This window comes from Phoenix dactylifera, chromosome 8 (genome assembly GCF_009389715.1).
Source record: "Phoenix dactylifera cultivar Barhee BC4 chromosome 8, palm_55x_up_171113_PBpolish2nd_filt_p, whole genome shotgun sequence".
In the NCBI taxonomy this organism is placed as follows: domain Eukaryota; kingdom Viridiplantae; phylum Streptophyta; class Magnoliopsida; order Arecales; family Arecaceae; genus Phoenix; species Phoenix dactylifera.
This window is the reverse complement of record NC_052399.1, coordinates 10,534,245-10,595,192: the sequence shown is the minus strand read 5'-3', so window position 1 is coordinate 10,595,192 and position 60,948 is coordinate 10,534,245. Positions and strand designations below refer to the sequence as shown.

The 60,948-nt window shown below is 39.6% G+C and overlaps 3 protein-coding genes and 2 long non-coding RNA genes across 13 annotated transcripts; 2 read left to right on the top strand and 3 right to left on the bottom strand.

Annotated features, from left to right (window-relative positions):
• Positions 1-931: 931 nt before the first annotated feature.
• Positions 932-5,780, bottom strand: LOC103722731 (1,2-dihydroxy-3-keto-5-methylthiopentene dioxygenase 1-like). Its single transcript, XM_026810625.2, has 5 exons — positions 5,670-5,780; positions 5,489-5,576; positions 3,291-3,382; positions 2,901-3,140; positions 932-1,352 (listed from the first exon to the last, which is right to left on the bottom strand). Exons 1-4 carry the CDS (start codon positions 5,679-5,681, stop codon positions 3,075-3,077), a joined length of 258 nt encoding a protein of 85 aa, XP_026666426.2. The 5' UTR covers positions 5,682-5,780; the 3' UTR covers positions 932-1,352; positions 2,901-3,074.
• On the bottom strand, positions 3,109-17,878 carry LOC103722732 (ETO1-like protein 1). 2 transcript variants are annotated; one of them, XR_005512780.1, is made up of 8 exons: positions 17,034-17,161; positions 15,198-16,919; positions 14,802-15,093; positions 8,904-9,213; positions 5,670-6,593; positions 5,489-5,576; positions 3,291-3,458; positions 3,109-3,140 (listed from the first exon to the last, which is right to left on the bottom strand). XR_005512780.1 is itself a non-coding variant. In XM_008813396.4 (5 exons), exons 1-5 carry the CDS (start codon positions 17,159-17,161, stop codon positions 6,373-6,375), a joined length of 2,673 nt encoding a protein of 890 aa, XP_008811618.2. In that variant the 5' UTR covers positions 17,162-17,878; the 3' UTR covers positions 6,183-6,372. The 2 variants fall into 2 exon arrangements, 1 of the variants encoding a protein (XP_008811618.2); XM_008813396.4 differs by lacking the exons at positions 3,109-3,140; positions 3,291-3,458; positions 5,489-5,576 and having other exon boundaries at positions 6,183-6,593; positions 17,034-17,878.
• Positions 17,879-24,547: 6,669 nt separating this feature from the next.
• LOC120111568 lies at positions 24,548-25,423 on the top strand. Its single transcript, XR_005512779.1, has 2 exons — positions 24,548-24,861; positions 25,144-25,423. It is a non-coding gene; the product is annotated as an uncharacterized LOC120111568 (long non-coding RNA).
• Positions 25,424-29,300: 3,877 nt separating this feature from the next.
• On the top strand, positions 29,301-30,646 carry LOC120111777. The gene is made up of 2 exons (XR_005513182.1): positions 29,301-29,737; positions 30,495-30,646. It is a non-coding gene; the product is annotated as an uncharacterized LOC120111777 (long non-coding RNA).
• A 4,986-nt stretch (positions 30,647-35,632) lies between these two features.
• On the bottom strand, positions 35,633-41,914 carry LOC103722729 (protein TIFY 4B-like). Of its 8 annotated transcripts, none has more exons than XM_008813393.4 (9): positions 41,543-41,849; positions 41,284-41,438; positions 40,967-41,154; positions 40,322-40,406; positions 40,055-40,235; positions 39,872-39,949; positions 37,914-37,971; positions 37,605-37,819; positions 35,633-36,596 (listed from the first exon to the last, which is right to left on the bottom strand). In XM_008813393.4, exons 1-9 carry the CDS (start codon positions 41,697-41,699, stop codon positions 36,583-36,585), a joined length of 1,131 nt encoding a protein of 376 aa, XP_008811615.2. In that variant the 5' UTR covers positions 41,700-41,849; the 3' UTR covers positions 35,633-36,582. The 8 variants fall into 8 exon arrangements, 6 of the variants coding, with proteins under 6 accessions (XP_008811615.2, XP_008811616.2, XP_008811613.2 ...); XM_008813394.4 differs by having other exon boundaries at positions 39,872-39,943; XR_003388643.2 differs by having other exon boundaries at positions 39,872-39,984; positions 40,055-40,406; positions 41,543-41,899.
• Between the last annotated feature and the right edge of the window lie 19,034 nt (positions 41,915-60,948).

The window sequence follows — 60,948 nt, the reverse complement described above, 5'->3', positions numbered from 1 at the left end:
TAGAATTCCTTTTTAATGGTTATTCATCTCCAAGTTAAAAAAAACAAAACAAAAAAAAAAACTTCAAGTTTTTTTATAAAAACATCATCTTTGCGTTGCATCGAGATGGGTTGGATTAGATCAAATTAGGCCATGAAGAGTAGGTTATGGATGATTGAATTGGATTGAGTCATAAGATTCAACTCATGGATAAGGTGGAAATCCTAAATCAAAGTCGAATTGGCTCAGGTATAGATTTTAACCATATGCGTGCCTCCCAACCCTCCCATCCTAGTTCCCATAAATATAAGTTAAATTAATGAATATTAAAGTCAGTTAACGACGAATGGAACAAATGAATTAAAGGATTAAATGTACATGTAACAAATTTACTAATGGTGTTTGATCCTCATGGTCAATTTATGTGTAAGTTTATGTACACACCACCATAGAAAGCACTTATACCAAAATGTCCATTTATTTTTATGGTGACTACTAAGTTATCCCTTAATGGGGTCCTCGCATGTATAAACTTTGGTTACACTCATAAGTTCAATTTTTCAACTGCTTAGTGACTCACTTGAGTTAGCAATATGCTTCATTTATATGTGTGAACTCTGCTAATGGAAATTGCCACTGAAAATTGACTACTTACTAGTGGAAATTGATATACTTGTATTCCCATCAAGCTGCCATCCTCTACTTCATATAAGGATCTCGCAGCGGGGCATTCATAAAGACCTTCAATTGAACATCTACACTAACCATATATACTTTCACTTGATTGAATGGTCGAACCAGGGTGTTTTGTTTGGTAGGCATGCTAGATTGTGGAAGATGTGAATGAAAACTTTCAATGTAGTTCAGATGGGCAATCATCTTACAACCATATTACTAATGTGCAAGCCAAGGTAGAAGCACAGTCACAGTGGAACATGCCAAGATATGAAAATGAACAAGAATTAAATGATCATCTAGAATATAAATAATTGCATCAAATATACTCTACATATATTATATCTTTAATAGACTTTCAATAAGACAAGAAAAAAAAAAAGATGACATGGTGGATTCCTAAACCACTAGCTTTGGCTGGATATCATATCAAGAAGTTATTTGTTTGATAGCAAGAATTCTAGATTTGTCCTCAGGAAGTATCATTATTAGCATATGTATTCCATGATCCAGGCCAAGACTCTCATCTCTGAGAAGATCATAGCTAATCATAGAAGGTAATATGCAAACAAATGTGCCTCAAGAGCAACACCAGGATTGTCGAACAAATTCTTGATATATCCTTGCCTTGCTGGATGGTCTTCCTGGGGGCTGTTGTAAGCAGTTCGAATAGGTTCTCCAGCAAACAACCTCATTACCTGCATATATACCACAAGACATGAGTCCATGTACAAGGATTCGAGCAGAAACAAAGGGTTCCACCATTCTACCAACAAATCCTGTTCAATTTTAAATTATTATGGTAACAAAGGTTCAACCAATTCTACCAACAAATTCCGTTCGAGCGAGTCTTCAAACAAAGGTAGCTCTTCCAATACTTAAAATGCATAGCAGTAACATTCAAATTTTCCTGTCCTTCACTGTACAACAGTATTATGAGCTTGATAAGCAGAGAATTATTAGATGGCCTCACTTTTGAGAACTATCTGTACTAGCATCTAAATAGGACACTTCGCTGCTCATAGCTAGTCTAGTATGAATCTCTGATTATAAGAGTTTACAGTTATTCTAGAATTTTCATTAAAAGTTTTCTCCACTAGGAGCTCTTTTTTTTTCTATTCTGAATCAAAGTATTAGAAATTTTCTGCGAATTTCATGTATTACTCTGCAAGTTCTCTCCAGCGAGATGTCACCAGTATAAAAATAAAAATAAAAAAAAGAAGCCAATGCCTTTACTTTTAGCCAATCTACAAAACTCTTAACAACAGAAAACTATCCCTTTCTAATATAGAAAAATATCCTGAACACCATTTCTAGTAATAGTGACTGAATAAAACAAAGATGACATAGAGGTTCCCCATTGTACTTATATAACGTTGAATAAGCAATTAATGAATTCGATAATAATTTATCGTTATCAATAGTGAGATGTTTCCAGTATAAAAATGAAAGAAAATGAAGATAATATCTTTACTTTTATCAAATCTGCAAATCTTTTAGAAAGCTATCCTTTTTGAGATGGAAAACTATCCTGAACACCACTGCTAGTAAACAGTGACAGAATAAAACAAGGATGACAAAAAAGGTACCTGTTGTAGTAAAACAAGTTGAGTGAGCAATTGATGAATGTGATAAACAAATTATAGTTATCGGACATTGCTCTTCATGTAGAGCAAGAAAGCACAGATACTTCAAATCACATCCTATGTTCATATTCGATACATATCAGATACCGATGCAAATCATATACTTCTCAAATGCATGTCTGATACTTCCCTGATATCTCCAAATATGAGGAGAGGGTGTGTGATTTCTTTTTTAATGCAACATCTTAATGACAAATGGCTAAGTTTGTAGATTCTGATGTTAATATTAAAATATGAATTATGGAGTGCGAGTCTATGGATTGGATTGATGATTAGCGATGAATTTGTGAAAGCTGATGCTAACATCTAAAAATGGACTATGCTATTTTAATGACTATATGCAAAGTACGCACTCACACATATGTATGTACGTACATATGCGAACGTGTGTGTGTGTGTCCATATATTCGTCAAAGCATCCTAGCCGTATTGCGTAGTACTTTTTCAACATCCCTATTGATTCAACATTTGGCGCTGTATCTGTGCTTCATAGTTGTAGAGTAAGAATGAATTAAAGTGTAAAGTCTGCCACTTTTTCTTTAGGTTCCTAGCAGTTCACATGATTCTTGATTCACATTAGAGGGTATAGTTGGCCATTACCTCTACATAGTTTGAAGTATCCAATGTAAAGGGAGGGTAGATTCCAGCAGGCAACACAATCATGTCCCCTTCCTTGATCCAAATTCATATCCAGCGATCCTCTCTGTCCTGCACATCAAAGTACCCACTTCCTTCCAAACAATAACGGATCTCTTCATCAGCATGGATGTGTTCTCAGTAGAAGTTCTTCAATTTCTCCTCATAGTTCTCAACTTTTCCAGGGCATAACTCCAGAAGGTCCTCGGATGAACAATATGATGAAAATGTTGGAATGGTGCAGTACTTGATTGTGCGTCCAAGTTTGTGCGTCTTTTTGCTTCCAACTTAATGGTTGCAACTAACATGAGCTGCTTATCATGCAATAGAGAGAGAGGGAGAGAAAATTCATACCATATAGTTGTATCCTCTGCTTTCTCGAATTTTCTTCAGTTCATCATTCTCAAAGTCTCGGGGATCCAAATGCCAATATAAAACTCCAAGCTCTGCAGGAAATAGATACCATAATCTCAGTAGCGGAGAGCTTTGTGCCATCAAAACTCCAGAAGTAACAAAATGAGCCTGCCATGTGTGAAATATTGCACGGAAGAAATATGTATTTCAGTCTTCAAAAATTGATTCATTAATTAATGAAAGTCTAAGTCAACTCCCAGCATGTTCATCCAAATATGTTCTAATGCAGGGTTTCATACAAACTCCAATATTTACTTCTTAGATTAAGATAAAAGTTGGAGATTTCAGTTATGAATCTTCTGATATGAGGCCTAGTATTTTCAACAAAAATGATAATTCCTAACATTCGGCTTCAGCTACCTTAAGAATTCAGAAAAGATAAGACAATAAAATATAATAAAGGAATACGATATTTCTGTTCTGTGTTCAGCTTTTAATAACCAGGATCATTGATTTATAAGCTGCTGGTGGTCAAAAACTATGTTTATACCATCAATCCCTTTAGCATGCATCTATCCTATTATTCTTGTTTTAAATAATGCATCTACCCTATTACTTTGGAATTTTTGGTTCCACTTAAAACAAAGTCCTTTCAAGGGAGACTTGTATAATTAATATAATCCACAAATTTTTCAATATAAAGTTTCTTCAAATTTTTTGTCCTTGCATTAATCCACTTAATATGTGGCATATACGTGTTATATCTCAGTTACAATCTACACCATTTTGCTTCTGTATAATGTCCTCAAGAGGCTTGTCATCTTTTCTATTGTGAAGTTGTCCTGAACAGATGGGATAAGCTCGTAAAATGCTATTAGCTTTTATATGAATGGGATTTCTTCTATAACAAAAATGAGTTAATATGCATATGCATCTATATATATGTGTGTGTGTGTGTGTGTGTGTGTGTGTGTGTGTGTGGATGCATGTATGTAAATGCATGAATACATACATGCATCCGTACATGCATACACGCATTACATGCATACACACACAAACCCTTGTAGGTACATACATCACCTTTAATTATAAAATTGTTGAAACATTACCTGCACTCAAGTAGTTTTCATGTACGTATTAGAATGGGCAAACCAATGATGAACTATAGTTTGGCCTTACAATAGCCCAATCCCATAGGTTATATCTACGAAAAAGTAGAACAGAAAATCTTTGTTAGGTATAGCTGTTTCAACTAGAAGGAGACCATTACAGATTGTTTTTTTGTGAAAATTGGTTGCTACTGCAACCCCAGAACCTTCCTTTTCTGCACAGAGGGAAAAAATTCATAGTATCCTCTTAGAAGAGATTACACCATCAGATATCCCAATATGCCTTCTAACTTTAGCACCAAATCCTTTATTCTCTCAAAGATCAGAAAGTAAGAATTTCTGAGCTTTCAAGAGATTGCTTCAGCTCAGAGAGTTCTGTTAGGTCTGTGAGAAGATACCAAAGTGTCTGAAACCAGCAACACATAAAGCATAGGAGAAAGGGTCCAAGACCTTCCATAGAAAACATAAAGGTACTCTCTTGAAGAGAAAATAATATGCATATAAAAACATTACTAGTAACGAATTAGTCATTGCAACAAACAAGCAAGGGGCATATAGACCAACTTGTAACAGAGGGATAAAAGGGTGCATCGGATGCCGACAAAGTGCAGGTTGAGGCGAAAAAAAAAAAGAAGCACAAATATATTAGAAGAATCTGTAGGACGAGATTTGTGGACCACAACCACATGTTTGCATTTTCGTAGTTCCATAGTATTCAGAAATTCTACTCAAGTAATCTCAAAATCAAGTGCTGCGGGATATTTATGTTTAAAATTAGAACCATATAGATCAAAGAATACTGCAAAAAATGACATTCAAATCATAGATAAATCTCCATATGCACCAAAGTTTTACTGCTCATATTCTACCTTCTTAGGAGACACAGTTTGCAACAAAAACCACAGTATAATTGAAACATAGGCCTTAAAGCCAAACACCAATTAGATCCTGATATACCACAACCACACGTTCTCTCCATACCAACAACTTTAGCATCCAATCAATGTTATTTCTGATGGAATTCCATATGTAGCATGCAAATGCATAAGATAAAAAACATGTAGAGAGAGAGAGAGATCAGACAAGTACCTTCAAGCTTGCTCAGGGTTACAAACTCTTTAGGGTTCCGATGGTGTGGAAGCCTCTGGTCCTCGTCGCTCTCATCTATTAACCAGGCCTAATCATGAGAGTAAGTAATACAAATCCAGTATTAGATCATATGGTGCTTGTAAAAGACAAGCTTTTGGATCCAAAGGGGACAAATTTTCACCTCCAAAGCCATGGGATGGTGTTTCTTTGCCAATCAAGCTATTCTCAATTTCTGAATCTCTTGTTAGATGTGATCCTGTATATAAGGAGGGGTGGGGGGCAGGAAATTCCTTGTAGATGCTTCTCATGCCACGTGTGATCCAGTGGTTTTTGGCATTCCTTGCCTATAAACAAACACCATATCAATGAAATATCATTCCTGTCCTTATCTTTAAATACAAAGTATTGCTTCTCTTTATTCCTCTGATGACTCCAACAAACAGATTGGATACTGATCCCTGAACTGCCAGGGCTTCTCTAGAAGCCTGATAGAGGTCTTCTTTTCTTCTCCCCTGGAGCATTGCTTTGGTACAAGAGTTGGGCCTCAAAGCATTTCGATAGATGCAGAGAATCCTCAAGTATTACTGATATATGGCTTAAATGCTTATCATCAAATTCCAAATCCTTGCCTAGAGCTAGTGTACATACAATGGATAGAATAGTTCATTCCCACTTCCCACAATGCCCCTCAACATTGCCCCTATAAACTTGCATTTCATTCACACATCAAAACTTCTGGAGACAACCACATATATATGAGATAATTTATTCGTACAAACAGATTGCACAGGAAAAAAGGGTGACAAAAATAGAAGGAAAAATACAGAACCTAAGATTGACTATGAGGGGTAATTGATCTGGTGTAGTTTACAGTTTACACAGTATCATGGCTCTTGGCTGTTAACCCGGTTGTGAAGCTCCAGCATCTCTTGGTGGTTAGGGTCTACAGAAAGGGCAGCCCTGCAATCACGAAGAGCACTGGGAACATCCCCAATGTGCTCATAAAAGGCAGCTCGCAGATGGAGCAGGTGGACATCCGCTTTGAAGGCTATTGCTCTTGTCAGCTCTTCTATCGCCTCTTTCTCCTTATGGCCATCCATCAAGACTGTTGGTAACAAAACATATCCACTTCCATGTCAATACACAAAACATAACATGCAAAAGAGGAAATTAGTAATGTAGAGAGAAAAAACAGTTATTATTCCTTTCAGGTACACAGGTGGGATTCAGACCATGGTGCTTATGTTAAAACAACCAAATCCATCAAATTTGCTCTTCAGCAGGTACACTGAGGAAAAATAGTTTTCATTGAACACCAAAACAATTGCTATGAGGTTTTCTGAGATTTATGTCAGCTATTTGATCTTAATGGACTGCTTCAGGTATATTTTCATTTGTATCAAGTTTCTGACATGGATCTAGTGACAATGCTCGCTGCATTGGCCTTTACTGGAGATTTGATCAGTAAGATAATTCAGTTCATGCAGAAGGCAAAACAGCCAGGGTGCAAACCAAGCACAAGCATGTACCCCAAAAAATAGGGTTTTCAGTTCAATCTATTTTGAGAAGATCTGGCCCGATTTCGAACCAATGTATATCAGCTCTTGATTGCTTCGTAAGGTTGTTTGGCATCACGCTGAACTCCAAATGTGATGCCCTTTAATTATGGATCGAACCAATGTTAAGTCCCGGTGGGATAGGGGCATCCCGGTTGGATAAGGGCATCCAGGTGGGATAGGGGCATCCCAGCTGTCTTATTCCATTTCTATGAGAAAATGGGACTCGGAAGCAGGACTCCAAATCCCAACCATGCAGGGAAAGAAGAAAGAGGACAAAAAAGGAGGAAAAAAGGAAAAAAAGGAGGAAAAAAGAAAAGAAGGAAAGAAGAACAATAAAGGATGGAATTAAAGAGAAAAAAGAAAGGAAGGAAGGAAGATGAAAAGAAAGAAAGAAAAAAGAAACAAAGGAAGGAAAAAGAAAGGAAAGAAAGAAGGAAGAAAAGAAAGAAAGGAAAAAGAAACAAATGAAGAAAGAAAGAAGAAAGGAAAGAAGAGGGTAGAGAGATGGAGCATACCTATGGGGACGCCCCATTAGGAAGGCCACCGAGGCTGGGTAGGGCAACATGGCATTCCGTTCCATAGAGAAATCAGAATATGGAGAAACCGGGACACCCCATCCCACAAGATTTAAAACCATAGTTGGAATAATATGAAGAGACTCTGGAAAAACTAAACAAAGCGGTAATTTAAAATTTTTTCAATATTTTATTTTGTCCAATTGCCCAGATTTTTTTAATGAACTAGGAAATGCACCAAAATTTATTCAGAAAACTTCTTATATAGATGAGATGGTGAACCTGCAATCTTGTCTAATATGCTTCACTAAACTGTCATTTTCCTAGTTAGGGTACCACCACATTTATGTTAATCACATGTCAGACAAATGAGTTCATTTTGAGAGCTAATAGTTCGATTGTGTGCAATTGTTTTGTTTCTTTTCCTCCTATTAAGAACTTAACTACATAGTGTGTTTATCATAGATGGGAGTAGTTATAGAAGTGGAAAAAGGCAAAAGCAATGCGAAGCTCAATCTTGTCTCCCATTTTCAATAACATTTTCTCAGTTTTGACAATGTTACATGCCATCAAAGTCAGACTCAATTTTTTTGCATTATATATAGTAGATAAATTTATATTTAGCGTAGCCATATAAATAAGAGTTTTGATACGCGAACCAATGCAAGTTCCCAAATCCAACATGGCACGATGAGATTGATGCATCCTACTGGGGATTGTGCAATTGACAAATGGTTGGACCATTCATGGGGCACCATATTGGAGCCATTTTGGATTTAGAAACCAGGTTGCAAGCTGCATTTTAGTTTTTTCCAGTGTTTTAGGATGTGATTCATGCAATGGCATATGCAAATACAGCATGGTGGTCACACAGCATTGGGGCTAGGCCACATAGTGAGCGGTTAGGCACCTACATAGGGCCAAGCAACTATTTTATGCAGCTTGAGCATATAAATTGTCACAAAAATGGACGATAAATTACTTTGTGAAGGAAAGAAGACGATTGTTTTTTGAGTGTCTTTTTTGAAAATTAGTACCTTAAATAACACATATCTTGTTCATTAGGTTAGAAGTAATTTATCCCTGTTGGTTGATTTTTGGCTATTCATCATTTGATAAACTTGTTCATTGCTTTAGTACAACTGAAATGAGCATAGTTCATACAAAGATATTATTTTTTTTTAGGTTAACATGTCATGCTATACTAGAATAAGCTCTCAAATAAGTATAAATATATATAAATATAAATGCATGAATAGCTTCCCAACTTTTGGAGTCAGATGAGATTACTGGGAAACACTAGCACAAGTTAGAGTGGTAAGATAATGGAAAGGATCTAACCTGCAGCACGGTATCTGTAAGGGTAGACTCGTAGAGGATCCAATTTGGTCACCATCTGTAAATCAGCCATTGTAAGTTCACGATCACAGTACTCTGACCTCTTCTCATAAGCTGATGCATTATTTCTGGCCTTCTCTATTAATTTGGTCATTTCCTCGTATGCAGCATTCCTGTCAGTCTTTAGGAAATGGACTCGAGCAAGTCCCTGATGAGCTCGAGTGTGCCGGATGTTTAGGGCACTCATGTAACACTCTGCTGCCAGGTCTAGTTTCCCACAGTCAACATAAACACTTCCAAGATTGTTCAAGGCCTGTACAGTGGAGTTTAGAAATGTTGTCACCAATCAAACATTAATTAACAAGATAGCCACAACATTCCAAAAAAAGAGAATTGTAAATGCCAACTTCAGCGATGCTCATTTGCTTATTCATGAATACAAGAGTAATTTTAGAGAAGTCAGGTCAAGTCCAATGAATCGTATATTCCAAAATATAAGAAAAAACAGTTTGTCATCTCACAGTCTTATACATTGATTTCACAACTTAGCACTCATTAATAAAACCTAGCAAAACTGGTTTTACTTCGGAACAGTGCAACCACTTGTAAGACATATCTCTCTAGATTTTATTAGAAAATGAGATGATGATGATGATAATGATGATGCTATCAATTAAGAAATATGACATTATATGTTAGGTTACTTAGATTCTTCTTTAAAGATCATAAGCCTGCATGTTCGTATCGATGATCTTTAAGTTTCATTCATGAAAAGAATTAATTGGTTATCTCATGCCTAAAGAATTCCAGTCTAGTGATCAGTTGTCATTCAATCTAACATTTCTATCCGTTAGTGAGTAAATATGTCCAGAAGGCCTATAAGTGATTGCCACGCCTGTTCCAGGGCTATACTCATAATACATTCTAAAATGGAAGAACAATTTGTAATTATAGCATTGTTTTCAGAAAATCAATCTTAGTTCAATCATAATCTTTACAGTTTTATCACTTTTTGGATACTTGCGCGGTCCTTAACAGAAATCACATATAGAACCTAATATTATCTATTATAGGCTTCCTCAATTATCCTACATCCTTAGAATTCTCTGCACTCAACTTCCTGACTCCCAAAACCACATTTGGTCTAAAACTTGTTCTTGAATCAAGCTTCTAAGTGTTGTCTACAGATCTGTCGAGTTCTCCTGAAATGTGTAAAACTTCAACCTATCCAAAAGCACCCATCATTACAATACAATATATAGGAACAAAAAAATAGAAATATAGAAAAGTTCTTCGAGTAATACTAAATTGATTAATCAATGGTTATTCTGATTATGATAGCTCACTCATGAAATATAACACTTAATATAAAAAGAGAAAAAGGCATAACATTCATTGTTCAGCCCCTTAAAATCTTTGGCACTTAAATTGTTTGTTTGTTTCTTTCTTTTCATAAAAACAATTGGTTACTTTCAAGCAAGGTTGGCAAAACTGTCCCAAACCGCCTGGCTCGAGACGTCCCGAGCTCTACCGGCTGTGAACCGGAACGGTTCCGGCGACGGAAATGAGACCGGCGCCAGAGGGAGAGAAGACGAAGGAAAAAAGAAAGAGAGTGAGAGCAGGGGAGGAAGTAAAAGAGAGGAAGGTCGAGGCCGGCCGGGGAGACGCCGCACAGAGGAGGGAGCCACAGAAAAGGGGTTCACTCTGATCTCCTGTTTTGTTCGAAACAGGGGCTGGAGGGGGCCCTTTTATTTTTGGAGAATTTTAAGAGAGTCGGCAAACTCATTGCCAACTTTACTTAATTTTTTTTAATAAAAAAAATTAAGTAAAGTTGGCAATTGGTTTGCCGACTTTCACTTAAAAAACTCAAAAATAGAAGGCCCCCCTCCGACCGTTGTTTCGAACGAAACAAGGATTGGAGGGAGCCCTTCTTTTGTGGCTTCCCGGCAGCTCTCCGGCCTCCGCCTCCTCTGCAGGGCGCCTCTTCGGCCTCTGCCTCCTCTGCAGAGCGGCTCTTCGGCCTCCACCTCCTCCGCACGGTAGCTCTCCAGCCCTCCATGGCCTTCCCCTTCTCTCTCTCGTTTTCTCTCCCCCGCCTCTTCTACTGTGTCGGTATAGATACAGCATGGCACAGTGCAGGCCCATACCAATTCGTCCCGCCGGGCAACCAGTACGGTGCCCGGTACCGGTTCTGTCGACCCTGCTTTCAAGTGCCATCATTTGCATTGAAGCTTCTCTTGATATGACATTCTAAAAAAGGCATATCAAGTACTCACGCATCTAGTTGATGTAAGCAGGACTCCTACTTGGGGTTCCAAAAAAAAGCATCTTGTTTCATGTCATTTTCATGAGTATAAGTGTCAATAACTCCATAAATCTTAAAGCTTAAAGTGTCCATGTAACCCTAGCTTGATTCTAAGGTCATGGAAAGTGGACAGGACAAAATTCCTTAAATTATTCCATTATATGTGTGACAAGAAATAATTTCGCAAAATATGTAAGTATAGGTCATAAAGCCAATGGCATTTTCTACACTGTCTCCAACAATTTTAATGATGTCGCTGGCCAATACTTAGCATTTGGTGTTTCTCTCCCTAACGATTTACCAAATCCCCATATCTATCTCCTCATTTAATAGTAATGTGCAACAGCACAAGATATGCTTGTTACAGCAAAGAATGTACTACTTCAATTCCATTTTTGTTTTATATATTCTACATTCATTGTAAATTATGCAGAATTCTAGATTTCTGAGGCTTTAAAATACACTCGGACGTGACATAGCTGTTGAGAGTCTTGCACGTCCCAACACAGCTAGGAGTTATGCTTACTTGTCATAGACATAAAGACTAAATCCTCATATAGGACAAGTTAAATTATTACTAAATTGTAATCTTACTAGTCAGTTGGATGTTACCAAGTTCGCAATCTCAGTATTAGACCCTAACTGGTACCTTGTTGGTAAAGTATCAGTATGCTTCGTATAGAGGTTTCGACGTACTGACAATTGGTAAGTTTCCATACCAAGTATCAATTCAGTACCATATGGTACAATATGCCTGGTACAAGGTGCTATATACCAGCATTATGAACCTTGGATGTAAGTACTTGGTAACTAGAGTATAGCTGATGAAAGTACCTTGGTAACTAGAGTTTAAGCAGATGTCCATCAAGTTTGCAAGAGTTCAAGCAGGCTGCAAAGAGTAGTCAGTTGGACCTAGCATCCCCCTACTACTTAAATTTTGGCGGAAAGGTCAAAGAGTAGTATTGTTACCCAATTTCAAATTGGAGTTCTGAACTTAGTGGGCTTTAGTTAATTTTAGCTGCTCCAGTCTTGACCGAGTTGGGAATTCACCAGCAGTTGGTGGTGATCCCTTATCAAGTTGATCATAGATAGTGTGAACTAGTAGGTGACAACATCTTTGAGTTCGAAGAGAGCGTGTGAGCCGAGAGTTGAGTTTGATTCTGTAAATTCTTTTAATTAACAAAAGTCTTATTATTTGTCTCCAGATTTTCTTCTTATATATTCTATCTGTGTTATATTGGTGCCTGTTCAAGACAATCTTATGCATCAAAAGATCCTCCTATGTAGTGATTCTACGAAAGCAAGCCATGAATGTCTTAGCACTCTAAAAACAGTGTTCTTACATCAGCAAGAAGTTTCAACACTAGCATAGCTACTTAGAGTGTCCTGTCATAGGATACTTTAGTCAAATGTTATCACTTAAATTCTCAAATATTTCAACTGTTAAACGATATTAGCTTAAATAGGAGTAGGGCCAAGGCATGGCTATTGGCTAGGGGGGCCATGACACCCCTTCTCATGCAATCTCTATTCATGCATCTCCTATGTCCTATCAAGGATTCCCTACATGAATTATTTATAAATTTAAACAGCAATATTTTGCTAACCAAAAAAAGGCCCAAAAAATATTGAAATATAGGGATCTCCAGCTTTTTTTCCCTTTAATGGATGACGACCTGGTTCACCTTAGCTATGAGTGGGGTTTTTTTGGGACCGTTTTCAGGTGGTTCAAGGCATTCCTAAATTAGATAGGGTAACTCCAATCAGCAAACGTTATGTGATGAGTTGTTTGGTCAAGAGGTGGTCCAAATAAAATGAAAATCCTTAAATGACGTGATTATGGACAGTTAGGCTGCATATGGTTACATATTGCTTATACCAATATTCTCATATTATGTCCATCCTGAATCTTCTGTATAGGCCTTCTGTCTCCAGCTAAACCTTCTTCTGCCACTTTAAAACATGTGAGTTTTCATGGCCAATCTTACTGTACTAGGCCTTCAGTCATCCCCCTCTCTTAACAGAAAATAAGTGATGCAGAATGTTGCATTTACAACTGCACTACAATTTCAGTCATCTCTCTCTCTTAACAGAAAGTAAGTGACGCAGAATGTTGCATTTACAACTGCACTACAATTTCAGTTGTAGTACAAATGAAATCACAAGAAACGAAAATCCCCATAAATGAAAATTTAAATGGAACAAAGAACTAAACGGTAAATATTTCTTAAGTAGTTCTGCTATAACAACTATTCTTTATGATATTGGTTTTAGTAATGGACACTTTGCCATGCTTGGACAACTAAAATTCTTGCTAGGTGTCAAGACAACAATATGAAAAAGTACACGGTATTGTACAGTAATAGCTGCTAATGTGGGCACTTAGTTAATGGGATTTAAGAGTTGCAACCAAATCGAAACAATTAAAGCAATTCAGAATCAGAAAAGAGTCAGATACAAAGAAAATGAACAAAATTATGTTTTTAAAATTTCAGAATTTCAGAATATGAGATTTTAAGAGGACAGGCCTTAGCGCAATGGTGAGGTTGCTCCATCATGATCAGGATATCACAGGTTCAAAACATAAATACAACCTTTCAGTATGCCAGGGTAAGGTTGCATACATCTATTTCCCTTCAGAACACGTTAACAGGACTCATGCCAACTCAGCGAGCTTATATTATGAACCCAAGTTTGGGATAGGCAAACAAAAAAATAAAATAAAATAAACAGATGACATATCTAACATATCTAAAACCTGTCAAAGCCTGTAGTTGGATATCTTCAGTGACTATAATTGCTAGAGTTGAGAGCAGGTGTGGGAGTCAATCGAATTGTAGATGCATGAAAGTGGATACTTTAGAAACACTTCAGCAAGGAAGTGCTTAGAATGTAGAAGCAAGTTTGAGATTCTAAGAAGATTCTAAAGCAGATGTTACCCTAGGTAAAAATTCCAGCTCCTAAGTCAATGACCGTCCAAGAAAATACAATAGGCCTCTCATGCATCCTATTACTCTGATAAGACTATAGCATTAATGAAAGTGGTAGATTCCTTAACCATCAAAAAATAAAATAAACTAACATTTCTAACCTTAAACTGTAAAACTTGCTAAAAAATGTTGCCTTTTATAGCCAGCTTTTAACCTGACTTTAACCAATGTGGTTTGAGCTGAATTCCTAGGCAAGGCGACATTTAGGCTTGCCTTCAATCCTAGAAGACCACTTCATTAAATTAAACTTTCCTAATTGGTTATATAATATAGGTCTATGCAATTAAAGCACCACCATCCAATATCTCTCCATAATTAGGTAGAGTCTACATGAAATGGGAACAAGGTGCAGCTTGATATATGGAACTAGAGAAATCTGGAGCAAAAACAATTAAGTCAAGAAACAAAAACAATAACAACAACTTGAAATTCAATCAAGAAAACATTGAAGAAGAAAGAAACAAGTTGTTTAAGATTTTCAGGGATGGAGGATCAAGTGCCCATTTTACAAGGGCTTATGAAGATCCAGTGGCAGTATTTCATAGGAAAGAGCAAATGAAATATGTTAAAAAGGAGCAGGTACAAGGCGAATCCAGTAATACATACTTGACCTTTCCGAAGTCTATCGGAAGGACACTTCAAAGCATCTTCAAGAAGTGAGATCACAGTCGCAAAGGATGAAGGATCAAGGTTTGAATCTGCCAATGCATAGGCTTTCAAAAAGAAAGCCTCAAATGACCTCTGAATGGAAATTGACTCTTCTGCTTTATGTAGCCCTTCTTCAGAGTGACCAGTATCATATAAAATCCATCCTTCATATACCAGACGTTCATGTTCACTTGCTGCATGCTGGCGTGCTAGCTGCAGGCTGCGCATTGCTGCTTCGGGACAGTTCAGCCTACTCAACAAGAACCACAAATCCGAAGCAAACTTAAGTGCACAAATAACAACCTATAATACACTTGTTCTTCTTATTATCAGACTACAATATATGAAAGTTACCTAAGAAGAAGCAAAGATTGCCTGAAGTACAGTACACCTTTGGAAGAATCAGACTCAAGCATCTGATAGATAACTGAGAGAGAACCTATATCATCTACTGACGACCACCGATCATAAAGCTGCAGCCAACAATCTGCAGTTGTCCAGTGTTCCACATGCTCCCAGACAAGTGTACGCAACTGGGAAGCAGCTACACGACCTTCAAACATTCGGTACTCAGGCGACAATGTAAGAATTGTCTGGACATCACAAAGTGCTTCCCTGTAATCCTCAAGTGCCAGATAGAAACAAAACCGTAGTTCTAAGCATTCCAAGGCCAGATTGAAGCCAAGAATACGGTTAATTTCCATAAGCGCAGCTTCCATGCTTTGTTTTCTCATCAAATATGCTGCTCGAAACATGTAAGGGTAAAGAAGAGTTGGGTCCAACTCAGTCGCCTTGGTAAGATCTTCCCACTTGATATCACCATCAGAATAAAGAGATCTCTCTTGATACATCCAGCCAAGGGGGTTATAGAAAGATATCACAGAGCTTAGCATCTCATAAGACAAAAGCTTGTTACCCCTGATAGCAGCCAACCTAGCCAATCCAGCAATAGAATAGACATGCCCAGCAGCATAAGCAGCATTAAACAGGCACTCAGATTCATGATACTCTTTCCTCAAAAGCCTCACACATCCCAGTTGGTGAAAAGCCAACTGCTTCTGCCTATTATCCATTGCTGACTCTACCAACTTCTCCAGAAAGCATGCCGTAACCTCTGACCTCGGATCAGCTTTCATGGCAACTTCACTTAGCAAGCAATACAGTGAAAATGAGGCATGGCCAGCCATGATCGATCTCTGGTGTTCATTAGCATTCGAGAAGATTTTAACCACTTCCTCATCATTTAAACAATCAGGAAGTTCATGCAGGAAGACCTGCAAACATGAAGCAGCAAGAACAGCAGAGCTTTCTTCAAGTGCCAGCTCCATAAGGTCTATAGCATCTTGCCTTGAAGAAACTAGAGATGCAAGTTTCCTGCCACAAGCATCTTTAAGCCTCTCGCAACAAAATTTATTTGCGAATACTAATATTTCCAATAAAACATCTGGTGATAAATTGCTCAGATTATACGAGCAACTGAACTCACTGATTAATCTCATACCAAGCGGCGAGATGCCATTTTCAGACATATCTATGACTTCAAGATATGACTCCGCAAAGCATCCATTAAGCATGGTTTGGAATGGAGTGGACAGAGCTGCAATCTTCTGTCGATCACAGGTAATTTTTTCACCTTTTATTTGGAAACATACAGAATCGGAAACATGCGATGATGCATGGGAATTACATGTGTCAACCGTGTCAACCGTCTCAACAATCTCAACAGGAATCTCAGAAGCAATGTCCAACAATCCAAATTCTTGAAAGCACTTCCTGCAGGAGGCAAGAAGATCTGAGATTGGTTCTTCTCCCCGTTTCTCATACTTCAGCCAGGCTCCAAATATGAGTTTCTCATGAACTGTGCTTGCCTTCTCAAAAGCACAACCCAGGCTTCTCTGAAGCAATTTGACTTCTCCAAGACCCTTGAAAACCTGAAATTGGAGTAAGTACAGATTTGACCTCTCATGCGCCAGGCATGACTCGAGCTCTTCATGTATCTGAGCTAAGACTTCTACATAGTCCACAGGCTTAAAGAGAGGGAGAACCAGTGGCTCAGTTACCTTTACGAGCGATTCGCTGCGGAGCATGAAGGAAACAGATTAGTACATATTAAAATTCATGAAACGAGGAGATGAAGGGAAGAGTAAAATTAGAGTAAAAGAAAAAGGGAAAGAGATAGCATAAGCTTACATGGAAGAAGGAGAATGAAAGGAGGACTTAGAAAACTTCCCTCTTTCAACTTGAAGCCATGATTGAGGATTAAAAGTATGAAGCTTGGTTTCTTTGCAGGAGGAGTCAGAGAAGAAGAGGTTCCTCATGGAGGTTAAGAGGGAGCGAAATCCCCAAATCTCCACAGTTCCAAATGGGTCTTCTCACAAGTTTTCAAATACCATATACTAGAGAAGATAGCGAGGGAAATTGGGAGCAACAACAAACATAAGCGAAGAAAGGAGTCTCCTTTTTATCGCCAATCAAAACCTCCACCAAATTGGTACCATTTCCCACAGCAAAAACAGCTTACAGAAGACTTCATAACGGATTTCGGATTTCCTTCCTCACTTCTGAGCCATAGAACCGTATCCAGAAAAAGGAAAAGCTAGAAAAACTCAAAGAGATGGAGACTGAAACTTAAAAAAGGAGGCGTCTTTCTTCTACATACCACTCAAACCGCTTGCTGGCTTAAATCCCCACCAAGAAAGGCGCCTCCTTTCCTCTATCTTAACTCCATAGCAACAGATATAACAAGACTCTCGGGACAAAGAAGCGAAAACAATCTAAAAATTGGCTATAACACCTAAACTTTCACCCAAAAAAACCTTCAGAAATTCATCAAAAACAATTCCGAAGGAACTTGTGGGGCTCTGAGAAGGAAGAATTAGGAAGGCAAACCCGGTGAGCTCTCAGCCCCAAAGTTCGGCGCGACGATCGAAGTCTGGGGTCAAAGAGGAGGAATCCAAAGCCCTCGATCTCTCGTCTCTTTAGAAGAAAAGGGAAGGGTGTGCTTCCTCTTTCCTCCCTAAAAGCTCCTCTTTTGGGGACAGTGGGGTGGGTTGGAGCATGATTTAACTCCCATTATCATTAGCCGTTAATCCACTACCATGACTGTTATTGGATATTTTCACTTCCAACACAGTAAACTTTATTATGCTAATATTAGTTAATATACAAAAGTATTAGTTGAGGGTAAAACTTTTTTTTATTATTTTTTTTATACATGTTGGAAGAGATACATGATATGTGTGCATATATTGTCATAAAAAATTGCAAGCAATAGTTTTTGGCAAGTAACACTATGATCGTTTTATTTCAACCACAGTCATTTTGTTTTCAAAAATCCAATCACCTAGCAAATAGCAGTTGAGATACTTATGATTGACTGTGTTATTGACCTTACTTGAGCTGCCAGAAAACCAAATTGAGTAGCATAATCCAGCCAATCTATATCCTTTGAGTTGATCACATCAGTAGCAAATAGATGGAATTCCATTGGTGCTCCTGAGTACCATGTGATAGCTATCGACTTTGGATAATATCTGAAGCAAGAGAGATACATGCGTGATGGTGATTTGTCCCTGTTGATTTGGTAGACTTGCGTGGCTTCATTTTATTTTTGAGTGCTAGATTCAAATCAAAGAGTAGGACAAAGGTCATGGTTCTCTTTAGAGGCCTAAAAAAGGCTAATGAGTATATCCGCCATCGCATATGGGAAAAGAAAGGATGGTACTTGACGAGTGCCAAGCAAAAGCAAAAGCAAGGATCCCCGGCAGTATGTGCTATACTACGTACAATGGCCGCTATTAGATGTATTGCTATTAATGGTTGTCAACAACATTATGTAATTGGAGCCTTCTGGCATCTGTGTTTGATTGTGGGTACAAGGTATCCCTGTTCTTTGGTATTCTTTCGAGGTTTCTTTATTTGTAACATTTTTAAACTTATTATGAGCTTTTTTGCATGTATACTTTTACAAAAATTTAAAATGCTCACATACCTTTGCAAATATATTATTTGCATGTCTATCTTTATAAATTATTCTTTTTACATGTATACTATTTTAAATCTCTGAAATTATATATATATCCTTATAAATTATATATATATATATAAATTATTTGCCCTCGTTAATTTTTTTTTATAATTAGTTTTTTATACTCTTATAAATTTCTAAAATTATGTGTATATCCTTATAAATTTACTATTTGTATTTATGCCATTATAAATTATTTATTTTTGTGCGCACACCTCTGTAAATTACTTCTTTTTGCACAAATACCTTTAATTCAATCTAGGTGTGCATGCAAAACAAAAAAAATTATGAGGATATAGATACAAATAATAAGTTTGAGAGCGCGTGTATATATATGTATATGTATATATACATCCCAATACTAAATTTGAGAGAATATTTATGTAATTTTAGATATTTATAAAGGTGCGCATATAAAAAAAACGAATTATTTTTTAGTTATGGATGGTGGTATTCGCTGGATGATGATGATTACTGGAATAGTGTAAACTGTTGCTTGGTGCAGAGCTTGAACGGAGGAATAAGGGAAGAAGATAAGGAGAAAGTAGAAGAGGACTGAGGATATAAGAATGGCAAAAGAGGGGGAGTAATGTTTGTCCAAATCCAAGAATAATTAAGGTGACAATTCTGATATCAGCATATTATATTCCCCAAAAATAAGGCTTTTAGCAAAATAAATCCTTCCACCGTCACTAACTCACTTGCCCCACAATCAACCAGGGTTCAATGTTAGGAGCTTGAAAGGTAGAATATTGTTATGGTTCTTACTAAGTTCGCCATTGTTGTGAGATGATCCCTTCAAGAGGATAGCTAATGCTAGGAAAATATTGGGGTAATGGTCATAGCTATGTCTAGGTCCATGTACAAGGGTGACAACATGATCAATAGACTAGCAAGTGTGGGTCAACTGAAATGCACAAGTTGGCTAGCACAAATGTGAGCAAATAGTTAAGTTTGTAGAAAATCATATTGTTGACTTTGATGCATGCACTAATGCACGTACAAGCTATACAACATGAAAACTATATAAAAGCTCAACAAAAAACGTAGAATATTTTGCTAAAATTAATATAACCGCTAGCACGAAATAGTGAATGATAAATAATTCAACATCGAGCACAATAATCAAAACTTTTCAAGAGGCTTAGCCATGTAAAATGTGGGATACTATGGCTCACATGAAATTTTAAGTTTGGGAGCACAAGAAATTGACCAAGATCATAAAAAAGAATAATAGAAATTTTTTTATATATATTTTCGCTCCAATTCGACGAATAACATCAAGAGCACTGTGATCTATTTTGAACCCTAAATCCTCTTCAATGCCAATTAATCCACCCAAGCCCTATTAACCCACTAAAACATACTTTCATATGGGTTTCATAATGGCCAACAAATCTAGGATGGATATCCAGGAGCAACATAGAAAATTCAAAAAATTAAACAAGGGATAAGCATTAGGAAATATTGTAATGACAAAAGTTTGATAAGAAAACCTGGATATCTAGCAATAATAGTATGAAAACTAGTACAGAGATAAACACTTAAAGAGAAATACTTTTTCAACCACATAGAACAACTTAGCAATTTAACGATTGATGCTATCTTGAGATCCAAATGGAGTAAGATGTCTCTCCACCAAAAGATGCTCATGAAATTGTATCAAAATATATCTTCTGCACTATGAAGATTTCCTTATATCAAGATAAAAAATTAGATTAATTTTAGTTTTTTTAATTTACACAAAAAGGTGGAGAATATCTGTATAATTGAGAAAATGCTCTACATAATGTCGACAAGTATGTGAAAAAAAGTAAGTAGTTAACGACCAGCTCTTATACTAGCTTTCATTTTTTTTTTATATATTTGTTTATATTTTTTTTAAATCTATTTCATTCTATGTCATACAAATTTTTTTTTTTGCTATTGTTATAAGGTGAATTGCGGCTTGCTGCAGCAGTAACATCTCTTTTATAGCATTTGAACTGGATAATTATAATACGGATGGGTCTCCCTCTTTCTATGTAGTTACTCATCTACTATTTACCTTCTATCTTAATTTCAACAATCATCCTTCATAGTGGCAACTTTGTTGTTTTTATTCATTCATTCATTCATTATTTGTTCACTGCTTGCTCTCTTATTTATTCGTTGATTTATTTATTTATTAATTCTGTGCAGTTTTTTGTGACGCCTAAATCCATATCCTCTTCTTTTTTATTACTTTTTTCAGAGTTGATGCTTGCACCTCATAACGGCTATGACCGAGACGGCCGACAAACTTATATTGGCTTTGGTAGTTAGGTGAGAGTTTGGCCAACTTGAGCTCAACGGTTCTCTGGATTCCTTCAAACTAATCCCCTCACCTTCCCTTCTGTCCATTTGTTGTTTCAGACTACCAAGCCAACCTAAAAGCAATTAGGAAATGGCAAGGTAAATTATAGTTTTTGCAAGCATCCACCTTTGGCTAGCTATCCTCTAAAAGTATATTAGTGCAACCCTCAAAGATTATTGAGAGATCTTCAACTTAAAGGGGCATATCTGGAGGATACTTTGGACCTTTGAATAGTTTAAAAATTTGTAGCCATTGATAACGCCCTTGTTCGATTTTGTTAGTCAGAGCTTGGGTTGGAATCTTTTGTTCAGAATAGGACATGTTAAAGTGGTTGTTGGAGAAAGTTAGGTTCTTTGATTTGGTTGAAGGGTTTTCTTCATAGATTAGACGAGGTTAGTTGTTATTGGTCAAATTTCACCTAAGATGATTAAGTACCTATTTATTTCAATAATTGCATTAAGATACATAAGAAAAATTTAGATTTGTTTGGAGATTATGTTATTATTTTTTTAATGTTTATGATATATTTGTAAAGAATACATCAATGTAGAGTGGACTCGATAGATGAGACTAGCATGAGGTTTATTAGGATTGCTAAAATCCAACCCAAAAAAGCATAAGTGAAAGTGCCGGAGGATCGGTGGGAAAGAGGGATCATGAATTCTGATGCCATGCGAAAATCCAACCAAAAAGTTAAGTTTTAGTAATAGATGACCCCATAAATATATAAGCACGACTTAGATTTTTTTCCTATCTCATGTGTATTTTTACAAAGAAATTACCGTTGTGCTGAAACACCATTTGTCACGTCCCCGCCTCTGCGAGGCACGTGAGGCACCTAGTGCCCACGTGGGGACCACATGAGGGGGGAACACGGGGCTCCCCTGCCAGATATTGTCCGGTTCTGGGGCTTCACGCAAGCGTCCTTCACCCCTCCCCGATTTTGTTTTCCATCCAAAACGCGTCTGCAGGATTAGGAGACACCCGCCTCATATGCCCAGGCTCTGGAACGAGTCTTTCCGATGTGGGACTATTGGGCCTCACACCCTACCCACCATTGGACAAGAGTCGTCCTCGGCTCTGATACCAAATGTCACGCCCCCGCCTCTGCGAGGCACGTGAGGCACCTAGTGCCCACGTGGGGGCCACATGAGGGGGGAACACGAGGCTCCCCTGCCAGATATTGTCCGGTTCTGAAGCTTCACACAAGCGTCCTTCACCCCTCCCCGGTTTTGTTTTCCACCCAAAACGCGTCTGCAGAGCCGAGGACGGCTCTTGTCTGATGGTGGGAAGGGTGTGAGGCCCAATAGTCCCACATCGGAAAGACTCGTTCCAGAGCCTGGGCATATGAGGCGGGTGTCTCCAAATCCTGCAGACGCGTTTTGGGAGGAAAACAAAACCGAGGAGGGGTGAAGGACGCTTGCGTGAAGCCCCAGAACCGGACAATATCTGGCAGGGGAGCCCCGCGGTCCCCCCTCATGTGGCCCCCACGTGGGCACTAGGTGTCTTACGTGCCTCGCGCAGGCGGGGGCGTGACATTTGTCACGCCCCAAATCCGGATCATGACACGACCGTGCTATTGCAATCTTATGCACACAATAACACGAAACCACTTAAAATTTCGTAATGAAAATAAATAGTTTTATTTACTAATATCATAACATTGTTCATGAAGTTGGAACAGTACAGAGCTTCTAAAATCTGATTATTACATAACATTTTCAATTACCCTAACCCTGAATAACATCAAGCTCCCTGCTCCTAGTGGTCTTAATCATCTGTAGGAAAAAAGTAGATAAAAAGGTATGAGCTACACAGCTCAGTAAGTAACCAGGTACTATCTTATTGGATCAAGTACAATTATGCCAATGCAGTGATTAAAAAGCCAACAGTTGTAGTAAAATAAAACATTTATATATGATATACACAAATCAGGTCATAAAGCAATGCATGTTCTATCCATAAAAGTTCATAATCATGACAATGCGAGTCATATAAAAATATTGCCATTTATCCATACTTTATAAAACATACTCTCAGACGGATGTGCTGCTATGGTCACTATAATCCCGTGACAGGGCCTGTTAATCTTAGTCGACTAATTCTGTTATTCGTTACCAACTTTAACCCGTTGGCAGAGGGCCTGTTATTCTTTGGATGCTAGCTCCAGGGTGTCGACTGGCCTCTATTTCTAGAGGTGGTCATAGCTATCTGAGAGTTCATAAATCATATTCTTTTTTTTTCATAAATCATAATCATCATAAATAGATTGGAAAATGATAAATGGCATTATATAATTTAAAATGCATAAACATGCCTCAAATATCATTTTTCATACAGTCTAACATAATCATAATTTCGTAACTCATACATCATCAAATATTCATGAAGGATGCTCTTTAATCAAATTCATGTATCTCATGCAATCATATACTTGATCCTAATTTTGAGGAAAATATATCGTAAGCAATACATTTTCATAATGATGAATAAATAGTAGTTTAAAAACTTTAAGATCAGTGCCAAGGTTACTTACAGCAATATGCTTTCCAATTTCTTACGTCCGGGTGACAAATCCTTGATCACCTAAATAAATCACATAGGGGTCACATTATTCTCTATTTATTTCATAATTTTCTAATTTATCATAACATGAATTTACTTGCTTGGATCTCAAGTCCAATTTATTTAATTTAGAGCCCTTGGCCTCGATTTAGAACCAGATTGGGTTCACGTAGGTCAATTGGGTCTTTAATTAAAGAATTGGGCTCGGTTCCTGATTGGGTCTAGCCCTATCGGGTCAATTTGGTCTTCTGATTATGTTATTGGGCTCAATTTCAAGTCCAATTAAGTTTAATTTTGGTCCAGGATCAATGTGGCTCATCTAGGCTTGAGTCAGGGTCAGCCCAAAGTCAATTCGGTCTCAATTTAGTTAAACTGGTTTTGAATTGGGCTTGATTCATATTCAATTTGGGTATGTTGAGACTAACTCAGCTTAATTAGGTTCAGATCCAACTCAATTGGGCTTAATTTGGTTCGGATTTAACCCAATTTATAGTTTGGGTTCGTCCGGACTTAGCCTAATCTGACTGGGCTCGGTTTTAATCAAATTTGGCTAAACCCATTTTTTTTTTTAATTTTATTTGGGCCTAACAGGTTCGGATCCGTACCCGGATCAGACCCGTTAGGTCGGACCCGTTAAGGGTCTCTCACTTCTTTTTTTTTCTTTTTTTTTTCTTTTCCTTTCCTTTTCTTTTCTTTTTCTTTTCTTTTTTCTTCTTTTCTTTTTTTTCTTTTCTTCCTTCTTCCTTCTTCCTTCCCGAACCTTCTTCTCCCTTTTTTTTTTTCTTTCTTTTTCTTCTCCTCCTCTTCTCTTCTCCCGATTTCTCCTTCCCCCTTTCTTCCCATTTCTTCTCCCGTGGAGGGAGGAGGGCGAGCTCGGGAGGCTTGGGAGGAACGGGCTGCGGCCGATGGCGCCCGGCGGCCGGCCTGCGACGCCCACGGCCACACCCGCGGCCGTGCCCGTGGTCGCGCTCGGGGGCGCATCGGCGGCCTGCGGCCGCGTCTGCATCCTGCTGCCGGCGACCCGCGTCCCACGGCCGACGACCCGCAGCCCACGGCCGAGGCCGGCGCCCGCGGTTGCGGATCAACCACCGGTAAGTTTTTTTTTTTCCTTCTTCTCCCGCGGACGGGAGATCTGGCTCGGGGAGGGCCCGAGCCGCAGCCGGCGGCGTTCCCCGACACCAGCCGCCCTTGCGGCCGCCGCGGCTTACGGCCTCTCTTGCCGTCGCGGCTTGCGGCCGACGCAGCTTGCGGCCATCGCAGCCGGCGCCCGCCGCCATCTTCCTTCCCCCTTCTTTTTTTTTTTATTTGATTTAATTTCTAAACTAGATATACAAAGAATAACTATGAGTAAGGGCGTTACCTGCTTGAAGAAGAACGTCCGCCTCCTACTCCGGCAACGCGGCCCTTTACTCCGGCGGCGTGGGTCTAACACCGGGTCCTGCCAATCGGAGAGGATTGTGAGAGAGGGAGACAAACAGTGGAGGAGGAGGATGAACGGGTGGTGAAATGGTAGCCAATCGGGGCTTCTTGTAGCCTCGATCACTGGGAAGGCGGACGGTTGTAACCGCCCACCATCAGGCGTTACGAACGCCTGCACGATGGTGTAATGCCCTCCCCCCCTCCGTTTCTCTTGGAAGTGGGGCGGTTATCACATTCTCTCCTCCTTATTAGAATTTCGTCCTCGAAATTTACATACCTGTATTCTCAAAGAGTTGCGGATGTCTTGCTCGCATATCCTCCTCAAGTTCCCATGTGGCCTCTCTCTCCGAATGGTTGCTCCACTGAACTTTCACATAGGGGATGATACGTCGCCTCAGGACCTGCTCCTTATGATCAATGATGCGTAAAGGATACTCTTCATAAATCAGGTCTCTATCAATCTGCAGGGGCTCGTGCTGTACTATATGGCTGGGATCAGGAATGTATCTCCGTAGAAGAGAAACGTGAAAGACATTATGCACACTGGATAACTCTGGTGGCAAAGCTAGTTTGTAAGCAACCTCCCCTACTCTAGAAAGAATCTCAAAGGGTCCAATGTAGCGAGGATTCAATTTACTATGTCTTCCAAATTTTGTAACACCTTTCGAGGGTGAAACTTTTAAGAATACAAAGTCCCCCTTCTGAAATTTCACTTCTCTTCTTTTCTTATCTGCCCAGCTTTTCTGTCTATCTTGAGCTGCCTTGAGCCTTTTTCTGATTAGTAGAATCTTCTCCCTAGCACTCTGAACTAATTCAGGGCCTAACAACTTCTTCTCTCCAACATCATCCCAATGTAAAGGAGACCGACATTTTCTTCCATACAAGGCTTCATAAGGTGCCATCTGGATGCTAGAATGATAACTATTATTGTAGGCAAACTCAACTAGTGATATATGATCATTCCAACAACCTCCCAGATCAACAGTACTAGTCCGCAGCATATCCTCCAGGGTCTGGATCGTCCTCTCTGACTGACCATCAGTCTGAGGATGATAAGCAGTGCTGAGTCTCAGATCAGTGCCCATAGCAGTTTGGAAGCTTCTCCAAAATCCAGATACAAAGCGGGGGTCCCGATCAGATACAATGCTTACTGGTACCCCATGTAAGCGCACAATATCATCAATATACCTCTGAGCCAGCCTGTCAAGTGAAGTGCCAACCCTAAAGGGTAAAAAGTGAGCTGACTTCGTGAGGCGATCAACAATTACCCATACTGCATCATTCCTCCTTACTGTCCTCGGAAGCCCAGTAACAAAATCCATAGTAATGTGCTCCCATTTCCACTCTGGAATCTCTAGTGGTTCTAGCAAACCAGCCGGTCTCTGATGCTTAGCCTTTACCTGCTGACATACCAAGCACCGAGCTACAAATCCTGCTATCTCTCTCTTCATGCCGTTCCACCAGAAATGTTTCCGTAAATCTCTATACATTTTAGTACTGCCGGGATGAATAGAGAAACGAGACTGATGAGCTTCCTCCAGAATCTCTCTTTTTAGATCAGCATCCCTGGGCACACATAATCTACTGCCAAAACGCAGAGTACCATCCGGGTGGATTCGGAGTTCGGGTCGTAACCCTCTCTCCACATCATTTCTAAGCTGACATAAACGTGCATCTGTCTGTTGAGCAGCTTTTATTCTTTCTATCAAGGTAAGTTGCACCAACAAACTAGCCAACATACTTCCAGCACCCTTGGTAATCACCTCAATCTGCATCATATCAAAATCTTTCAAAATCTACTTCTGAGTGGTAAGCAAAGATATGGAGCCCACTGCTGACTTCCTACTGAGAGCATCTGCCACAACATTAGCCTTTCCCGGATGAATTTGATGCTTAGATCATAATCTTTTAGTAGCTCAAGCCATCTTCTTTGCCTCATGCTTAATTCCTTCTGAGTAAATATATACTTTAGGCTTTTATGATCAGTAAAAACCTCACAAGGCTCACCATATAGATAATGTCGCCAAATCTTCAGAGCAAAAATCACTGCTGCCAACTCCAAATCATGTGTCGGATAGTTCTGCTCAAATGGCTTCAGCTGTCTAGAGGCATAGGCTACTACTTTATCATTCTGCATTAGTACACAGCCCAATCCTTTCTTGGAGGCATCACTATAGATGATGAAACCCCCAGTACTGGTTGGCAAAGTAAGAATAGGAGCAGATACCAGCCTTTGCTTTAGCTCTTGAAAACTTTGCTCACAATCTTCACTCCATACAAACTTTGCTCGTTTCTGGGTCAGACGAGTCAAAGGAGTAGCGATCCGAGAGAATCCTTCCACAAATCTTCTATAATAACCAGCCAAACCCAAGAAGCTTCTGATTTCAGTGACATTTGTAGGACGAGGCCAATCCACCACTGCTTCAATTTTCTTTGGGTCCACTGATACCCCTTCTTTAGAGATTACATGACCAAGAAATGCAATACTATCCAGCCAGAAATCACATTTGCTCAGTTTGGCATATAATCTATTCTCCTGAAGAATCTGTAATACCACTCTCAAGTGATCTTCATGTTCTTCTTTGCTCTTAGAATAGATCAGTATATCATCAATGAAAACAATAACAAACTGATCCAAATACTGCTTAAAGATCCTGTTCATCAGATCCATAAAAGCAGCTGGCGCATTGGTTAGTCCAAATAGCATAACTAAAAATTCCTAGTGCCCATACCTGGTTCGAAATGCAGACTTCGGCACATCATCTGCTAGGATTTTCAGTTGATGATACCCAGATCGCAGATCTATCTTGGAGAAAACTTGGGCACCTTGTAGCTGATCAAATAAATCATCAATCTGGGGTAGAGGGTATTTGTTCTTCACTGTCACCTTGTTCAACTCCCGGTAATCAATACACAGCCGCATACTTCCATCCTTCTTCTTGACAAATAGTACAGGAGCTCCCCATGGTGAAACACTCGGGCGGATGAATTTCTTCTCTAGAAATTCCTGTAGCTGAACCTTCAACTCTCTTAGCTCTGCCGGGGCCATCCGATAAGGAGCCTTCGAGATAGGCCCAACACCCGATAAGAGATCGATCCGAAAATCAATCTTCCGATCAGGAGGTAATCCAGGTAGATCATCAGGGAATACTTCTGGATACTCTCTCACAACAGGGATATCCTCTAGCCTTGTTTCTTTTGTAGTGTCTACCACACAAGCTAGGTAGGCCTGACACCCCTTTCTGAGGGCCTTCCTTGCACTCATTGCAGATATAATGTGCAAAGAGGGATTCATAGTGGGTGCATCACCCTGATAGAAGATTTCCTGTTCACCAGGTATCTGAAACACTACCCTCTTGCCAAAGCAATCAATGTGAGCATGATATTCAGACAGCCAATTCATACCAAGGATGACATCAAAATCATACATGTCTAGCAGTACTAAGTCAGCCAAAAATTTTCTGTCCTCTATCTGAATTGTGCAGTTTTTATGAACAGAATCCACCACTACTGTCTTCTTGAGAGGGGTAGCAACAAGTAAAGGCTCATCTAACTTATCAGGCTTAAGATGCAAGGATGCAGAGAACTTGGAGGATATAAAGGAATGTGTAGCCCCCGAGCCCGTTCCTCCCAAGCCTCCCGAGCTCGCCCTCCTCCCTCCACGGGAGAAGAAATGGGAAGAAAGGGGGAAGGAGAAATCGGGAGAAGAGAAGAGGAGGAGAAGAAAAAGAAAGAAAAAAAAAATGGGAGAAGAAGGTTCGGGAAGGAAGAAGGAAGAAGGAAGAAAAGAAAAAGAAGAAAAGAAGAAAAAAGAAAAGAAAAAGAAAAGAAAAGGAAAGGAAAAGAAAAAAAAAAAAGAAAAAAAAAAAGAAGTGAGAGACCCTTAACGGGTCCGACCTAACGGGTCTGATCCGGGTACGGATTCGAACCTGTTAGGCCCAAATAAAATAAAAAAAAAAATGGGTTTAGCCAAATTTGATTAAAACCGAGCCCAGTCAGATTAGGCTAAGTCCGGACGAACCCAAATTATAAATTGGGTTAAATTCGAACCAAATTAAGCCCAATTGAGTTGGATTTGAACCTAATTAAGCTGAGTTAGTCTCAACAGACCCAAATTGAATATGAATCAAGCCCAATTCAAAACCAGTTTAACTAAATTGAGACCGAATTGACTTTGGGCTGACCCTGACTCAAGCCTAGATGAGCCACATTGATCCTGGACCAAAATTAAACTTAATTGGACTTGAAATTGAGCCCAATAACATAATCAGAAGACCAAATTGACCCGATAGGGCTAGACCCAATCAGGAACCGAGCCCAATTCTTTAATTAAAGACCCAATTGACCTACGTGAACCCAATCTGGTTCTAAATCGAGGCCAAGGGCTCTAAATTAAATAAATTGGACTTGAGATCCAAGCAAGTAAATTCATGTTATGATAAATTAGAAAATTATGAAATAAATAGAGAATAATGTGACCCCTATGTGATTTATTTAGGTGATCAAGGATTTGTCACCCGGACGTAAGAAATTGGAAAGCATATTGCTGTAAGTAACCTTGGCACTGATCTTAAAGTTTTTAAATTACTATTTATTCATCATTATGAAAATGTATTGCTTACGATATATTTTCCTCAAAATTAGGATCAAGTATATGATTGCATGAGATACATGAATTTGATTAAAGAGCATCCTTCATGAATATTTGATGATGTATGAGTTACGAAATTATGATTATGTTAGACTGTATGAAAAATGATATTTGAGGCATGTTTATGCATTTTAAATTATATAATGCCATTTATCATTTTCCATCTATTTATGATGATTATGATTTATGAAAGAAAAAGAATATGATTTATGAACTCTCAGATAGCTATGACCATCTCTAGAAATAGAGGCCAGTCGACACCCTGGAGCTAGCATCCAAAGAATAACAGGCCCTCTGCCAACGGGTTAAAGTTGGTAACGAATAACAGAATTAGTCGACTAAGATTAACAGGCCCTGTCACGGGATTATAGTGATCATAGCAGCACATCCGCCTGAGAGTATGTTTTATAAAGTATGGATAAATGGCAATATTTTTATATGACTCGCATTATCATGATTATGAATTTTTATGGATAGAACATGCATTGCTTTATGACCTGATTTGTGTATATCATATATAAATGTTTTATTTTACTACAACTGTTGGCTTTTTAATTACTGCATTGGCATAATTGTACTTGATCCAATAAGATAGTACCTGGTTACTTACTGAGTTGTGTAGCTCATACCTTTTTATCTACTTTTTTCCTACAGATGATTAAGACCACTAGGAGCAGGGAGCTTGATGTTATTCAGGGTTGGGGTAATTGAAAATGTTATGTAATAATCAGATTTTAGAAGCTCTGTACTGTTCCAACTTCATGAACAATGTTATGATATTAGTAAATGAAACTATTTATTTTCATTACGAAATTTTAAGTGGCTTCGTGTTATTGTGTGCATAAGATTGCAATAGCACGGCCGTGTCATGATCCGGATTTGGGGCGTGATATTTGGTATCAGAGCCGAGGACGGCTCTTGTCTGATGATGGGAAGGGTGTGAGGCCCAATAGTCCCACATCGGAAAGACTCGTTCTAGAGCCTGGGCATATGAGGCGGGTGTCTCCTAATCCTGCAGACGCGTTTTGGGTGGAAAACAAAACCGAGGAGGGGTGAAGGACGCTTGCGTGAAGCTTCAGAACCGGACAATATCTGGCAGGGGAGCCTCGTGTTCCCCCCTCATGTGGCCCCCACGTGGGCACTAGGTGCCTCACGTGCCTCGCAGAGGCGGGGGCGTGACATTTGGTATCAGAGCCGAGGACGACTCTTGTCCGATGGTGGGAAGGGTGTGAGGCCCAATAGTCCCACATCGGAAAGACTCGTTCCAGAGCCTGGGCATATGAGGCGGGTGTCTCCTAATCCTGCAGACGCGTTTTGGATGGAAAACAAAATCGGGGAGGGATGAAGGACGCTTGCGTGAAGCCCCAGAACCGGACAATATCTGGCAGGGGAGCCCCGTGTTCCCCCCTCATGTGGCCCCCACGTGGGCACTAGGTGCCTCACGTGCCTCGCAGAGGCGGGGACGTGACATTTGGTATCAGAGCCGAGGACGGCTCTTGTCCGATGGTGGGAAGGGTGTGAAACCCAATAGTCCCACATCGGAAAGACTCGTTCTAGAGCCTGGGCATATGAGGCGGGTGTCTCCTAATCCTGCAGACCCGTTTTGGGTGGAAAACAAAACCGGGGAGGGGTGAAGGACGCTTGCGTGAAGTTTCAGAACCGGACAATATCTGGCAGGGGAGCCTCGTGTTCCCCCCTCATGTGGCCCCCACGTGGGCACTAGGTGCCTCACGTGCCTCGCAGAGGCGGGGGCATGACACCATTCTCCTACTGGTACAAAATGGGGAAGCTCAGATCATCTTACGGTATCTTGGTCAAAACATATATTGAAGTGCTTGTGCCCTATCTAATAGGACTTACAGACATAAGATAAATATTGTAGAGACTTGCGTAAGTGATCGACTATGGTAATAATGAATACATTTTCTCAAGAAAATAACAATAATATATGTAATGAAATGCACAGGATATACATTGACATAATGTAGTAATAGAATAAATAGTTCTTATTGGTCCTAAGTGTCAACCTATGATAAGGAGAGCCTCCTGTTGAAGTATGTGTTGGAAGGAAATCAGAGGTACAAAGAGACTTACTTTCCTCCTAAATAAGCAAATAAATCTTATATTTTGTTCTTTTATGATTGCAAAAAAGCTCTTTTTCTTTGGCTTATGTGACATTATTGGTGATCATCCCATTGTTGTTCTTGAAAGTATTGTTTGCACACTTTTGGCTTTATAATACGCTTCCTTCCTGTGTGACCATTACAAATTCACAATGTTTTAGCATCCATGGTGGATAGAAGTCATCATATATGCACTGTAGGTGCGATCTTTGTGATGCATGATTAGTTGACTTTGCAGGACATCAAAGGTTCAAGACCACTAAGATACTGAAGGACTGTTACATTACATGCATTAGTCATAGTGGAACTTTTTGGACAATACAAGTGTTTCAAAACTTTACCAAATATTACCTTTCTAATATCCATTTCAAAATGAAGTAATTATTAAAATATAAAATTTGCATTATATAACATCAGTTCATTATTTTAAGCTATCTTTGTAATAGGCAATATTGCTTATCATAGAAATCAGTTGCAACATAATTATGTTAACAGATTATTAAGGTTCAGAACGATTGGAGACATGGCCATGGCCATTATCTGTGAGTGTTTGATCAATATGCAAAGCATATAACTCTGTCATTGTATTAGTTTTGCATACTTACTACTATAGAGAGCAAGTTAGTTGATTATCTTGTGCTAACACCCAACTTAAACAATGTCAGATTATGCACCTCTACTATTCTTGTACTCTACAACTTGCATTGGATATTTTTGCAACAATATTGTCATGCATCAATCTTCCATGCGACCATGCACCCAAAATCGAACCGACCGACTCCCTTTGTATGTGTCATCCTACTAGCATTTGTGAACTCGATGAGTTCAATTAAAGGACCAGGATCTAACTTATCGGTGCGAGCAGACATGGAGCTGTTCCAACTCCTTAGGTAAGCTGCATAAATAATTATCATAATGGACATGGACCCAACAATTGTCATGTATGAAATAATGCTTAAAATGTTCGCCATAATAAAAGTGGGGAAGAGCTTTAAACACAGGAAAACTTCTGGAAATTCATAGATTTTTTTTTTTTTGAAAACATGAGATAATTGATAAGAAACTATCCAATATCTGCTCTCCGGTATTTACATCAGTCTTCTTTCTCCAATAGCGGAATTAAGTCAGTCTCTGAGAAATGTTTCCATGAAAACTCCAATTTAAGTGGAAAGCTTTCTAGTGACTGTTTCTATAACCACAGAGCAGAAGGTAATTTGTCATTTGCTAGTGGCAACATGTTACAAGTTCAACAAGTTGCATCCATGGCCATACCACCCACTGAAATGTCTTACTGATAAACACAACCAGAGCACTTGTCCTGAGCTCTATCATTCCTCATTTCTCCTAAACTCTTTGGTGCTCCTCTTGGATTATCAGCCCTATCCATGTCCACTTAAACAAGCATCATTACTACCTAACCATGTCAATAACCAACAACTTCATTAACAATGGAATGAACGATGAAGCAAATGCTCCATCAAGGTCGGAAAAAATCCAGTTGAATGAGAACTCATCAATATTGTAGATTCTTCTTTTCTATCATTAGAGATCCCTTCCCAAACTATATAAGATTCTTCCAAAAAAAGCACGCTTTTTTCTCCACCCCAAACTTGGTGATTAAACACTATGATATTGATGACACTGTATAGGAGATCCTATAGAAAAATAGCTTGATCCAAATGCTAAAAGGCTTAAATCTCTTACGAACTTAGAGGGGGTAGGATGGAAACTTGATCAAATCTAGCATGGACCACACATGAATGATAGAGTCGGCGGCTCTTCTAAGGTGCCCTCGTCTAAGACGAGATCCCTAGAGAAAAGGATTAAGTTAGCCCTTGCAAATAGCTTAATGCACAACTTCCTTCAAACATTTGAGGAGATAAGGTATCTGGTATTGTCTTTATATGGTCTCCGTGGATTTGACAAATGTTGTAGTGTTTAAGATAGTCCATACAATTCATTCTCAAAATATCCATCTCCTATCTCCCCTACTAGTGGGGAGCCCGCTCTTGGGCTGGGTTGTCACTCTGCTGCATACGGCCATTTTTATAGGCACATTTGATCATGGTAATTAAGAATCTTCTTGTTTCATCCCACAATGAATTTTCTCCTTTCTTACTCTATAGAACTACATGAGTTACCACCAAAAAAAGATGTGTGGTTCAGTGGTTCGACTAGAAATGCTATGCTTACGCACAAGACTATCCCTCTTCCTGAAAGCTTCACGGGGACTATTACTACTTTACAACAACAGAGGACCGCCCATAGGGGTTTACTGAATAAGGCCCCTACAGAGGAAAAGTTTTATCTTAGTGAATAGAAGATGCTCAGCTCTGCATAACGTAGGGATTGGCACGCTTTTAAAAAGATCATAGAATAGTAGAGGATTCAGCATGCAAGATACAACGATCATTAGAAATTCATGAATTATAAATGTTGTAATATACTCTTTCCCATAGACCAATCCACTGAAATGCAAATAGGGATCTTAAATGTGGTCAACATCACGAAGAATAATGAAAGACTGAATATACTAAAATACAAATGGATGTTTTCATAAGGAAGACATTGAAGGCTTTCCACAAATCGAGATTTAGCTGAAGACAGATCGAATTGTATCTGAGGATCAAAGGGATACCAAAAAGTAATAAGAGAAGCGCACAAACCAATCAATCATATTGATCATATTCTTGAATTTGCAATGAAAAGAGGAGTAATGTTTCTTAACACGGGACACAGAATAGGACCATTTAGATTGAAATAGCATTCACAAAGATGTTCTAACATAGAGTAAAATCAAACATTGAAAAGATTAGTTGATAATAGCAAAAAGATGGAGCACTGACTGACTATACAATAGGGATCTTTCTATGCAAGTCAATTGAACACCGTGATTGATGAGTGGATTGATGAGTGGGTGGGTGGGTTAGATGCACCTCTTGCCCAATGGGAAGTCATGAGGCCGGTCCCCCTGAATGAAGAAGTAGTGGGGCTCCCTTCTAGCCAATGTAGATTCAAAATATTAAACATATCTTTATCCGAAGAATTTTTTTAAAGAATCCATCCAGCAAAATGCAATATGCCAATTTCAATTCAAGGTGCACCTTGCCTTTTTTTTTTTTCTTTTTTTTTTTTCCAAGTAGCTTTGTTACACCTATTCAGCTAGGTGGGACTTGATTATAATCGAAATTTGTTGAAGAAAAAAAGAAAGTAATGAGATGGTGCCATCAAGAAGTTTTCTATGAATGTAGTAGCAATTAACTTCAACAATGGCCTAAAATTATACTATTGTATAAACACTAAATTTGATGCAATCTGAATGGCACTAAAAAAATATGGCATTAAGATCTTCAAATAAAACCTGCAATCAAAAAGCCATTAACGGAGCCATACAATCTCTCTAATAGTGTATGCTATATCACAGTATCTCACTTCGGCACTAGAAAACTCCCTTGCTTTTTGCTCTTAAAGATAGCTGAGTCTCCCCAAAAGAGACAGAAGCCTATAGTTGAGCACCTATATGGTAATGGCATCATATAAGGATTTGGATTCCATATGAGGGACCAATGCATGAACTTGGACAGGCTCATATCCGATAATGGTGGCAAGGTCCAACAATAATAGTATCTAAGCGGTAATATCCATGTCAATATACATGAGTTCGTCCAATGTTTAAAAACTCAAGGTCTCCGAATTCATCCTCATATTGAGAAACTGATACAGTATTGGAAAGAAATGATTAATTTGAGGGACAATTCATCAGACTTACAAACTATCTCAATTGTTCAAAACCCTACTATAGGAAGGAGTCAAACTAATGGGGCTTGGTTCTGCTGGTTGGCGTACCTCTAGTTGGCCATGTACTGTGGAGAAGCTCTGGGTTCAAACCAAGGTGACATTCCCTTCATATTCCTTAAAAGCAAAATAAACAATTCGCCAAAATTAAGGATCTTGCAAAATAAATTCTCCAAAACATAAGCAAATTTGGACCATGCAAATGCTGATTAAAATAAGAATAATAAAAAAATCTCCTACTTAGCCTAGCAAAGGTACCTGTAAGTTAGGAGGCTACAGAGCTAGCATCTTACAAGTACTTTGAGTTCAATTTTTTTCATACATTGCAACTCAGCTAACACATAGGCCTAGTGTTAACCTGGTAAGATATCTTAGTTGTAGAATAACTGGAACTCTTTTTCTCTAGCAAAATCAGGTGATCAAACTCAAACCAGTCACGGGCCTATGGCTGTGATCTTGGATTGATAGGAGCCAAGTTCATAGAACGAAAAATGCTGGAACTCTTGGCCAGTTTCTGGTATGCACAAAGGCTAATGATGATCCTCAACTCTTTTTCTTCTAGTCCTGAACTTACCATGGTATTCTGATCCAAAATCTTTGTTGCCAGCTGATCAAGGTTGCAACAGCCTTAATGAAGCAAAGCCAAGCTTCTTAGATATCGAAATTTAAGCCAAAATAAGGGCATGATTTTAGATTAGGTGGATTTTGCATCTCAAAACAATGTGGAACCAATGGTCTGCTATTCCACTTAAGGTATTGAAACCCATCTCTGTGTCAGTGGATCAGATAGATGATCACAGAATGACCGATGTCAAGTAGGCTATTCATTTGCCACCACCTGTTTAACATTCAGACATAATGGAAAATAAGCCTTTTGTGATGCAATAATTTAAGACAAAACACAATACCTATTGAAAACAGAACAAGGAAGCACCATTTGACTAGCAATACATTGACACAAGATACAGTCAAGGAAACAGTGGAATTTATTTGATTGAGTTGATAACAAAATGTTTATGTGCTTAATTATCGACTAACGAAGTATAATACATAAGAAACAAGATGAATTGAAACACAATTTCATTCAATGCCTTTTAATAAAGCATGAGCCATGCTGGCAACTCAAGCATTCTGTCAGTCCAACTACATAATCAGCAAAATATGGTTGCCGAATCACAGATTTTTTTCTTTCTTTTTTTGTGCAACTAAAGTTCATAGGTAAAATCCAGAAAATCAATCTCAGAACATATTTTAGGAAGCCTAAATATGACAGTGGCTCTCCCTTTTTGAAGTATTCACTGATACAAGATCACATCAGTAACAAAAAAAATGTCTACTCTCTTCATCAAATCATGGATAACAAAAGTAATAAATAAATGGCACAGATTAACTTCTACTGTATTAAACTTCTGCCTATGAAAACTAACCCAAATCAAGCTGAAAAAAATTAATATTTTATAAATCGTAATGCCAACCACAACCAAGAGCATTAAAAACATATATACAAAAGTCTTTATATACTTAAAGCAGAAACAGTCAAATCTGCTAAAGGGCCATCTTTCTTATCACACGTTTGCCGCTCTTGGACATAAAACATGAGAATTCATAGAGACATAATATTGCACACTAAGGGACTAAACTGAAACAAACATATAGTTTAGCATATGGAGTCTTGTCAGGAAATTATTCCATGCAGTTTTGGTAAGGATTATTATCATTTATCTATCCAAGCATATGTCACACTCTTTTAAAATTGATTTCATCTGTCATATTACTATTTAAACAGCATTCATTAACCACAGAGTAAATTATCAGTCAGATATGTTACAAGGTCATTTTCACCTACCGTCATCATTAAGATCAATCGAGATATGATGTTTCTGAGTCTGGAACTCTATTGAACTGCACCTAGTTGGTGTGCAAGGTGGTCTAGGCTGGGTAGGGGAGCTAGTGTCACTCCGACTTAACTGCTCATTTGGTATCTGACCCCTGAACTTTTGGCTCAAGTACATCATCTCCATGTTTGCAGGTGGCCCTCCAAGAGTTTTCTTTCCTTTAAACCTTTCCATGAGCAATAAGTAAATGAAATTCATTCTAAACATCATGATTCAAGCAAAAGTAGAAGAGCTACTCTTTCCATGAAAGTAACTCATACCTGTCCTTCCTTTTCTCGCGATACCTCTGCAACGATGCTTTTCTACTTGTTGGACCCTCTGCAGTAGGTAACCAGCATATGTTGGAGAAGCCCCAAGAACAGTAAGAACAGAAAATTGTAAACCATATACCAAGTTGTCGATTTGAAACTTGTTGTTTAGGTGAACCCGCACGTTCATTTTCCTCCACCTTCAAACCTCTTAATATAATTAATGCATAATCTTTTCTAGCTGAGTGTGCATGCATGTGCAAGAATAAGCCTATTCTTTGGTTAATTTACACAAAAGAGTGGCACAAGTCATCTTGCGGACGCCCAAAATCAAGAAAGACGAATATATCATTCTATAACAGCCACAACAAATTACATTTTCTGGTATGACAGAAAATTCTAGAGTTTGTAAACTTTCATAATTAAAAAAATATTTGCATTTCAAACCTGGTCTCCATTCACAAGTATACTGTCTAACAGTAGATTACTTTAAACTGAGCGGACAAGCAAAGACCAACACTGGCTTTAAAAGGAGTCACTATTTAAAAGCATGGGAATTTGATTTCAACCAAATAACAATATAGGAATATCTCGCGAGAAACACCTTGTTTCATATAAAAATTCAAGTGCATCAACTACTGACACAAAAGTACGAAAAAGGGCAGATCAACTACCTCCACAAGGATGTAGATAGGCATAGGTTCCGACAATAGTAGTACATGAGGTCCATACTGATTGAACCTGCGGTGGAGTGGTCCAGCAATTCTTACACTGAAGCCAGTGACATCCATCTATCTTGATAAGATACACTGGGTTGCGCTGTTAAGTGTTATACTAATCGAAAATGAAGTTCATTTTGGTGGTGATTTAAAAAAAAAATTGTAGTATTTAAACCAAATATCGACTGACATAATTAACATGAAATCAGTAATTTCAAATATCATCAACATGTGGATACCGTTGCTTTACAGCCTGTGCAACTATAGCTCCCAATTTCAGAAGACTAAGTTGAAAACCAATCACATGAAAAGGCATTACCATGAAATTGTGTTTCGATATCAAAGAACTAACAAGTAGAGCCTAAAGTAAGGCTGTTAATTGTGCGAAATGTCTGAAAGCAGCTGCTCATGCTCAACTATATATTAGAATAAATAACGTTTCACTGAAGTACCTGTGAACTTCTTAGTTTATTTATAAACATCCCAACTTAGTTCAAACAATTTATAAATTACACATAATTTATTACCATGTCTAATATATCAAATTTTTATAAGTTTCAATAAATTGGTTGATAGATTGTCTAACAAGTAAGATTAGCTTACAGCATAAACATAAAAAGGTCCTAGAGACACCACAATCTCTTCACAATCTATAAACAAGCCATTTCTAAAGAGCTCGATTTGCACTCAAAATTAATGAGCTGGCTTGAGCTGAAGCTCAGCTTGAGTATAGTTCAAGCCAAGCTTGCGAATAGCCTAGTTCGCTTGTGCTCGGCTCGATTCACACTGGGGCCGATCCAAACTTAGACAAGACATGACATAAGCATACGGTTCCGAGCTTGATTGAATGGATTCCATGAAAACTCATTAGAGAACCATGCAGACAATCAAGCAAGGGGTCCACGGAGCATGATTGATCATGTCAAGCCGTAGGCCCCCCCCCCCCCCCTTCTCAGTCTCAGATGGGCCTGTGGCCCATAATTCGTGTACAACAAAGGAATTAATAATTCCACCCCAGAGACAAGGAACCTGTTCCCCGCCCAGCCTCACTTATCCAACGGCTATCCGCCAGCGGGGTCGCTCTACTCGGTATTTAAATTTGAATAAAAAAGAAAATAAACAGAGAAGGGTCCCGGGAAGCGTGTGCTTTATCAGTAAGCCACGTCATCGGTCAAATTCTGGAGTCCACAAGACAGTTGCACGAACAAAAAAAGTCGCAAATTTACCCGGTAACGTGCTCCGCTCTCTTACCGGGCTCGATATCTCGTGCAGCTCTCCACTCGGTGGCGTCCGCTGCCTCCCGGAAATGGTGGGGTAACCTCCCTGCATCTCAATTCCACAGACGTCCGATCAAGATCAAACGGCTTATAATAATTAGATAGTGGTGATCCGGTAACTATAGTAAAACAGTAGGGGGCGGTTTTAGAGACGTACCAGCTGGCGAGGTGGGGAAAGCCGCGGCCAGCGGCGAAGCGGTGGGGACTGGGCCCGGGCCCGGTCCGAGAAAAGCAGGGGGAAAGCGGGCGAGGACAGGCCGCGTAGAGTGAACCGGACCGGGTTGAGCCGCAGCGTCGTAGCAGTCCCGGCTCGCCGCGAGAAGCATGATCGCCCGCGCCTGCAAGCAAGCAAACCCAGAACAACGAAAATAAACCGAACCGAGTCAGGCCGCCCGAAACAGTTCGGGTTCGGGTCGAGCGCTACCTTATCGGCCGTCACGTCGCTGTAGACGTTCACCTTGCCGTCGTAGAAGATCGTCATCTGGCCCGTCGGTGCTTCCTCCGGCACCCTGAGACCATCATCAGAGTTCACGAAGATCGTGACCGTCGAATCGATGTCGCCCCTCTGATTACAGACAGAGCTCTCTGTCCCGCATAGACACAGACGTGGGATTTCTCTTAAAAAGTTGCCCGTCCGGGCGCGGCCATTCCGCGCTTCACGTCAGGGGTGAAGACGGGGAATCGCCATCGCCGGGCGGACGGGATGGTTTCGCAGGAGAAGCTAACGGCAGATCATGCGTCCGCATAGAAAGTCGTGTACGCGTCTATCAGAGGAAGTTTAAAAAGAAATTTTCTTTTTTACGTCTACGAGAGTAAAGTCCACAATCGAACGGTCCATAAAGATGAAAGCGACGCCTAATTTGGGTAACTTCCAGTCCGATCGGGCACTCTTAGCCGTCGGATCAATGATAATTACTTACGGAAACAATCTACTATTGAAACAAAATATCTTCAAAGCCGAAACCCGGCGATGCGGCGATCAACGCCGTTGGGGCCGCGGCGCGGCACAAGGGAACGACCGACGCACACTAGCAAAAGCTACGAGGGTTTTGGGGGAGGCGAAAAGAACCTGGGCGAAGGGGAGGGAATCTCCGGCGGTTGCTGGTCCCTCACGGCGACCGGGAACCGGCAGGACGGCTCGCCGGCAAAGAAGACCGGCGGGATCGGATCTCTCCTCCGGTACGGCGACGGCGATGGCTCCTCCGCTGGCGCCGGCAAGTCGCTGCCCGCCTCCTCCAGCGGCGAAGGAAGAGAGGCCTGGAAATAGTAATAAACAATAATAAAGAACTAACTCTAAGCAGAAAAATAAAATCAGCATAAGCCGACAGGGTTGGAAAGGGAATGTTTGGTGGTGGGAAAAGGTAAAGCAAGCGGGAGGGGGCTCACGTGCGGTGGGGTTACCGGCGGCGGAGGTGGAGGCTTCTGGCGGAAGCCGGGGCCGGCGGGGTGGTCGCCGGAGTCGAGTCGGCCCTCGAGGAGGGCCTTGAGCGAGATGACCTGCTGGATCGCCTGCGACTTGTTCCAGGACGGCCGCCGCATGCCTGCACGGAACCGGCACGTGCCGGTCAGCCGCCGGAGATTCCCAAGAGCTAAAACTTTGAAAGAGAAAGACCAGAGTGGGGGGAGGGAAGGGGAGGAAGGAGACCTTTTTCTTTAAGGAATCGGCGGCAGTCCTCGCGGGTGAGCTGCGCGATGTCCTCTTCGGTGAGCTGGCTAAGGGGCTTGTCGAGCGGCGATCGAACCGCCTTCTCGGAGGCGTTCGTTGTAGCGCTGCCGGATTCCGGCCGGCGGTCCTCCTGCATCGCCTCGGGTTCCGGCGGCGAGCTCGTGAGGTTTGGCGGGCTTAGCGGAGGAAAGCAGACAAGAGGTGGGGAAGAGATATCATTGTCTCTCTCCCCCCTGCTCTCGATCTGAGCTCTCTTTTTTTTTCCAATTCTTTAGTATCATAATATATGGGAAAGAGAGGGTGGAAGCGGCCAGAGAATTAATAATAATAATAATATTATTATTATTATTTATTAGTATAAAGGGAAAATTTTAGAAGGGGTTGGGGTTTGGCCGCGACGTCTCCGTATCGATGGGGCTTTTTTGTTTAACTAAAGGGGGCCGCAACCCCATGCTGCCACGTTAGTGCACTGCTCCCCATTTAATGCTCCCTCTCGCCCTGGACAAACATGAGACCATACCTTTTGTTAAATTACGAAAACACCATCCCACTGCTGCTGCCATATATATATATATATATATATATATATATATATATATGTATATATATATATATATATATATAATAGGCATACCTAATATTATAATATGGATACATTCAATAAAACCAGCAAACAAAAGACCCCAAAATATACTAGACATCTCAGCCTCCCCAATTTATAGGATGCCTCTTGAATGGCACGCTACATATGACGTCATCCAATCCGCCGCCCCCTTAGCTTTACAATATATATGCATGATCTGAAATGTGATAACCTCTCTCACCATTAACTAAATATTACGAAGCAAGATATGGACTTCTTCAACACTGCTCGGGCTCCTTTAGATCCAACTGATCAGTGTGGCCGAGTCTCCTTTCGTCATCCTATCTCCGAATGGTAACTCCTCAACCCCTGATTTCCTTTTAAAAAAGCATTCTTTGTTGGTCCCATCCATGGGTCTGTTCTTATACGATGTTCTTAATAATCCAGGATTTAGAATTAGTTATATCACTATAAGAATTTATACTTTTAGCCATCAAAAAATTTTTGTTGCTCAAAAATAAATTTTGTCACGTAAGGTATTTGGAACAAAAAAGATTCATAGTCAATTCCCCATTGCTAAAAATCATCTGCAATGGAAATAGTAATGCACTTTCATCACGATACCATCCATCCAAAGAATAGAACCCAATATCTCTTAATTTATTATCTACTACTTAGCCACTATGATAACTTTAGCTTGTAATATAAAATTATGATTTATTATATTTATTCAAAATTTATTTATATTATAAACACTACATGAAAAGGTAGATTCTCCGACGCTTTTTTCTGATGCTAGAAGGAAGCGTCGGGATATTTTAGTCTAGTGCCAAATTTTATCGACGCTTTTAAAAAGCATCAGTACATCTTTAGAATCAACGATGCCTTTTAAATGTTGCTGTAAGTTGGACCTACGATGACGCTTACCAAATCATTTCCAATGCCTCGCTCCACTCTCGATTGATGCCCTAGCTGCCTTAAAAATGTCTCGTCTCCTCGCCTCTCATTCAAAAGCATCCCCGAGCTCCGATCGCACCCCATCTCGCTTTCCGAGCTTCGATCAGAGTCCCCGCGCCGACATCAATCCATGGCCTCCCCATCTCGCTTCCTGAGCTCCGATCAGCGTCCCCGCGCCGACATCAATCCATCATCTCCCCATCTCGCTTTCCGGATTCCGATCGGCATTCTCCGTTCTGCTTCCCCGCCACCATCAACCTTGCCCTCTTCCGGTGCCCTTCCTCTTCTTTCGCTTCTTGCGTTTTTTGCTCTTGGCGAGGCTAGTATTTTCTGTTGATTTTTGGGAGTTTTTGCAGATCCCTTTCCTTTCTTGGTGATTGCAGGTGCTTCCGAGCCTTAAAAATTATGGGCGCTTGCTTTTTCGTTTCTGAAGCGGCTTAGGGATTTAGAGAGGACAGAGAGGAGTTCTTCTTCTATAATTCCTCCTCCTCCATTATGGATCGTTCGCGATATCTATTTCTTTTCCTCGGAATCGAATCCATGGCGCGGAAGCGGAAATCGAACGCGACCGCCTCAACGAGGTGGATCGGACGCTCTACTCCATCTTCTGCAGTGCAGCCAACTCGCTCTTTCAGTTCTACACCCAGGCCATAAACCATCAGCTCTCCTTCCAGGCCAGCGAGTGCCATGCCTTGGTTTCCCTCTCTCTCATCCTCATCAACCGACCGTTCCCAGGTTCATCTTTACTTTATGGTTCTTTTAGATCGTTGGTTCCTACTTGATAGATTCAATTTGTGTTGGCTCTTCTTTCATGGAATCTTTATAAAATTTCTCCTTCCAGGCCATGAACCATCAGGAGCTCTTTCTTTTTTATTTTTCAAAGCCACGCTTATATCTTTTAGCGATGCTTTTAAGCGTTGCTAAAAACCGACCTTTTACGACGCTTCCTGAAAGCGTCGGAAAATTTTTTTTCCACTCAAATATCGCCGACGCTTCGGCGACGCTTTTAGTAGCGACGGGCGTATCTTTACCGACGCTTATAAGCGTCGGTAAAGGATATAAAAAATGGCGGAAAAGACCACTTTTTTTGTAGTGAAAATACAATCAGTTCAAATATATTACGATATTTCATGCTTTAATAATTAATTATTTTAATAAAAATATCATATTTTTTAATTATTTTAATATTTTGAAAACTTTTTAAATATTTCAATAATTTCAACATATTTCTATAATCATATTTATTTTTTAAAAGATTTTTAAAAATAGATAATTCATTATTTTTTTCTGCATACTATAGTTATACAACAATTTATAGATGTCAATATGTATTTCATCATTAGATGGTCAATATTATGTAATAAAATTATATATGTTACTAACAAATATATATTTCATAATAAAACACTTTTGTCACTAAATAAATAAATAATTGGCACGGAAAACTATTTCATATTAAAAGTTATATAATGATGTATAGGTGATGTAATTTAATTCGTTATTAAATAATTAGTATTGTACGATAAAAATATATACAATAGCAATAAAGGTTTGTTTAACTATAAAATATTACCGTTGCTGATAGTTAATTAGATAATTAGCAATATAAATAATTTTTGTTGTGGATTTATGCACTGAAGAATGCATAATGAAATATTATTTCATTGCTTGATAGCTTATATTATTCTAAAAAATAAAGAACTATCTGCGACATAATATAATTTTGTTGCCAAATATAAAAATATTAATGACAGAATTAATTTGTCACAAAAAATTGCTAATATTTATATTTGGGAACGATTCTAATATCATCGTCAAAATTATTATTCAATTCATGATAACAAATATATCGTCACTAAAATTCATGGTATTCACAATAATAATTTTTCGTTGCAAAAATATCATAAATTGTTGCTAATAAATTACCACCAAAAGGCTGGAGTAGAGGCATTTGGTATCACAAATTTGGTGACAAAAATTAGCAACAATATATAATTTTATTGTCAAAAATACTACTTAAGTGATATTTCATGACGAATATTTTATTTCATTGTCTTATGGTATTTATTAGCGAAAAATTATAATTCATAGTAAAATATTTTGTTGCTGCTTGATCATTTTCTTGTAGTGATATATTGCATGTATTCCATCATGCATGTGTACTGTTGTGTATGTTTGATGATCATCTTTTATGTTTAGTTGGGTAATGTAGTTGTTATGTTATAGCAGCAATTGTATGTTACTGATAATTGGCAATTCTAGTTGGCTTTCATGTTTGGTCCTCAATTTACCATGTCCTCAACTAGATTTTAAAAAATACTATTCACCATGATCTTCATCAGTTAAGTATGATGCATGATTACTATCATGTGAATGACCTCTGTTAGCATCAGGTGAATGTCCTCAATCAGCATTGCCTCATTGTTTATCATGTTTTTTATCATTTTATTATATCGCCAGTACATCACCAATTCCAGGGTAGTTTGACTTCCAAAAGGTAGTTTTTTTACATGTAGTCCTTTTTTAATCAAGTTCAATGGCAAACAATGATGTTATGGTCCCTCACTTGTATGCTCTAATAATGTAATCTATGTCACTATTTGTAGGAATGGACTCTAATCATTTTATTGTAGAGCTCCATTATGGTGGGGCCATAAAATTTCTTCTCCACATGCATTACAATGTTGGTTATGTGAGCCATTTTGAGAGTTGCAACCCTGATAGGATTAGTACTACAAAGATAGAGGACATGATGAAGCATTTAGGTTACAACAATTGGTGCCCAGATCTATTACCCAATGCTTGGAGAGAAATCTGAACCTGGCTTAAAGCCCTTATGTGAAAAGGATACTTTAGAAATGTTTGAAGAAATCAAAGGACATGATACCATCGAGGTGTATTTGTGCACAATGAGGATAAAGATGATAAACCAGGAGGATCTACCTCTGCTATCATCCTTTCAGTTCTCTCAGCTAGATATCATTAATCTTGATGAGGTGAATGAGATAGTGGATGCCATCCACTTGGAGAGATAACTCAAGATGAAGTTGATCATCTATGCTCAGTAATAGACATCATTGTTCAGGAGAGGAACCAATACCCTACACCAAAGCAAGCCATAGAAGAAGAGGAGCCTTTTTGTGCCAGAAATGATAGTGGTGAAGAGTAGGCTAATGATCTATTTATGCTAGTGCTGATGGAATCAAGATAGAAAAAGAAGGGTCAGGTATAGTAAATACTGAGGCTACTAATATGGGTGATGTAAAGTTCACTAGGCAAAGAAAGGGAAAGAAACTTATAGAGGTAATTGTAGAAGACGAGGGGAAGACTTCTATTGAACATGAAGACGAGAGGGTGACAACAGTGATATTAATTCAAGAGATAATGGCTCCTTAACTGCTCTTAGTGAACTAAGGGAGTCTGATGATGACCTGTTCATGGAGAATATTGATAGAAATGTGGCTAAGGAGGGCTTGAGGAAGTAAATTAAATAGTCTAGACCTAATGTGGGGATATATGATGTGCTTGGAGATGCTGGCATTGAGAGAAAGGAGGTAGAGTCTACCGAAGATAATGACTATATTCTAAGAATCATGGGCAATGATAGTGACGCTGATGAGGAAACAGATAAGGTTTCCTAAATTTAATGCGTGGTCTGAGTTCAAGAAGCCTAACAAGCTTCATTATGGAATGAATTCAATAATCATAAGGTGTTTAGAGAAGCCCTTAGGTTGTACTTCATTCAAGAGGAATTTGATTTCGAATACAAGAAGAATAATAGATGGAGAGTCACATCGGTTTGCAAGAAGGAATACGGGTGAAGAATATATGCATCTCCAATGCAAAGAGGGGACACCTTCTAAATAAAAATTTTTCATTCTATACACAATTGTAGAAGGCAATTTTACAACCATAATATGAACTCTAAATATTTCACTGAGAGATATTTAGAGGATATTAGGTCTGATATTTGATGGATTTTCAAGGGATTCAAGGAGAAGGTTAGGAGAGATGTGAAGATATATCCAAGTCACAGTTTTATGGGGTTAAGAAAAAAAGCAACTCAGGCGATTTAGTGAAGCCACAAAGAGCAGTATAGTCATCTATGGGAATATAGAGAGATGAATAGAAGAATAAACCCTGGTAGTATAGCGTCGTTGGATGTGCAAAGGACAAGTAAAAAATAGAAGGCCTATATTTGGGAGGTTGTATATCTGCCTTGATGCTTGTAAAAAGGGTTTGATTCAACGATGTAAACCACTCATCTTGATGGTTGCCAACTAAAAGGATCTTTTTTGGGCTAGCTGCTAGTAGCAATTGGAAAAGATGGCAATGACAACCTATACCCTATTGCTTGGTAAGTTGTTGAGGCAAAGACCAAGGAGAGTTAAACCTGGTTTCTATCTCACCTGCTTGCTGACACTAGATTGTTGAAAATCATGGATAGTTATTCATTCTTGACAGACAAAAGTCAGGCATCATTAATTTAACACTATTAGGTATGCATCTAGTAACTATTAGATAAATAGCTGGTCGCCGCCCGGAGACTTTCCAATTGTTGCTTCCTAATACAAATCATAGATTCCGTGAAAGGTGCATACATACAAAATTGAAAACAAGAAGGTGATTGAGCGAATTCTATAGAAATGGCCGGAGGAGACAGATCACTAGCTTCTGGGCGATATTCAGAGGCTGCTGAGGGAGTGTGGTGCCTTCCAGATTGTGCATGTGTACCGAAAGACGAACAGTGCTGCTGATTGGGTCGTCTTCTTTACTGCCCACCATTCCGAAGAGATTCTTTGGACCCATTTTGTATCTGTTCCTCCACCTCTATGTCATATCTTTTTTCTTGACTCAGATGGCAGTGCTTATGCGAGATTAGTGTGAGCAGCCGATGTACCACAAAAAAAAAGAATGGTACAATACAAAGGAAAAAATTTTAAGACTACCTTGCGGAATTGTACTAGAACAATTACTAAGTGAGACATTGAAAAGATTGTGAAGGAGATAAAGAATTTGTATGAGAGGGTTTGTTAGCGGCAGAAAAAACAACATGCGGAATAGTGGTTAAGACATATATTTGGACCCAAACCCAAGTCAATTATGCTCTTGAATAATATTTATGAGTCCTTCAATGAGTATATTATTAATACTATAGATATGCCAACTATCGCTATGTTAGAGAGAATAAGGAGATCATTTATGCAAAGACTTCAAGTAAAAGAGGGCATGAGCCAAATTGAAAGTCCCTTTTGTCCAAATATTCAAAAGAAGCTAGAGAAAAGCCAGGATAGGAGAAATGGATGGTCACTGCATTTGGGAAGGAGGGGAAGATTTGAAATTGACCATAAAGATGTAAGGTCTCTTGGTGGACTTGGCAGAGAGGATTTATGGATGCAGAAAATGGAATATTTTTGGCATCCATGTTTTCATTATATGGCAGCTATTAAGGATGAAAGTAGATCGAATAATATTTGTCCGGATCTATTTTCGTATCTAAATCTATCCGAATATGGATAAAAATTTGAGCATCTGATTAATATCCATATCCATATCCATATCCGTCAAAGAAAAATAGACATGAAAATGGATAGACAACTATTAAATCCGTATCCGAATATCCGATTTTATTTGTAACTCTATTTAATTTTATATAACACTCAAGAACTTTTAAGAAATATAAATGACTACATTAACATGCTATTAACTTGATTTATTATCCACTTAGTAATATCTTTAATTTTGTAGTTATACAGTTTAATTATCTGATTTATATCCGTATTTATATCCATTCTTTTGGTATCTAATTTATATCTATATTTGTTTAAAACAAATATGAATATGAATTTTTACATCCGACTAGCATCCATATCTATATATGTATTTGTCAAACAAAATAAATATGGATATGAATATGGATCCAATTTTAGCCCTAGTAGCTATAACGTTCATGAGGTAGGATGCTCAGGTCTGTATAACTGAATGGTATTCAAGAAAAACATACATCAAGGCATATAAACCAATCATCTACCAGTCCCTGGTATGCCATCATGGCTCTAAACTTAGTACGAACCTATTGCTCCCCTTTTCCAAATGGCATCTCCTAGCAGTCCCAATAAAGCAAGAAGGAAGGAGGATGAAGAGGTGAGAGACAATACTAGGATCAGATGGAAAGGCACTTCGCTCAGATGTGGTAATTCCAAGAGTGCAAAAGGGTTTAGAGAGCAAAAGGTGAAAACGAAACAAGTTAATAAAGGTTAGGAAGCAGCAGCTAAGGGCAAGGCAATATCCAACACCGTGAAGGACAGAGCACGAGACTTAAAAGCCCATAGGCCATCAAAACCTCAATTATTTTGTCATATCTGTTTTTTCTCTTCCAACATTTACAGCTCAATTTTACTTGTATTGTAGTTTCAAGTGACACAGTCAAAAGGATTTTCAATTGGACTATCAAATGTAGTGCCAGCTTCAAGTCATCGTACAAGCAGTCATGCATCTCTAATGATCTTTTGTACACCTATCTAAACATGGATTCTATCTTGCATGCAATCTTATTAATTCAATTGTAATTACTTTGTGTACTTGATTGTAGGTTACTCTAGGATATTTACAAACATATAGAAACCAAAGTCATGAAGTAGCACCTCTGACCATTCCTAGGGGTGCAAATGGGTCAGGTCATTAGCGACCCCAACTCAATCCGGTCTCTTATTCGAGTTCTAATTTTGGACCCAGATCCGACCCGATAGAATTGGTCGGGTCGGATTCGCCGCTACAATTTTTAGCCCAATGGTCATTCGGGTCCGGTTTGGTCCATGTATAACCCTGACCCAATCTAAAAATTTTGGATTCGGTTCAAGTCCAGTTTGGGTCTAGTTCGGGTCAACTCATCCATAGCTTCAGAACTTGTGTTTGTACCCTTACGGGCTACAGCCCGCAAACCCAAGTAATTTTACAGATTCGGGTTGGGTAGGCTTGAAAATCCTAAATTATCCAAATTTTAAATGAGTCGGGTCAGGTCATAGAATTGGAAATCCAAAATTACTCAAATTTCAAATGGGTCAGATCAGATCAGTTCGGGTCTAAATTCAGTAAACCCAAACCCGATCCGAAAAATAGAACGAGTCTAATTTTAGGACTCGACTCGACGCTACGGATCCTTCCAAATGGATCGGGCCGGGTCACGAGTCAATCCAACCCATTTACAGCCTTAACCATTCCCCCAGTCCATGGTGTGCGACATGTTGGGTTTATATGGAGAGGGCAACATATGGGTTCAATAGCTGAGTTGTTAAGGATTGCTACCACTCTATGCTCAGATGCAACTACTTTGAACAAAAGAGACATATCCTAGATGAATGCTTCCACCCCCTCTCAACAAGGTCCAAAGAGACCAAACATATAGAGGCAATGTAGAGGGAACTTTGAGACTTGGTTTGCTTTCAATGTGTGACACTGAGTTTGGTCTATGAAATTTCCATGTTGAATTATTTTGTCATGATATATAGGTGTGGTATGGTTTTTATGTTTGGATGTAGTGTACATTTTGTCTCTAGAGTTGGTGTAAGTATTCTGTTTATCACAAGCATTTTGGAGCCAGTATATATTTTATGTTTATTACAAACATTTTATGTTGATGGTACTTTCACTAATATTGGTTGTTTGATAGTTAATTTTGAATTGAAGCTTTGTGAGTAATTTAGTTGTTGTGACTAAATTATGGGTGTGAAATGAGCACTTTGGCTCCGTAGTTAGATCTTGCTATTGATAGTGAATGTATGCGATTGACTTCGTTCCATGTCGGGTATTGCTATAGGTAACCAAATAGGGAGTAACAGCATACTGGTACTTAGCCTTATTTAAATAGCATATTGAGACTAATTGTGGTCACGTATTATGACTACTTGTGCATGACTGATGTGCATGGTAATGTCATTATGCTGATATCGGGTGGCTATTTCAAATCAATTAAGTTGAATTCATTGACATTCAGTTAAGTTGCTCCTCATTTCATTTCAGTTCTAGATCCCTATAAGAACTTGGTAGATAACCAAGCCAACAAATTTATTCTCATTAATTATAGCTTACTGATTACGGCATGAACTTAGCAATAGATTATATCATTACATATTCCCCACGAAAAATCTTTACATATTCAGCCCACTACATGGTCTTTCCCCAATATATTCAACCTACGACTCCACTGGTATAGAAACCCCTATGGAAACCTATTCAAGGAGAATCTAGCTTCCGTATTCCAATCTAAAGCCAAACAACAACTTGCGACCAACCAAGATAGTGGCATAAATTAGGCCAAACAATTCCTATTTGTTTTGCAGCTCTGGAACTCATCCTCAAGCTTCTTATCGTATTGGATTATCTTGTTAATTATCTCCTTCTGTGCATTTGCAGGGATAGTGCCAAGCAAAATAACCACAGTCCTTTTTACTTGTAATGGTAGCTTAAAATTGGAGATTGAAGCAAAAATTGGAGAACAATAGAAATGAGATTGGAGATTCAACAAATCTCACACATAGAGCATCCATAGAAGTGCCAGCCAGGATCTGTAGTGGCCATAAAGTCCTCAATGAGATTGTTCTTCCATAATTGTAGAAGCACACAAGGTGGGTCGAAAAGAAAGAGAAACTAGAGCTTACTTCGTCTACTTTCATGGTGAAACTCTCACACTCTTGCTCTCACTCTCTCCCACTTCACCCCGTCGCTCTCCTGAGATCTCCCTCTATCAGCATCTCTATCTCACCTTTTGGTTTCTTTTATAGCAAAGAAATCTTAGTTATAACAAATGTCATTTATGTGTGATCACATGATTTTAACTTATCTTGGCATCAAAGGCCTTCCATCCAAACAAGTTGTCTCAAATCTACCAAGGATATTTTGTACTTGAAATTCCACTAATATATATATGTGATAGGGCTGCACACCATGTTAACTAAGATGGATGGAAAAATGACAATGAGTCAAACAAGTTGAGGGAGGCAAGTGAAAAAAAATTTAACTAGAAAAAACTTAGGAAAACTCGGCTAAGTCGAGGGAGTCAAAGGGTAATTTTCTCCAAAAAAATACTTCCTAATGATCATGACCACCACTCAATTCATCCAGGATGAGAGAGTCGTGTATTGGTGCAAATAGATAAGTGATATCAGTTGGGTCTGCCTGTGCTTAGCCAATTATCAACTTGCATCCGATCTTGTAAACTACATGATGATCAGTAGCTAGTAATCTACAACTTTTTTCATTAGCAAACTAATCATTTAGACAGATTGCCATTGACACTATTATTAGCAGCTATTTATTTTGAAAAGTAGTATTTCATGCTTTTATTTAAAAATACCAGCTTACTTAGTAAAGTTTTTTTGGAAGAATTAGTTTTATTTAAAAGTAATAAACAATATAGTTGGTATTATTATGAGAAATTGAAACTAATGACCTAGGTTCGCATAACTTTGATGATTCTGCAAAATATGTATCTCATATATATAAAGATTATATAATTGATGCATAACTTTTTATTAAAGCAATGTTGCCACGATAACAAACAACTCAAACAAGCAATATCAACAAATCCATTCTTTCTTTCTTAAACATTTGCTAGCCTAAAGTGTGGAGCAAAATTAATTTATACAAATTATGCTTTAAAATTGATATATGGATGCAAAACTCATACACCTAGGTTTATTGTAATGTTATTCATACTATCAAGAAACACTTAGCCTTCTTGTTCTGATCACATTATAGTTATTTCAAATAGAAACCATTTTAACAACAAAAACAACTATACTTATATTTTGGATGGATATTTTTATAGAAAAGGAAAAAATGTGCTATTTATGTCATTTGAAAATTTTGACTTTGCATTAGTATAAAAGGATAAGTTACTTAAAAGATAAATAGCTAGCTCTTGATGTGGCTAGATTAAACTTTAACCACAAGATAATATGACAAAATAAGTGCTATATATTTATGTAAATATGATTCTAAAAAAATAAATACATAAAATGATAATTTTGAGAGGGTATATGTGAGAGTATATTTTCATCTTACCCTAACAATGTATAATGTTTCTTTTTAATTAATAGAGTTCTACTATGGGGGATGTCATTATGCTTGTTATCATATCAATAAATCTTTAAATTTCTGCCTTACTATAATTTAGATCATGTATAATATCAATTAGCAAAACAAGTAATAGGAGCCATAAATTAAGTATTGAGGATGATAGTGTTATTTTGATGATTAACAAGCAATTATCTAGAGTATGTTATAAGTTAAATCGATACTTCATTTATAAGTTTATTACTCTCAGTATATTTGGATAAATTGATATAGATACATTTCATTGTTTATTTGAATGAATCTAACCTTGAGATGCAGCAAAGTGTGGATTGAGTAGACCCAAAGGATGATTGGGTCGACCCCCGGCACATCAAGAAAGCATTTGGCACACTTCTGCAAAAAATGGCACAAATGAACAGTGAGTTGGGTCGACCCAAGGAAAGCATGAGTCGACCCAAACATCAAGATCCTCAAACAGAAGACAGAAAATGGTTCTCTGGATTTACTGAGAGGGTCGACCCAAGATATAGTTGAGTCGACCCAAGCTTGAGTCGACCCAAACCCTAAAAGGGTCGACCCAAAGGCAAGACAGAACAGAAGACAGAAAAGGTTCTCTGGAAACCCTGTTAGGGTCGACCCAAGAAGAAGTTGAGTCGACCCAACTGAACCTTGAGTCGACCCAAAGAAAGGTTGGGTCGACCCAAGTGAAGGAAGGCTGAATTTCAAGTTTCTGTGGATTCTGAGAGGGTCGACCCAAGGAATGTTTGAGTCGACCCAAGTGAAAGTTGGGTCGACCCAAGGACAGGTTGAGCCGACCCAAACACGGGCAGAAGCATAACGGCTAGTTCTGCGGATGTACTTTTTGTCCTTCCAACAGTGAGTAACGGCTAGTTTTTGAATTCTAACCATTGGGGCTTGTCCAATGGAGGTAGGAAACTATTTAAAGGGGCACCATTCATCAGATAGAACAACTTTTCTAAAGAATATCAAAGAGTACACAAGAAAGAGAAAGTGCCCTAATCTTCTTCATCCAAGTGCTTCATTCAAGAATCAAAGAAAGGGGTTGAGCAGATTCAAAGAGTCATCAAGAGCTCCATCCTCCCTTGAAGAGTGAAGCATCCTTGACAAAGAAGAGAGAAGTCACTACAAGCGATAAATACTTTCTAAACTCTTCTTTGTTGATTATATTATTTATTTGCTCATCTAGGAGTTTAAATCTTCCTTCTTTATTTGTTAAACTACTTGTAAAGGTTGGTTGGTTAGCCTGCAAAACCAACGGAATAGGTTGATTGGTGAACCCGGAAAACCAATTGTAAAGGTTCGTTGGTGAGCCCGTAAAACCAACAAAAGTTCGTTGGTGAGCCCGTAAAACCAACATAGGTTTTTGGTGAACCCGGAAAACCAAAGTGTAAAGGTTTTTGGATTGTGAGCTCGGAAAACAATCCAACTGTAATCCGCGGGATTATAGTGAATTCCCAAGGGGTCGCTTGGGGAGTGGACGTAGGTGCTAAGGAGAGCACCGAACCACTATACTTTGTGTTGTTTGTATTGTGATCTGTTTTAGCTTACTAATCATTCATTTGACACAAGTAAGATAGTTAAAATTAAAAGAAACCAATTCACCCCCCCTCTTGGCTTGTCACCTTGGGCAACAAGTGGTATCAGAGCAAGGTGCTCCAATAGTACTCATTGATCTCACAATCAAGAGTTAAAGATCATGACAACCCAAGTGGGATGTTCTATGAGTGAGGGGCAATCTACAAATAGACCACCTCTATTTAATGGCACAAACTACACATATTAGAAAGCTAGGATGAGGATATTCATTCAAGCTTCAGATTATGAATTATGGTACATCATTACTAGAGGACCTCACACACCCACACTTAATATAGAGGGCACTATCATACCCAAACCAGAAATGGATTGGAATGAAAGTGATAGACGATTGGCACAGTTAAATGCTAAAGCTATAAATGTACTTTATTGCTCATTAGATGTAAGTGAATTCAATAGAATATCTACTTGCATCTCTGCTAAAGAAATTTGGAACAAACTTGAGGTCACTCATGAAGGGACCAATCAAGTTAAGGAGTCAAAGATAAACATATTAGTACATAAGTATGAATTGTTTAAAATGGAATCTACTGAGTCCATAACTGATATGTTTACTCGTTTTACTGACATTATAAATGGGCTTAAGAGTTTAGGAAAGTCTTACACTAACTCTGAATTGGTGCAAAAAATTCTCAGGTCTCTACCAAGAATTTGGGAGGCCAAGGTAACCGCAATTCAAGAAGCTAAGGTCCTCAACACACTGCAATTAGAGGAGCTTCTAGGATCACTCATGACCCATGAGTTGACAATGAGGCAAAATTCAGAAGATGAGGTCAAGAGAAGAAAGCCCATTGCCCTAAAGACTACCACCCCTAAACAACAAACTGAATCGGAAGATTCAGATGATGATGAAGAATTTGATGAAGAAGGGATGGCTATGCTTGGAAGAAAATTCAGAAAATTTATGAGAGGTAAGAATAGATTCTATAAAAAGAAACCCTTCCTCAAAGGTAACTCAAGCAAAGAAAAGGGTAAGGACAAAGAAAAGAAAAAAAAAACTCCCATTTGCTATGAGTGTAACAAACCCGAGCATTATAAGATAGATTGCCCGGATTTGAAATGGATGGCAAGAAAACTGGAAAAGAAGAACTTCATGGCTGAATGGAGTGAAAGTGAGGAATCAAGTTCGGAGGAGGAAGATCATCAAGAGACGGCCCAAATATGTCATATGGCCAATGACGATGAGGTAGATTCTGAACTTGACTGTGATTTTACTGTTGATGAATTACATGATGCATTCTTAGAACTCATGGAAGAACATAAGAAACTAATTAATAAAAATAAAGTTCTAAAAGAAGAAAATCAATCTCTTATCAAAGATAAGTTAAAACTGTCTCATAACTGTGAAACATTAAGTAGGAAACTTACAAATGAAACCAAGAATCTAATTGCTGAAAATATCAAGCTAAAAGAAGATGCTGAAAAATATAAATCCTTGGTAGATAAATTTACACTTAGTTCTACCAAATTAAATATGATTCTTGATAGTCAAAAAGCTGTATATGATAAGGCTGGTTTAGGATATAAAACAAATAGGAAACAAAAATTCTTAAAGAACATTTTTGTAAAAGCTAAAAGTGAAAATATTACTTGTTATTGCTGCAATAAGTTAGGACATAGAGCACATGAATGTAACTATAGAAAGTCCAGTCAAAACAAATTAAGTAATAATCAAAAGATTAAATTCAAGAAAGTTTGGGTTCCAAAAGGAACATGGAGTACTAACCCTAAAGGACCCAACTTAGTTTGGGTACCTAAAGTTTCTTCTTGATCTTGATTGCAGGAGTGTCTTGCAGCTGATAAAGTGGAAAAACGATGGTATCTAGATAGCGGCTGTTCAAGACATATGACCGGTGACGTAGATCAATTTGTCACCTTGGAATCAAAGAAGGGTGGAGTAGTAACCTATGGAGACAATGGTAAAGGGCATATCATTGGAAAGGGTAAAATTTTCATTACTCCATCTATTTTTATAGAAAATGTCTTATTAGTTAAGGGTTTGAAACATAACCTTCTTAGCATAAGTCAATTTTTGTGATAAAGGGTTTAAAGTCACATTTGAAGCATCTGTATGCATAATCACAAATCCTAAAGATAATAGCATTGTACTTGTAGGACAAATGCAAAGAAATATTTACTTAGTAGATCTTCATGAGTTAGGCAAGAAAAATGGATTATGCTTAATTACTAATGAAGAAAAGAAAAATGAAACTAGTTGGCTTTGGCATCGAAGACTAGGACATGCTAGTATGGAATTAATATCAAAACTAGTCAAGAAGGATTTAATAAAAGATGTGTCAAAATTGATCTTTGAAAAGGACAAAATCTGTGGACCATGTTCATTGGGAAAACAAACTAAATCATCTTTCAAATCAAAGAATATAGTATCAACAACTAGACCATTTGAAGTCATATATATGGATTTATTTGGACCTACTAGAACTGCAAGTCTAGGAGGGAAGAAGTATGGACTAGTTATTGTTGAAGATTTTTCAAGATATACATGGGTTTCATTTTTGGCCCATAAGAACGAAGCATTTTCAGAATTCTTGAAACTGTATAATAATATCATAAATGAAAAGAAACTCACCTTAGTAGCAATTCGAAGTGATCATGGTACTGAATTTGAAAATCAACACTTTGAAGAATTTTGTATTAAAAATGGTATTTCACATTAATTTTCAGCACCTAGAACGTCTCAACAAAATGGGGTTGTTGAAAGGAAAAATAGGACATTGGCAGAAATGGCACGCACGATATTGTGTGAGTCAAATCTTCCAAAGTACTTTTGAGCTGAAGCTATAAGCACTGCTTGCCATATTCTAAATCGAGTTTTAATACGACCAATAACCAAGAAAACTCCTTATGAACTTTGGAAGAATAAGAAACCAACTGCTAAATATCTTAAAGTATTTGGATGTAGATGTTTCATCTTAAACAATGGCAAGGAGGATCTAAGTAAATTTGATGCCAAGTCAGATGAAGGTATCTTCTTAGGATACTCCACATCTAGCAGGGCATACAGAGTATTCAATAAAAGAACTCTAGTAGTGGAAGAGTCAGTCAATATTATATTTGATGAGTCTGATAGTGAGTCTGCTAGGAAAGAAAATATTGTTGATGATGATACAGGAATTATCGACTTTGAAAAGTTGAATATTGATGACGTGCCAATTCAAGATAAGGGAGATGATTGCGTGCCACCACAATCTCAAAACTTGCCAAAGGAATGGAGGTATGCATATGGACACCCTAAAGACTTAATCATTGGTGATCCATCTCAAGGGGTAAGAACTCGATCATCTCTTAAAAATTTAAATAATTATCTTGCTTTTGTTTCACAATTAGAACCTAAGACTTATGAAGAAGCTGAAAAAGATACTGTTGGGGGAATAAGATTTTTCCCCCAAGTGACACGAATGCCCCCAAGAAGCCGCACAATCGCCGACCCTGAACAGCCAAAGTCGGCGTCCGACCTCGGAACGCCCGACCTCAAGACATCCGACCTCGAGACCTCCGACCTAGGAAAATCTTGATGCTCAAGGTCTACCCTTGTCAGCCACCTACTACGGCCGTACTCCTCCGAGGTTCAACTGAGGACCATATCCTGCCGCTGCTTCAGCATTTATTGCGCATGGCTACTGTAAACCTCCAGTTCACTCAACAATCAATGCGGATCTCCGGCTTACTCCACAATTAATGCGGATCTCCGGCCTACTTTGCAATTAATGCGGATCTCCGGCTTACTCTACATTTAATGCGTATGGCTCCTGTCATCTACGGACTCTCAGCTCTCCACGGCAAGTTAGCCCAGCAGAGTCTGGTCAACCATGATAAGTCTCTGATCTCGGCCATACCTCCGACACCAATGCAATGATTCGCCTGGTAGCGTACTGGTTCGGGTCGTACGACGCCCTCACCGCCGACATCAGCACAATGATTCGCCTGACCGTGCGCCGACCTGAGCCACATGCCGAGCCGTACTATGGCCTCGCCCTGTTACATCACAGGTAAACCGACCCCCACCTATAAAAGGGAGCCTTGACTTCTCAGGAGGGGATTGGAAAATTCCGTGCCCTACAAACACTGTTTATCTCCTCTCTACACACTTTGCCCCCTCCCTGACTTGAGCGTCGGAGGGCCGGCGCCGGAAAACCCGGCCACCGGCTTGCCTGCAGGCACCCCAGATGGTGGACGCCGCCCGCTGACGGATCGCCGCCCCGCTGTGAGGACCCCCTGCTCCCTCTCTCCGGCCACCCCAAACGGAGGATGCCGCCCGCCGACTGGTCGCCGCCCCGCAGTGGTGACCCGCAGCTCCCTCTCCCTCGACCGAAGATTGCCTCCGTGTCCAATTTCCAGCAACAGTTGGCGCTAGAGGAAGGGCACCGAGTAGCAGTCATGAAGTTGAGAAGTAAGGGAGCCTCCAACGTCTCCCGGCGTCACCCGCAAAGTCCTGGACGCTCCGTCCAGAATTCTCCAACTCCGGCTGACCCAGTTCCTCAGGTCCAGCCGGAACAGTTCAATGCCTTAGTACAACAAGTCCAGGCCCTGGCCGCCGCCGTTCAGGGCCTGCGACGCGAGGAAGCTTTACCAACGCTTCCCCCGCGGGCCCAGGTCCCGCCGGAATTTCCTCCCAACGGCCCGGTTCTCCCCGGCCAGAATTTACATGGCTCCTACAGAGCCAACAACGAAGAGCGGACTTCCCCCCAGAGAGAGCTACCGGGGGAAGATTTCAACAGAAGACTCCAGCCTTCTGAGGCTGAGTCAGCCCCGGACCGCCGTGAGCCGGCGCAAACCGCGGCGACGATCCCGCGGGTGGGGGAGCTCGACAGAAAGGTTGAGCACTTGGAGCGCCAAATTGCAGCGCTCCACAGTAAGAAGGCGAGGCAGGAGGGAGACTTTGAGTTCACTACCAAGTCCCCCTTCTCCTGCCAGATCGAGGATGAGCCGGTTCCCGCAAGGTTCAAAATGCCTCAGGTGGAGCCCTACAGCGGAATTACCGACCCCCTCGACTACTTGGAGAGCTATCGGGCCCTCATGGCCCTACAAGGGTCCTCGGAGGCCATACTTTGCAAAGCCTTCCCAGCAACCCTCCGAGGGACCGCTCGGCTTTGGTTTTCTGGACTGAAGCCGAACACGGAATCCTCTTTTGAGCAGCTCGGCAGGCAGTTCGCCACCAATTTTGCTGCCAGCCGGCGCCAGCGACGGACGTCAGACTTCCTCCTGGACATCAAACAGAAAGAGGGGGAGTCCCTCAAAGAGTACCTGGACCGCTTCACCGCCGCCACATGGGAGGTCCGCGAGCTCGACCAGTCGATAGCCATGTCGGCTCTGAAGACTGGGGTTCGCTCCTACCGATTCCTCTTCTCCATCGAGAAGAGCTTCCCGGCCGACTTCACTAAGATGTTGGCCCGGGCCCAGAAGTATGCCAAGGCCGAGGAGGCAGTCGCCTTTAGGCAGGGAGCAATTGAGCCCGCCTCGAAGAAGCAGAAGAAGCGCCGCGAGGAGCGTGGCCGACAGAGGAGCCGATCCCCCCGCCATGAGAAGAATCTCCCCCGACTGAGGAGCCCGCCCCGTTAGCAGGGGCGACCTCAGCAGAGGACACCTCCCCGACCGAGGTCCCCGCTACGGCCTCGGACGCACCCAGGGAGGTACGATAACTACACACCCATCAATGCTCCCCGGGCCGAGATCCTGATGGAAATCGAGGGTCGGGACTTCTTCCGACCCCCGCCTCCTATGCGAGACACGAAAATTCTCCGTAATCCCAGGAAGTACTGTCGCTTCCACCGAGACCGTGGGCATGACACGGAGGACTGCTTCCAGCTCCGGGACGAGATAGATGCGCTCATCCGTCGGGGAGTACTCAACCGGTTCGTGAGGAACCGACGTGAGGAAAGGAGGCCGGCGGAGAACACCATACCGTCCGAAAATCCGGACGACAACAGGCCTGTTGCCGGCACCATCAACATGATTGGGAGGGCCTCGGCAGGAACGGCCGCCTAGGGAGCACCCCCAAAGCGCCCACGCACTGATGAAGTCATCTCGTTCTCGGACGAGGACTTAGAAGGGGTTGAGACCCCTCACGACGACGCTGTGGTCATCTCAATGATTGTAAATAGGTTTGATGTAAAGCGTGTCCTAGTTGACAATG

What these genes read in the sequence shown, in the direction of transcription:
- LOC103722729 (XM_008813391.4), bottom strand. Translation starts at nt 41,699, where the DNA reads ATGCAGGAGGACCGCCGGCCGGAATCCGGCAGCGCTACAACGAACGCC. An exon ending in ATTCCCTCCCCTTCGCCCAG is followed by an intron (nt 40,407 to 40,966) that starts GTTCTTTTCGCC and finishes TGATGGTCTCAG; the next exon opens with GGTGCCGGAGGAAGCACCGA. An exon ending in TTTCCCCACCTCGCCAGCTG is followed by an intron (nt 39,950 to 40,054) that starts GTACGTCTCTAA and finishes TGTGGAATTGAG; the next exon opens with ATGCAGGGAGGTTACCCCAC.
- LOC103722732 (XM_008813396.4), bottom strand. Translation starts at nt 17,161, where the DNA reads ATGAGGAACCTCTTCTTCTCTGACTCCTCCTGCAAAGAAACCAAGCTT. An exon ending in CAATCTTTGCTTCTTCTTAG is followed by an intron (nt 15,094 to 15,197) that starts GTAACTTTCATA and finishes CTTGTTGAGTAG; the next exon opens with GCTGAACTGTCCCGAAGCAG. An exon ending in TTACAGATACCGTGCTGCAG is followed by an intron (nt 6,594 to 8,903) that starts GTTAGATCCTTT and finishes TGTTACCAACAG; the next exon opens with TCTTGATGGATGGCCATAAG.
- LOC103722731 (XM_026810625.2), bottom strand. An exon ending in AACCCTGAGCAAGCTTGAAG is followed by an intron (nt 3,383 to 5,488) that starts GTACTTGTCTGA and finishes TATTTCCTGCAG; the next exon opens with AGCTTGGAGTTTTATATTGG. An exon ending in GCAGAGGATACAACTATATG is followed by an intron (nt 3,141 to 3,290) that starts GTATGAATTTTC and finishes TGTTCATCCGAG; the next exon opens with GACCTTCTGGAGTTATGCCC.